The following is a 72089-nucleotide window of genomic DNA, read 5'->3' on the forward strand; positions in this document are numbered from 1 at the left end:
TTGAGGAAATAGTACCCAACGACCTATCTTTTGAGAATGATAGGAAATCTCTTCGTGAGCAAGTTGTCAATTTAGAGAAAGCTGACACTTTTCCTTCTTTAATCACTGAACCTTTGGTTTCTATTGTTCGAAAAGATTGCAACTGGAGAAGTGATTTTCGTATAGTAATCCCTAATCCAAATCAAAGAATATCTTCTTTTAGGATTGGATTTTCTTTTGTTTATACTTACCCCTTCACTTTGGGATTTATTCCTGCTATTGACCCAGTCATACTTGATTTCTGACGTTTTTTCAAAATTTATTTGGGACAAATTAGTCCCCTTGTATGGAGAACAATGGCTTGTTTGAGGTATTTATCTGTTAAAGCCGATGTTGATTTTTCCTTTCCCCGCCTTATTCATCTTTACCACCCCAAGTTATTTCGCAATGGAGTTTTTACTCTAACTGCAAGAAGTAAAAGGGTCTTAGTAAGCCCTGAAGATGACAAGGTCCGCGAGTGGTACACTCGTTATGTTGCGGTACGCACAGTTGATTTGGTGGGTGAAACAAATATCCCTTTCCCTGAGAAGTGGAACTTTGCACGTAAGTTTTTTTACTTACCGTTCTTACCTCTTAAGAATTTCAACTTCTTTTCTAATTTCATCCTTTTTTGCTCTTCTATAGCAACCATGGGAGATGTGGAACCCGTTCCTAATTTCCGTGGTTGGGTAGATTTAATCATGAAAGTCGTGCCTATGGAGGCGAGAACGTGGAAATCCATTTCCAATTTACATGGTTGGAAAGTGAAAACTCACGGTATGCATCTCTTTATCATTTTTCGTATGACAAGTCCTTTATTTTTTTTCTAACTTTTTTTTAAAATCCTTCTTTTTGTTAGGATTTGCTATTCGAGGAATGACAACCGAAGTGGCTACTGCCCCTCGAGCCTCTTCTGGTACTTCTCTTTCTGTGGAGAGAAATCAAGCTAGGCTGTCAAAGAGGAAAGTTGTAGAAGAAGATTCTGAGGACGATGAAGACGAAGACACCTCTTTGATAGCTAGACCAAGAGCCAGGAGACGCATAGTTTCCGAGAATGAAGTTGAAGTTACCCCTGTCTGTGCCTCTCTTACTGAACCTGTTCACATTCCCTCTGAAGATGAAACCACTCCGAGGGACACCAACGAATCTATTCATCGTCTCTTCGTTGGTGGTTTTGAAAGTGGAGAACTAGGTCCAGTTTTAGATGAAGTTCCTCTTTCTTCCTCTGTTCCCATTCCTTCTTTTCCTGCTTCTTTACCTACTTCTGCTCCCTTACCTGCTTCGAGTCCTATGACTCCTGTTATTTTCACTTCTTCTACCACTCTTCCTTCTATAGCTCCCCCTTCCTCTGTTCAATATGCAGAGGCGGGTTCTAGTAGCAGAAGCTTGGCTATGAGGAGCGTTACGCTTGAAGTTCCTGCTAACAACAGCCTTTTAAGGAAGTCTGGTGGAGCAGATGACTGGCTTAGGCCTTTGATTGGAGATATTGAGAAGAAGAAGATGGACAACCATAGCTGCTTAACTTTGATGAATGACATTGTTCATTCTACTTTGAAGGTATTCTTCCTTTACTTACTAACATGTTTTTTTTAAAAAAAAAAATTCTTATTTCTATAAATTGTCACTGCAGGCTAACCTCATTGGTACAGAATTGATGGGAAGAATTTTCCTTCTGGAAAAGAAAGCCCGTGAGTCTGAAAAGTCTATCCATGAGGCTGAGGAAATAGCCAGGGGAGCACAGCTAAAAGCAGCCAATTGGAAAGAGCAGTTTGAGAATGCTCAGGGAACTATAGAAGAATTGCTAGAGAGTAGAAATCTTCTGGAGCAACAAAAGCGAGGTCTGACTTCTGAGCTAGCAGTTGCCAAGGCTTCTTCAAGCCAATTTGAGAAAGATAAGGAGCGCCTTGAGTGTTCATTTTCAGAACAACTATCAAATTGTAGTGAAGAGATCAGAGAACTTAAGGTACTCTTGGCCAAGAAAGAAGAGTATGCAGGGGAGTTAGTGCAAAGCTTGACTCAAGCTCAAGCTGATTTAAAAATCTCTTCTGATAAGGTACGTACCTTAGAGAGTTCTCATGCCTCCCTTGAAGCATCCTTTGAATCCTCTTTAGCTGAAAATCAAGTGTTAAAGAATGATCTTGCTATGTAGGAAAGAGAGTATGAACTTCTTGAGGAGAATTTTAACATAGAGGTGAGTTGGGCTTTTCTAAACTCTCGTCGTGATGCTTTAATAGAGGCCAGTCAAGAAAACTTTGATTTAAACTCAGAGTTGGCCAAAGTTTTAGAGACCATTGAGAGAACCCAACAACACTTGACTTTCCCTCTCCGTCAATTGAAGCTCCCGTGGCTGGAGAACCTTTAAATGAAGAAGCCGTTGTTATGGCAGTTGAAGTTGAAAATGTTACAATTCCAGCTTCAGAGGGTGAAACTTCTATGACTCAGTCTGTGGAAGTTGATGCTTCCGTGACTCTTGCTTCCCTCGTTGATCCTAACATTTCAAGCTCAGCTGAAACCGTTCTTGTTGCTGCTTCTTCAGAAGTTGCCACCGTGCCTGTGGCTGAAAGTGAAATTAATATTGCAACTTCTAATGTGCTAACCCCTTCAATTGGATGATGGTTTTATCCCTTAGTTTTTAAAGGATTTTTGGTGAAAGTCCCCAGTTGTCATAATGGGGCACTTGTATAAACTTTTATTGACTAAGTTTCTACTTAGTCTTTTTAATTATATTAAGAAGTTTTGTTAGTACTTCAATATGTTCTATTCTTGCCTTTTCCTTACTTATTTAGGACTTATAGAATAGTTTAGCATTTTTATCCTTTGAAAATGCTTTATGATTCTTCTCATGACTTATTAACATGAGGTTTATAAAAGAGGGCCCTTTTATTTTATCGACACTTAATGAAGAAGACGTCTTAACTTCACAATGATGTTATAATACGATGAAAGAAATAGGAATATACATGTTTTGTATGAAACAACTTTGACAAGTTTTATTTATGAACTTTAACAAGTTTTTTTGACTATTACATGTATTAAAATCCATCTATGACTTTCTCATAACTGTTTTTCTTGTAACAGATTTTTACATAATATAAAATAAACAAGGTTTTTCTTCATAACCTGTTTTAGTACATAGCCAAGACCCTATCTTTATATATTAAGAAGGATTTGAGAGGTGACTTCGTTTATGAGTTTGAGAGATGGCTCTGTTGTTCTCATGGGAAAAACATTATGATGAATGTCCTGTGTTTGTTGAACACGATGATGAATGCTGAAGACTTCGTAACTTTTTCTCAAAACTTGTCTCTTTGTGGCCGACTTTTGTTCGATATTCGTATCTGTTTATCTACACATATCTGTGTATAATATGTAGTCCCCCAAGTGTTTGAACGGTGAAGTATGAAATCTCGAGCACTTGTTTATTTCTTTCTATTTGGTCCTTTTCCTGAAATAGAAAAAGATACAGGACTCGGAGGTGTGATTATAGATGAAGACTGCCTAACTCGTGTGTATTTTCATCAGATTAATTGTAACCCTGGGCTGGGAATTTTAGAACACTCCATTTTGCCTTGCAGGTCGTGACTCATCATTTGGCACGAGTTAGGGTTTTTGCCTAGCATCTAAAATCGTTAGTAAAACTTTAATAATTCAAAAGAAAAAATTTTAACATGGCGATACCTGACCGTGGGTACTTTCTCAAAAGTAATACCTCTTTAAATGGACGGCATTCCAATGTGAGGGTAAAACTTTGCCGTCCATTGTCTCCAACTCGTATGCTCCTTTTCCCGAAATGTCACGAACTTTGTATGGTCCTTCCCACGTTGGACTTAGCTTTCCTGAATTAGCAGTCTTTGCAGATTGGAACACCTTTTTAAGCACGAAGTCCCCAATTTTGAAAAATCTGAGGCGTGTTTTCCTATTGTAATATCGTTCAATTACTTGCTTTTGTGCTGCCATTCTTATCAATACAGCTTCTCTTCTTCCTTCAAGCAAATCAAGGTTGACCCGCATCTCTTCATCATTAGATTCCTCCGTTGCCCGAACGTACCGTGTGCTTGGTTCACCTATTTCAACTGGAATTAAGGCTTTCGCACCATAAACCATTGAAAATGGTGTTTCTCCAGTGCTTGTTTTTGTCGTTGTACGATAAGCCCATAATACTCCAGGTAATACCTCAGGCCAATTACCTTTTGAATCCTGTAACCTCTTCTTCAAGTTGTTGATAATGACTTTGTTAGTGGATTCCGCTTGTCCATTACCCACTGGATGGTATGGCGTAGACGTTATCCTTTTAATCTGCCAACTTTGAAGAAATTCTGTGATTTGAGCTCCTATGAATTGTGGTCCATTGTCACACACGATCTCCTTTGGTGCTCCAAAACGGCATATTATATTTCGCCATATGAAGTCTTTAACTTCCTTCTCTCGTACCTGTTTAAATGCTCCTGCTTCTACCCATTTAGTGAAATAATCTGTGAGTACAAGTAGAAACTTTACCTGACCTTTTGCTTGTGGAAGTGGACCTACGATATCCATTCCCCATTTCATAAAAGGCCACGGGGCTATAACAGGGTGTAGTAACTCAGCTGGTCTGTGCATATTATTGCCGTATCTTTGACATTTATCACATTTGGACACGAAATTGTTTGCCTCGTCTTCCATCTTAGGCCAATAATATCCTGCTCGAATCAATGTTCTTACCAGCGACCTTCCCCCCTGCGTGATTTCCACAATGTCCTTCGTGCACTTCCCTCATCACATATTCTGTTTGAGAGGGTCCGAGACACCGTGCTAGTGGTCTACCGAACATCTTTCGATAAAGATTTCCTTGATACAAATAATATCGAGCGGCTTTTTTGCGAAGCGCGTGAGCCTTCCCTTTGTCAATAGGCACGGTTCCGTGCTATAAAAAAACAATAATTTCGTTTCTCCAATCCCATGTTAGATGATTAAAATTTACCTCATTCTTATCAGGTTCGAGAACGGAATGAAATAAATGTATGACTGAAGCATTTGCGTCGTTTGCTAAGTCAGCTGCAGATGCGAGATTAGCTAAAGCATCTGCCTCCACATTCTCATCTCTTGGGATCTGCATTACCTTCCAAGTTTGGAATTGCTTAATTAGTTCCCGTACCTTTTCGAGATATTCTTGCATTCGAGTTTCCCTGGCTGTATAAGTCCCCAGCATTTGATTGACCACGAGTTGAGAATCACTCTTGATTATAATTTGTGTTATGCCGAGTTCTCTTACCAATTCCAAACCTGCAATTACAGCTTCGTACTCTGCTTCATTGTTAGTTATAGAATGACATTTTATAGCTTGCCTAATAATTTCACCCGTAGGTGGTATGAGAACTATACCCAGATCTGCTCCTTTTATATTAGATGAACCATCAGTGAATAAAACCCAAGTCCCCGGGTTTGCACCATTAAAAACTTGTAATTCTTTTTCTGCTTCTAAATGCATCCCCTGACTAAAATCAGCCACGAAATCAGCTAGTACTTGAGATTTTATAGCGGTCCTGGGTTGATAAATGATTTCGTATTCACTTAGTTCTATAGCCCATTTTGCTAATCTTCCTGACAGTTCATGTTTATGCAAAATATTTCGAAGCGGAAAAGCAGTAACTACAATAATGGGATGACATTGAAAATAAGGTCTTAATTTTCTAGATGTCATGATCAAAGCTAATGCTAACTTTTCTAGCTGTGGGTATCGTGTCTCAGCATCTAATAAGGACTTACTTACATAATAAATAGGAGATTGTTTACCTTGGTCCTCACGGACTAAAACAGCACTTACCGCAACTTCAGATACAGCCAGATAGATGAGAAGCTTTTCTCCCACCTTTGGTTTTGCCAATAACGGTGGTTTTGACAAATAAGCTTTCAAATTTCTAAGGGCTTGCTGGCAATCTTCATTCCATTCAAAATGATCTTGCTTTTTGAGTGCAGAGAAAAACTTAAAACACTTTTCTGAGGATTTGGAAATAAATCTCCCAAAAGCTGCAATTCTTCCTGTTAATCTTTGAACTTCCTTTTTATTAGTAAGGATATCAGGGATTTATTCTATTGCTTTGATCTGAGAAGGATTTACCTCAATACCACGGTTAGAAACAAGAAAACCCAAAAACTTACCTGATGCAACTCCAAATGCACATTTTTCTGGGTGGAGTTTCATATTAAATTTTCGCAAAATTTCAAATGTAATAGATAGATGAGAAATATGATCATGAGACTGCTGGGTTTTGACGAGCATATCGTCTATATATACCTACATTGTTTTTCCTAAATATTCTTGAAACATTTTGGTAACTAACCTTTGATAGGTTGCCCCAGTATTTTTGAGACCAAAAAGCATTACTTTATAATAGTAAGCCCCCCTGTCTGTAATGAAAGAAGTTTTTTCTTCATCACTAGGGTCCATTTTAATTTGGTTGTACCCTGAATATGCATCTAAAAAACTTAGAAGTTCATGTCCTGCAGTTGCATCAATTAACTGATCTATATGTGGTAAAGGAAAAGAATCTTTTGGACAAGCTTTATTAAGATCTGTATAATCTACACAAACTCGCCACTTACCATTTTTCTTAGGTACAACAACTGTGTTGGCTAACCAATTAGGGTACTTTACCTCGTGGATTGACCCAATTTTTAATAGCTTTTGGACCTCATCTTGAATCACCTGGTTTTTGAAAGCCCCTTGCTTTTTTTTTTTTGCTTTATTGGTGTAAAGGATGGATCTTCGTTTAATTTGTGAGTCATCACATCCGGTGGTATCCCTGTCATGTCAGCATGGGACCAAGCAAAACAGTCCACATTAGCTTTTAAAAATTTAATCAACATACCTCGCATATCTGAGCTTAAATTGGCTCCAATGTAAACCTTCCGTTCAGGCCACTGTTCGAATAATATCACAGCTTCGAGTTCTTCAATTGTTGTTTTGATATTTTCATTCTCTTCAGGTTCTTGAATTGTATCAGGTCTCGAGTCTAAATCCGTCTTTTCTTGTTCAACTGAGGTTTGATCCTTAAATCCTTCAACTATTTCCTGTAATTGCTATTTTTCTTTATTTACAGTGCTCGTACCTGTTACAGCGTTGATACTCCTAGCTGTTTGCTGATCCCCACGAATTTTGCAAATTCCCCATGGTGATGGGAATTTAATAACTTGATGTAAAGTTGATGAGATAGCATCCATATCATGTATCCACGGTCTCCCCATGATCATATTGTAAGCCATTTCCATATCTACCACCTGAAATTTAGTTTCTTTAACAACACCTGCAGTAAAGGTTGTTAGAATTACCTCTCCTTTTGTTACCACACTTGAATTGTCAAAGCCTGACAAGGTATGCGCCTTGGGTATCATTTTGTCTTCAACTTGCATTTCACGTAATACCCTTAGTAGTATAATATTTACGGAACTCCCTGGATCAATCGAAACTCGTTTTACATTAGTATCATGTACAAGTAAAGATATTACCAATGCGTCATTATGTGGAGTTATCACTCCTTCGGTATCTGCATCATCAAATGAAATACTTTAATTTTCTAAAACCTGTCGTACCCGTTTCCCGTGTGTAATTTTTACTTTAGAAACCTTGTTGGAGGCTGTGTAGGTTATGCCGTGAATATCTTCTCCCCCATTTATCACATTCACTGTTCTCTTGGGTGAATGAGGCTTTGGTGGCTCTTGCCTATTTTTCATATAGGCCTGCTTACCTTTTTCACTAAATAACTCAGTGATGTACCCTTGCTTCAATAGATGGTCCACTTCACTCTGCAAGAATCTACATTCTGAAGTTTTGTGCCCATGATCATTGTGGAATTCGCACTAATGATCTGGATTGCGTCTATTTGGATTTGACCGCATCTCTTTTGGCCACCGCACCTTATATCCCATACTTCTCAAAACAGCCACGAGCTCGGAGGTAGTGACATTAAAGTTATATCCGTCGAACCGTGCCTTTAAACTTCTGTCATCATCTCGTGACTCTTGTCTGTTCCAATCATTTCTGAATTTCGATGTAGAACCAGAGTCCCTATTCCTCGATTTTTGATCATATTGCTGGCTATCTTGTTTTGACCGTGGGTCTTTTCCTACTGGTCCCATATATGGATCGTACCAGTTTTTACCTGATCTTTTTTCAGTTTCTGATTTTCTGGAACCACCCTTTTCTTCATGATGAAACTTAGGTACGGTATCTTCTTCAATTCGCAGCTTCGTACTATACCTGTTGTAAACATCATTCCACGTGGTTGCAGGGAATTCTCGAAGGCTTTCTTTGAGTCTTCTCGTGGCTTCAAAACTTTTGTCATTTAAATTACTTGCAAAAGCTATTGCAGCCCAGTTGTCAGGCACACGGGGTAGGGTCATTCTTTCACGCTGGAATCTATCAACAAAGTCTCTGAGCAACTCTGGATCTCCTTGTTTGATTTTGAAAATATCTTCCATTCTTTTCTCAACCTTTTGTGCTCCCGAATATGCTTTAATAAAAGAATCTGCAAGCTCAGCAAAAGAATTTATAGAATTTTCAGATAAAAGAGAATACCAGGTTAATGCACCCTTGGTGAGTGTTTCTCCAAATTTCTTGACCAGTACTGATTCAATTTCTTGTTTGGTCAAGTCGTTGCCTTTTACGCCTGTTGTAAATGCAGTCACGTGGTCACGTGGGTCTGTAGTACCATCATATTTCGGGATGTCAGGCATTTTGAACTTTTTCGGAATTGGAAGGGGAGCAGCACTTGGCTTCCAAGGTTGTTGTGAGTATTTGTCCATGTCAACTCCTTTTATTACAGGCGGAACTCCAGGGATTTGCTCAATACGTTCATTTTGTTCCTTAATCTGTTTCTGCAAGGTTAGTACTAAATTTTGCAAATAGGAATTATTTGAATTACCTGGTTCCCCTTCCTGTGGTTCACTGGTGGTTCCTCCATTTCCAGAATTAACAAGACCAGAACGGGGATTCTCCAATGTATAATAATTAGGAGTTGGTGTGGGTGGTGCAGCAGGCAATCGACTAACTAGAGCCTGAAGAGCTTTGCCGACCTGTGCATCAATTAGCTTTTGTAAAACTTCATTTGTACCACCTTCAAAGTGTTCAGATTGTTCTTGTTGATCAGCATGAGATTCAGGAGTGCCTTCATGAGATTGACGTGGTGAATTTTAAGGGGAGGGAACCACTTCAATGTTATGTAAATCTCCTTGATTTTGATGGATTTGATTTTCAGGCTTTCCCAAAATGTTTTCATTGTTATTGTTGGTGTTGTTGTTTGACATGGTGATAACAATGGACAAGATGTAGCTTAAAAGAAAAGATTATCAGATTCCCGGTAACGGAACCAATTTGTTTAACCAAAAATCTGAGTCTTTGGTCAAAGCTAGAAAGAAATTCGGGTTACTGATAATCAGGAGACGAAAATAAAATATTTTTGAGAATGATGGTAAAGCAGTAAATAGTTTTGTATTTCAGTAAGATCTCAATCGTATTTCGTGTCCTTACAGATGTTGAGTCTTTCCCCTTTTATAGTTGATTCTAGGAGAAGATATAATGCCTTTGTCTTAATGAGGCAATTATGAGCAATAAATGATATTTAAAAGAAACGTTACACAATTATTTCTATTTAATTCAGATTCTCTAACGTATTTGACATTTAATGCTGTATTTGGATTCTTTTACGTCATCAGATTCGTATCTTCAACTTCTTCTGATCTTTAATCTTTAAACGACTCGAATAGGTACGAGACTCGTACCTATTTTATTAACGGTCCACACCTATGTTGCTTTCTTTTCCCCCTATCTGTTGTCGCCCGTGCCTCTTGGCTATTCATTGCGTTTTGACCTTTAGACCAGTCCACGTGTCATGACACGTAATCTTCAATATTCAGACTCAGTTTTTTTCCAATATAATAGTGCACCCTTGGAGATGCGCTAATGGTCGTTTACTTAAATTTGTCGGTAACTACCTGCAATCTGTTTGCAGAAAACACACTACGTCCAACTTCAATCATTTTATTTATCTCAACAATTTTTATATGTCACACAATTCAGCGAGAGATTTTCAGTCAGGCATTTATCCAAAGAGTTTTAAGTTGTATGCACAAATAATATTTATATGATGAGATAACTTCCAGACTAAAGCAACTAAGCTTCGCGTTCTCGTTGTCCTTCTATCCTTCGAAATTCTATCATAAAGACCCCAATGTCATCCTGGGTACCACATATATGCACCCATAATACATATAGAGACTCCATCTCGTTTAGTAATTTGTTCCTTTCTGTCCTACAAAGAGTTTGACATCTTTATATATTAATCTTTACATTCTCAAATTGGATACTACATGCCCCATTGGATAGAAAAACTTATCTTCGGATAATTGTACTAAGGGCATCTTGTAATTCATGAACATTTTGCTTTTGCTGTGTCAAAAGTTTTCTTTCCTTTTTAGTTTCCGTGTCAAATACTTTCTAAGAAATTAGAATGAAAACGAGCCATTCACCTGAAAAATGTCCACTCCGGCTACTATATCATAAATTCAGTCCAACTATTACATTATAGACGGGCATGAGCTTCCCATGGTTGCTTCTGCACTTATTTCTGAAGCCCATATCTGCCACAGTGAACTTGAGAGGCACGGATACACTTTTTAGGCTCATGGGAATGGAAAAAAAAAAATCAAAAATCAATTTTTAGGTAAATATTTCCAACCATTAATTGTCATGTAATCGTAGATGCTTTATCCATTCAATTGTGTATTTCTTCTTGCTGCTCTTTAATATGTACAATGCATTTTTACCCTGATTTTGCATTTTTAGATTTCCTTCTTTAGATGCAATAATATTTGTTTCAATTATGTATTCTTTTTCGAGCCAAATCTGTTGGGAAAAAAAAAAGTTGGTCAATCAATGAAGCATGAATGAACGGCAATGAAGAGATAAAAGGAAAAAGAGAGCAATGCTTCATTAAATATCTATATCTATCTATATCATACTATATTATAAGCATCATTTAGGTGAAGTTAAGTTACCATAATAACCTTTAAAAATTGAATGACCAAATTATCCTCTATCTAAAATTAAAATTACCTCCCATTAAAAGATGTTTTGTACTTACTGCCCTTTTAAAAAATTCACAACACTAATCATATATCATATATTTATATTAATTATGTTTATATTTATTATTTATTATATATAGCTAAAGTTAGTTTACCAAAATATCCAAGAAAAATTAAATTATAATTTTGTCCCTCAAATAAATACAGCTTTACATAAAAATATTTGTACAAAAATGTAAACTTACATTCTATAAAATAATAAAAAGGTAAAATATTTCATAATAAATAGTAACAATTAATCAATAATGGTGTTGATTCTCTTTAATTAGTTGTCATGCATGTATCTATCAGAGATAAATTTTACCACTTCATGTTCTATTTTCTTCATTTTCTCTTAACTTGACCTTTCAATTTTTATCCTAAATTCTATTCTAAATACGGTTTTTTTTTAGAAACATTCTAAATACGGCTGAAAACTCTTTTCCTAGATTCATGTACAAAAGTAGAAAAATATTACTCCTATATAGTTATAAATAATACGTATGTTATTGAGTCTCTTTCTCTTCTCCTAATTAATGAATATCCATGCAATCTATATTTATATCTTATGTTTACTTGTAGTTAAAACAAAACTCTCATTATCAATAGTCTTCTCTTCTCCCATCTTATATTCTACCTTTTCAGATTTTGAGTATTAAAAGTTAACATTGGATTTGGATGCAAAACCATTGGAAATGCTTTAAGTGGCACGAGTGAGATAAGGCTAGTAGTACAGCAAGAACACTTTCTACCGACCCCTTCAAAAGTCCACTGAATTCATGTATTTTATGAGCTACTCATACCTTCGATCACTCCCAAAAGGAAATTGTTTTGCACTCTTCTATTGACTTAGACTCAAACCAGCTTATCGAGGACGTCCTGATGGGAGTCGCACGTCGTATGTCATATTTGCCTCAGCTTGACTACTCGCATGAGGCCTCAATGATGCAATTCTCTGAATCTTGGCTGCTCAAGTTTAGATCTAGTTATTGCTTTGTTCTTAAATGTTAATCTGTATAAAATGCACTATGGTGGTTCATTTTTTCTCACCCAAGAATGTTGATTAATGTGGACGATATATCAGTTTGACAAATTTTCTGCTATTTTCAATTGCAGCAAAAAAAAGAAATGAAAGTAATTAAAATAAATGATAGATGATGTAATAAAATATTAGACTTAAAATTTAAATACAATAATTATCTGTAATACATATAGCGAATACATATGATCCAATTATGAAGCAAAAAGCCTTCATTTTATATCAACTTGATGAACTTTATAATATTCGAATTCACCAGAAAATCATGCTAATTGTTTTAAGAACTGATAATGTACTTCTAGAAAATGAATGAATTAAACATTAAGAACAATATCATATAATGGTTACATAATTTTTTCAAAGTTTCATAAATAGGAAAGCAAGGAGAATTCAACATACCAACGCTTCAATGGAAAGGGAATACATTAGAGATTGCACAACTTTTAGATGGATCTGTCTTGCTTTCTCATTCCCAAAAAGAAGAGTATATATACATGAGTTTAAGTTCCTATGATCCTCCTATTCAACTGCTTCGACCATTTCCGAGCACCTCATATCTTTTTCGGGGCGTCCGAAGATTCGATCATTTTTGTATGATTTCTCTTGCACATACTCCCTAAAATTTCTCCTAAGAATATTCTAAGATATCATATTCATATAATATATCATATAATATCAATAAATATAGATACACAATATATAATTACTATATTTACACACTTACAGATCATGTTTCATAAAAGAAAATCCAGCTCTCTACGGATTCAACAATGAAGCATGGAGGAAAATCAATAAGATCCGCTAATTGTTTTTATAGTATCATAATGCTTATTTCAATTAAAACTTGATTTTTTAATCTCAATTCAAAAAATAAATTATCTTTCAATTCAAGATTTAAGTTTTCAATTTAAAAACTTTTATCCTTCAAGTTAAATTCAAATTAATTTTTTTTATCTTAATTTAAATATATTTTATCTCAATTCAATATTTTTATTATATTGTTTAATTGTTTATTAACTTTTACAGTACTTTAACTTTTTCTTTTCACACCACTTGACGTGTTTGATTACCTTGTTATATTTAATTAATTACCTGAATGATTTATTTAATTCTCTTTTTATTAAGAATAATAGTCTAAAAGATACATAAGAGATATGGTAGTTTAGGAGTCTTTTTTTTTTCTTCTTAAAAAGCATTTTCCAAAACTTTGCAAGATTCATCTCAATAAATTTAAACCTTATCAGATAAAGTTTGCATTAACAAACATTTGACATTCAATAATTTAACTAAACCATATGTTTATATAAAAAATTATTTAGATCTAAAGTAAAATTCAAAATAAAGATTATTTTAATAGTAAGGGATCGTTGGATATGAACTATCGGTTATGTCTAGGTTTAATACTATTTTCTTATATTATTTTCTCTAGTTAATGCTTATTTTATTTCCTCTCTTTGAAGGAAACCATGAATATTCACTTCCTTATGTTCTTTTCTCTAATTAATGCTTACTTTATTTTCCCACTTTAAAGGAAACCATGGATATTATTTTTCACATAATATTACTCCAAATATGGTAATGTAAGTCACGTACAACTCTAACATGCAATTTTTAATAGATATTTTTTTCAATTATTAATTAGATACAAAAGAATATTAATTAATGTTATTTTCCAATGTTATACAAATAGAATCCAACAAATAGATTCTATAAAAGTGTGAAGTGGCTTGTTCTCATTACGCCACTTGGCATAATCACATGCTTCACTATTCTCCTTTTAATATAACTAGTATTAGTACTCGCGCAATGCGCAGACAAAAATCATGTCAAATTGTAATGTAGGTTGTTTGAATCATGTGCGAATAACCTTAAAATATAAACCTCTGAGATAAAAATTATATAACATTAGTACGAAGAAGGATATGAAATTATTGTTTATATCTCGTAGTAGACAACCTATTTTTTTTAATATATATTTGTAGTAGCATAACCCTTATTTTTAGTACTTGCATTTCGTTTCGCTGTCAATATTAAAGAATACTAAACATGTCATGTTATGATCTGTCTTGTTTGAGCATATTAGATAATATTATTTTAATAAAATTCATACTACCACTTTATTTTTATTTGAAAGTCAAATATGTCTTATATATCACATCATTTTTATGCAAATTATTTTTTGGTTCTTTTCTTATAGTTATTGTATTATTTATTATTTAATATTATTATACTATTACATAATTTTTTATTAGCTTAATAATTAAATTAATGTATTGCTTATTATCCTTTAATAGTCTTTAATAAATATAAATATTTTATTCTTGAAATTTGATATAATTTTACGTTTGTAACCTCTTATTTCGGAAATTTTTAATCATTTAAATTTAAAGTAATATTTTAAACTATAATTTAATTATTTTGTTTTTAAATTAATTTAAAGTATAAGTATCCTCACACTGCCTCTATTTTTTATGCATTCTCTTCCCTACTACAATATTTTAATTAGTTTTTATATTAATGTTTCACATATAAAAAAAATAATATCATATTTTATTTTAAATTATAACTTTAAATTAATTTATTTGATTATTATATTCCAAGTGTATTGAGTTCTCTTAGTAATTATTTTTGTATTAAATGCAGTTAAATTTTCTTTCCTTTTTATCGTTAAGATGCAAATTTAATTTTTAATTTTATTAGTAAAATTACCTATATTAGAATTTTATTTTGTATTTTTAAAATTTTATTTTAATCATCAAAAATATTTTTTAATTATTTTGAACCTATTATATCAGAATGTTGTAGCAATATTTTCAGTGTCATATTATTTCTTTATATAAATTTTTTTTTCTTTTAGTTTTAAGATACAACATTAATTTTTAATTTTTATTAGTAAAATTACCTATATATAAATTTATTTTTTATTTTTAAATTTTTATTTTTTATTTTTTATTTTATTTTTCATAAATAAGACTTCAATTTTGTGGTATTATCTATAGTTTGAGCATTCTCATCATAGTTTTAAGAACTTTCTAATCTCAAATAGTCTTTCCCTTTCATTTCGATTAGTACATTTTTAATAATTTAACGTAATTTTCCTATTTTTTAAACTGATATATAGTCTTATTACGTTTTTGTGTGGCTTTTCATTAACTTGTAACTTTATTTAATATCATTATCAACTACTATTATTTAATATAATATAGATAAATATATAATTTTTTAATCATTAAATAAATATTTATTTTGATTTAAAAATATTTCTTGAAAATTTTAAATTATTTAAATTTTAATAATATTTTAAAGTATTGTATATTTACTTTATTTTATTTTCTAAACTTATGATTTATACATATCCTCACATTATCTCTAATTTATTTTTATTATTCAATATTATTAGTTTTTGATTTTGTATATTAGACTTGAGTTACGTGGACTTACCCATATTATGACTTTTTTTATCACAATATAAAAGACTTTCTTATCTCAAATTTAAATTATTTTTACCCTTTTTCTCTATGATAAAAAATATGAATTTATATTTTTTCTCTATTTAGTCTTTATTTTTTATATTATGTTATTCAATTCCTAATATTAATACATTGTCATGTGAATTTTTATTAGCTTGTTTGAATTTAATATATATTTCTGTCACACTTATTCTAATATAATATAGATAAAATTAAATAACTTTCCCATCTCAACTTCAAATATTTTTTATCATTCTATTTTCTAAATTGGACCGCATTTTAAAAATTCATGTTATGCTTTCAAACTTAAACTAACTAAACTCAATTCAAATATTAATCATATAAAAATATTTTTTTAATTGTTTGAACCCATTATATCTAAATAATATAGTAATATTTACGTATAAAATATTTATTTGCCCGATTTATCAATATTAATATGACTTTATTATTCTTGTTATTAAAATATTTTTACTGATTCTTTAATTTTTTTCTTACCTTATAAATAATTTGTATACTTTATATAAGATCTTATTTTGCTGCTTGAATTTTTTAAATTTTTAAACTCAATAAATCTTTAATATCTTAAGTAAATTTTAGTTTTATTTTATATTTTAACTTACTCCAAAATATAAATAATCATAAGTTATCTCAATTTACGTATCTCTATATTTTTTATTTTTTCTATTATATTTATTTAATTAATTTTTTACCTCTTTATTTCTAGCTAATATAGAAGAAAAATCTATGAGTGGATCAATATATAGATACAAATATACATATAAATATAAATATAAATATAGATATATAGATTAGATTTGTCTAAGATCTATTTAGCTTATGTATAGGATTCATTATACTACTTCCATTAATTATGTTTCTATTTATAATTCCTAATTATTAATGTTGTCCTAAAATTGCCAAGTGGCTTCATTTTAGCTTGCCACTTGGCTTAACCACAATGCATACTACTCTACTTTTAATATAATATAGATATAGATATAGATGTTAAGGTTTAGCCAAATATGAGAAATGATTGAAATATCATTTCTTTCTTTAGGATTCGAAGACAGATTAAATATTATTGTCCTTTCCGGGACTCAGTCATGCTCCTGCACAACATTCATATTTTTCTTAGCTTGTTCAAGTATTTTTTATCTACTTGTGTTCTCAATTGACGACTTATCTTTATTACGGGGTCACACGAGTTTATGATAAGTGTCAATAGTGTGCTTAATTTATTCTTATTTGTAGAGCCGACTATATTTTCTTTATTTTACATCTTTTGATATATGTCTATGTATTGACCTTTAATATTACAGTATGCATATCTACAAAAATTAATTCAGAATTTAATTTGGGACTGCATTTTCTTGCAATAATTTTTTTTATGGCATAGTTTGCTCTCCTAATCAGTATCATCACAAAGCTTTGCTAATGATAGATTAACTAATTAAGAGGGTAGAAAGGAACACACACAAAGTGGGCAATTAATATGTTTGCAACTCATAAAATAAAATTATAATAATTGAAAATAATATTTGGCTAACTTAATTTAATTGTTCATTGCTGGTTTACGACTTTCATGTTCAAATATTAAGCCACTGAATTTGAATTATGTTCATGACATACTTTAAATTCAAATGCTAAGTTAATTTGCAACTTTTATTACCTAAAAATTTAGTACTCATTGTTATGTGAAACACGCGCAACGCGCGTGTCCAGATGCTAATTATTATAAAAGTATGAATACAATGTCGGTTTACCAAAATACCCTGAAATATAACTATAGTATTGGACATAATTGTAATATTTCCTTTTGTATTCGATTTGGTTTTTAATTTAGTTTAGGCCTTTTTTTTCCAACAAAAATATACTAATGTAGCCCGTCTGTAGAAAGATTCGTAGGATTCCAACTTACATTCCAAAACCTAATGATATACGAACCTATTCAAGTTTTATAAATATCTTTATGAATTTCTATTGATAATTAACAACAAAGAAAATAACACTCATGTACATGCTTCTATTCGAATTGAATTTATTATGTGCTATTGATCTAATTTTATGATTTGAAAGATAAAATATGTTAAAAAATAGTTCAATATTAGATAATATTAGATAAAAATGGTAATTAATATTAGATAATATTGTAATATTTAAGAATCTAATATCTAAAACTTTGAATTCAACTAAAAGTAATATTATATTTGTACGTTTAGGCAGCTAAACCTATATTTTGGGAATTCCAAAAATAAGCTCTAGACTTTGCTAATAATCTATGTCTATGTCTGTTATAAATAGAATTCTATTTATGGTGAATGTCCATATTTAGAGATATTCTAGGGTTTATTACTTGGTGGCTAAGTCAACGTCTCCCTATAAATAGAGGGTTCTATTCCATTGTAATTGATCCCATATCAATAAGAATTCTCTTCTCTCTACTTTTCTCTGCAATACTCTTCTTTTATTGTTTCATAACACGTTATCAGCACGAGACTCTAACCAATTGAGTAGAAGCTTTGTGATTGAGCATAATGATTGTCAATTGTTCTTTGAACTTCCTTCATGATTAAATTCTTGATTTAAGGTAAGTATTTTACTTTTCTCTTTCAAATTCTTGACATTCTATACTTTGATTTTAAATACAAGCAAAGACGATAAATTTTGATTGCAACTCTAATGGAGTTTGAAAGAAATTATAACCACCCAAAGTGGTAAAATTTCTATGCCTTGCCATAATCAAATTCATGTATGATTGTGGGCAAAGAATTGAAAACCCGTCCCATTGAATTTGCTCCATTCTCATTCCCTTAAGAGAATGTGATAGCAATATGTGATAAGTCTGAAAGAAGACAAAATTATTACTATGAATGTGTCAATGGATGTGGACATGGCAATAGACGAAATTATAATTGTCATCATTGTGGTAATAAGAACAATAAGGATTCTCAAAATAATCATTCACTTTGTGAAAATAATATTTGTCATCGATTTGACATGAGATTTTATAAAGCACATATAAATGATTATGGTCCATTCATGACGTGAATATGACAACATCTAATTTATGAATACATATTCATTCTTGGAAGAATATGAACGTGCTAGTGGTAGTAAATATACCACACTCACCTCTAGAGGGAGGTTTGAGAGGAAATAAGAAAATAATGTCATTATTATGGCATAAATGGTCGTCAATCACGTACTTATTGTACGCCAAAATAGTTTGGCGATGTAATTATTAAAGGAATAACATTAATGCAAGAAACAGATCTTGCATATAATTTTGACCATAACCATAATGGTATAACTTTCTCTTTAAAAGAGATATTCACCATATTGATGTTGATGAATATGTGGCAGTACAAAATTAATTGAGAACTCTGCAAGAGCCAATTATACTATTTTGGAGAAACACAATTGATTACCAATAAGGTATTATGTTGCAGTAAGTCTCAAAAAAACTTATTCAGTTTCCAAAGTACACGCGAAAGCAGTTGATTATATTGAGACTATAAATAAAGGAAAGATTTAATATCTTTTATTACTACAACTTGTAGCGGGATAATATGTATGTGAAAAGCTACCCGCTTTATTCTCCAGTTTGTACTACACAAATAAAAGAACACAACACTAAAGTGGATATTTATTGATATAAAAACTCATATCATAATAAACTTGGTATTTATCGATAATTGCACACGTCATGCTGTAAACCTGAACTTTATCAATATTGATAATTTATTCAGTTGGCATAATTGGTTTGGCCATATCAATTTAAGTATGATATGCAAAAATAATAGAGAATTCACATAGGTAAATATTAAAGAACTAGAAAGTTCTTTACGAATTCTCTTATATTGCTTGTTCTCGTTAATTAATTGACCAACTAAAATTGGGATTGAATCCCATGAATGCTGGAAATATCAAAGGTGAATATGGGCCCATTCACCTACCATGTATACCACATAAGATGCATCTATGAGATGGTTACATGTGCGATTATTATTAACCTGCAACATGGTGTTTGCGAGGTAACTGCTCAATAATTTAATTTAGAGCATATTTCAGATTTTTTTATTCAAGATAGTTCATCTTGATAAGTTGGTTTACATCACAGTTGGTTTAGCAAAATAATTTATTGAGTGTCTCCACTTAATAGCTAAACTATTTCTTATGAGAACAAAATTATATATATCAATTTGATATATGTTATATACGAAAGTATATTGCATTCTCCCCTCACAAGTGGATCAGGGTCAGGAACCAAATAATTTCATCTTATTATTATTGATGTGCGGTGTATATTTTCATTAACACCATAATGCACAAAGATGGATTTCCAAAGTTGAGGAAGCAAGTTAGTTTTTCTAACGTGAGGGGGAGACAAGATACAACAGTTGAGAAAAAAGTTATATGGAATGAATTATTATTTATACATATAGATCCTCGAATAGGATAATATGAACCTGAAGTTCATAAAAGGATAATTCATTTGCAATATATTGCAAAGCATTCCATACGCATTTGCTGACTCAAAGAAAGTAATTATATTCTCATTGCAAATGCTCATATTAAGTCCTAGAAGAACAAAGTCTGTGGTACGCTTAAAGCGTATAGACAAATCGGTTTCAAATAGAACTTCTTGATAAAGAAGATGAGCAAATGATCATAATAAAGGAGGCAAGTGATCTAGAAGATCACATGACATAACATTTCATAAAATCTCATGAGAAATTCAGGTACCTGAATATATGAATGAAGAGATCTCTATGTTATGTCTTTATGAAAAAATGTTGGAATCGATATAAAATATTCGTCGACGACATCTATCATAGCGCTAAGTATAGATGGGGATCTTAAGGCTGTCGAGACAGATACAAAAATATTGGCCAAATAGACGATACACAATTTAAATAGAATTGGTTTAATATGAAAGACATGTAGTTTTGGATATATAGTTCAAATACTTGAAAGTATAAAGTCAATGGTATGTGCAATCAGTTTCCGATATCTTATATGTCTAGCATGACATAAAAACTTGATATGCATCTAAAGTCTATTATATGACTTATATGACTTAACTTATATGACAATCCATGAAAGATTTAAGTCACTTAAAGCATATACAATTCTTGGTCTTGAAGTACCACATCCTAAGTGCAATTTGTGCACATATATATCTTGCTATAACTATAAGCATGATAATGTGAGAGCGAGAATACCTCTATGGAGATATTGAAAAGGCCATTCTACGGAAGTTTATGAAGACATGACATCTCTATCAAGAATGATGATTTCAAGATGCAATATATTCATTCAAGTTAATATGGTTGATTTGTTTATCAAGTCTCTACCAAAGATCGTTTTGAAGATGGTGCACAAGATTGGAATGCAAATGCTTAAAGATGTGAATTAATGCTCTCATCAGGGGGAGTTAATGCGCGTTGCACTCTTTCTCCCTTAAAAGGTTTTGTCACACTGGGTTTTCCTTGCAAGGTTTTTAACGGGGCAACTAAAAGGCGTATTGTTAAATATGTGTACTCTTTTTCCTTTACTAGAATTTTTTCCCACTGGGTTTTATTGTAGTTAAGGTTTTAACGAGGCACATTATCTGTTGAATAGATATTCAAAGGGGAATATTATAAATAGAATTCTATTTATAGTGAATGTTCATATTTAGAGAGATTCTAGGGTTTATTACTTAGTGGCTAAGTCAACCTCTCCCTATAAATAGAGGGTTCTATTCCATTGTAATTTATCACATATCAATAAGAATTCTCTTCTCTCTACTTTTCTCTGCAATACTCTTCTTTTCTTTTATTATTTCATAACAATGTCTATCTATCCATCTATATTATTATAAAAGCATGAATATAATGTCGGTTTATAAAAATAACCTTATAATATTAAGTATAATAACTCACAATAAAAGTACATAACCGGAATTCTAGATATTTGTAATCCTATTAGTTTTAGAATATAATACTACGGGTTAGGAATCCTATATGATTACATTTAGGATTCCTATTAGTATAATTAATTTAGAGCATAGACATATAATATTACATGCTAGCATGTAAACCTAATACCTTTGGGAACACGTTAGAATTTTCTATTAGTATAAGTACTTTTGGGATAGAGACATATTTTAAGTCATTTAATCCTATTACTTTTAGGATATACTTCTTAAAAATTTCTATTACTAATTTAATTTGAAAACGTATTATGATGTGCTATTGCTATTTAATTTGAGAATGTATTATATTGCTCAAATTCATTTAGAAAAGTCTATATTATTATAGAACAAGAATATAATATTGATAGACCAAAATAGTCCTAAAATATTAAATATAAGAACTCATAGGAAAGAACATAACTAAAATAACATATTTTTTGGGCTACATGACCTTCTATTAATTTTTTTAATATTTAATATTTTAAAATTAAATTTATCTATTAACTTCTTATTAAAAATATGTAGGAAGGTTTAATAAAATTAATTTTATAAGAATTCTCCATATTGACACTATGTTACCACTCCATAATATATAATACTAAGGGAAAATAAAAGTAATATTAAATGGATTGCATAAGCTGTTGAAATTGAGAAAAATATACCCATAATATATTTTATATTATATTTGAACTATTTTCCTACTCAAATAATATATTTTTTAATCAATTATTGAAAAATATACTCAATTATTAAACAACAACTAAAAAATATTTAAAATATAAATGTGTGAGAAATAGAAAGAAAAATGGTTGGTAAGAGTCAATACCACTAATGATTCTGCAAACATAAAGATCTAAACGTGAAATGTTAGATCGATCTTTTTACTCTTTGAAAAGAAAATTTATGGTGGATAAAATTATAGTTAAGATTAAATCTTCAAAACATGAGATGAACTAATAATAAGAATCTAAGATGAACTAATATCAGAGCAACAATGCTAAATTTATAAGGAAAACAAAATTGATAATATGTGATGAAACGCTTATAGCTAATGTTAAATGATCGAAAACATTGCGCCTAGAGATATATTGAATACCAGTGAACCATTTGGTGAAAAACTAATGGCTTGGAAGGTGATTTTTGTCATGTACTATCAATAGTTACAAAATCAACGAAATCAGAGACTATAAAAATTAGTTTTCCAAAATTATACTTATGACCTCAAATAAAAAAGATTTAACTGACAAGGATAATTTTCGGTATGTTTATATTTTGCAATTATAATAAATAAAGCACAAGGATAAACTTCCTAAATATTAGATTATATTTATCGCAATATGTTTTCTTGCATGAACAACTATATGTTGCACTTTCAAAAGGAATGAATATCAATATCGACAAAAAGAGTTCTGTGGTTATGACAGAGCAACCAAAGCATTAGAAGTAAACATATACACAAAAAAATTATCTACAAAGAAGTGTTCGGTAAGATACCATCAAATTAAATACTTTAAACTATAATACGTAATTATCTAACTAACATGACTAAATTGATCATTTGTGTAAGTTCTGATGATGTCCTTTTATTTTTAATTCACATATCATACTAATGTAATAATTAATATTTTTCAGCTTGCAGATGATTTAAACGGTTAAACCATCACGTGTCACTATTAACGTGCAACGCACGTTCATAGATACTAGTATACTAATAAGTACGTCACAGTATTCAACAATAAACTAACTATAACATAGGGGTGTACATGGACCAGATTGGTTCAGTTTTTATCAAAACCAAACCAAACCAACTATATCGATTTGAATTAGTTCGGTTTTGTCAGGTTTTTCGGGTTTTTTTTGTTACATGAATATTATTTCAATCTTACTTTGTTAAATTTATAGACAAAGCGTTGATAAGTGAATATATGTTTAGTAAATATAGAAAAAATTGACAAACATATGATCTATTAAAATATTCTAATGGGAGAATTTTTTTAGTAACACATGATAGTTATTTTCTTAGTCGTCTAACAATAATTTTTCGTTAATTTACGCTTTTAAGGTTAATACATGAGAGGATCCCAAATATTTCTACATTTTCTAAAGAAAAATCACTATAAAGTCTTAAAAATATAAATAAAATTTATATATTTATATGTCGGTTTGGTTCGGATTTTTTTATTCAATACCAAACCAAGTCAAACCAAACCTAGTCGGGTTTTTTAATCAATTTGATTTAATTTTTCGGTTTGGTGCGATTTTCCAGTTCAGTTTGAACACCCCTACTATAACATCCACCAAAATTCGTCGTGGATTGACAACTTACAAATTCGTTCACATATACACTGAGGCAAAAGTGAACACCTTCCAGAAAAACGTTAATATTATTATTTTGTATAGGCACACATGATATGTAAACATCTGTGCCTCTTGCATTTTTCAAAGCATTCATTATTTTGCCATAGTATACAAAAATAACAACATACCATCCCATATGTAGGGTTTGAGGGTACGATGTACGCAAACCGATCTCTACCTCATGCAAGGTGAAGAAGCTGTTTCCAATAAACACTCGGCTCAAGCAACAAGAACTTCTGCTTACGCACAACAATAGTCTTGTTTCCAAACTGATGTAACATTTTTCTTCCTTTAGCTTTTAAGTTCGTAAATACAATTTCAAGTCGTTGAGAAGGGAAAAAAATACACAATTCCAAGTCCCAAATTTTCATTTGTACTGGAGTTTATTGCTCCTTTAGTACCGTCATTTGACGATTTTTGAGATTCTACTACAATTTTATGCACAATCTTCTAAGACAATTTGTAACATTTCAGAACGGAGAAGAACATCAACTGGTAATATATATTGTAGTTTCAAAATATGCAAAGTATACTTTAAATGACAATTTTGTTTACTTACATTACTTCAACATTCGGTCGATTGTACATTAAATATGATTTCCAAAAGAACAAATGAGATATCCATCGGAAAAAGAAAAAAAAAACAAACTCCCTCAATTAATTTTTGCCACCCAGCCAGCTATCCGGAATGGAATAGCATCTCGGCCTCAGCCAAATGAGTCCCTGTGGTACTCTCATTAGCACGAAACAATGTCATATAGGGAGACCAATGTTGCTCAGAAATGTAAGGAGCTTGGGGTCAATGGACTTAACATGAAGCTTCAACCCACAGGTAGAACAAGACTAAAATATCTAATCCTATTTAGAGACAGGATTCAAGACTTTAGATCAGTAGAATGTGGACACTACCATACCCACGGTGGCTTTGTGACAACAGGTACAGATTTAGTGCGCATGTGTATCTATTATTAACTTTGCACTGCCATGGAGGGGGAAGCTTGGGTTCACTGTCTCCATACATTATTACATTTCAATTTTCAGCTAAAAAAATAGTACTGTAGAAGCTTTCTTATTAAGAGGAGGAAAAAAAGAAACAATTATGGGAGTAACTGAGGGTCGGGTGCTTGATAATCAGGTAAATTGGATGAAAAATAAAAAGAGAATCTAAAGTTCAGTTTTAACTTCTTATTTCCTTTCTATCTGGGAGAAGAGGGGGCATACTCAATTTTTAAAACCCAAGTCTATCACCAGGAAAACTAGATGATCATTCACTGATCTGGGAACGATGCAGCTAAGTCAGAAAACATAGTTATACCCGACCTATATGCACAAGGAATGTTCCGAATCTATAGATAATCAAGTCGGGATGAAGTAGAAATAATCTCAGTCCTTACAGGTGGTTTGAAGCAAGTATTAATCGTTATTAAATCCCAGTAAGTACCAAGTAAAACCATTCAATTAAGAAAGGATTTTGAAAGAAACATGAGATCATCAGATTAGCAAAGCTGTTAAACTATACTGTACACAGAGTGAAACTATATATACAACGAAGGTGTAGAATTCCGACTAGCTCATGATGTACAGGAAGCAATTAATCACACTAGTATGAATTGGCTAGGCACCAATAGTATTACTTACTCATTTACAAGCATCAACACTTCTTGCATCCATTCCAAATTAACAGGGTTAGTTTGAAATGGTAAAATCTCTCTGGAAAAGGAGATGTCACTGCAATCGGGGTATGTTACAACAATAATTACAGGCTGTCAACCTGTGCAAGTTTCAAATATTAGCAAGGAGAGCTACTTCATTTCGGCTAATGGTGTCTTAAAGAATCAAAACTTACTAGTCAAAATTTGCAGGAATGTCAATTTCAGTTTTGGAAGCATTTCCAATATCAACTAGAGTTTCCTGCAGATCCAAAATTTCGGTGACAAAATGCGTTCTAATCATTTCGGCTAAAAAGATTCAAAAAATCTTTCATGAATAATATTAAGGAAGACAGTGATAATAAAGCTGTGCAATTGTGAAATAACTCTCAAACTACACTTACCTGCTCAACAAGATCACTAGAAGGACTAATGATACCCACAGGTATCTCATTTGCAAGATTGCTCCTAGCGCTGAATAGATTCTGAACCAAAAATGGCAAAAATACTGTAAGGTAAAAACATTTAACTAAAAATAGAGTTGCCTATTTCCATTCAAAGTATGCATGTTGAGATCCTCATCCAGTGTCAAGACAGTAGCATACTCCCATGTGACATTGACACCCAAATGGTAGAGCCTCATTGCAACAAATGATTAAATAGACACCATCTGGTTAGCATCCGGATAATTGGTTAAGTTGAAATTTAAGCCATATGATGACAGCTTCAAATCAGTTGGACAAAAGAAAATCAGTTGGACAATTGGTGAAAGCATACTATAAAAATAACACTGCTACAGTGTCCTGTTTTTATTGACAGATTGGGTCAGTGGAATTAGAACAAAACAAACTTGTTAAATTTTTGTCAGTGACACTCATAAAGTTAATTCGTTGTTCTTTCTCGTTCAACCCTTCTTTTATCATTATATTTCAGTGTAATTCCAATATGAATTTAATATGTACTACGATATAACCTATGAGGAAATATTTCAATTGTTGCTATTAAAAAGTGTGTGCTAGAATATAGCATATGAGGAAATATTAAACATCGTACACATAATTGAACAAAATCAAAATATACCTTTTCTACATCAGCACAATGATCAAGACATCCTTCAGCAAATGCCTTCGTGGGATTGTCAGGATTTCCCTGCATGCAGAGAGTATTTTGTAATAAAGTGCTTCCATATATGTTCATCCTGGCAACTGGAGAAGTTTTGACCTTCTAAATTGGATGGGTGACAACAACAAACCCAATATGTTCCCAACAGGTGGGGTCTGGGGAGGGTAGTCTATACGCAGACCTTACCCCTACTTAATGCAGATAGAGAGGTTGTTTCCAATAGACCCTCGGCTTGGAAAGGGTGAGAATTAGAAGAAGAAAAGCAAGAAAGGAAGAGAGAAGAAAAAGATGGAGATAAAGGATAAGTAGTACCAAAAAATATCAACAGGGAATACAATATCTGAGGGACATGCGTGCTACTAAGACTATCAGTGAGCAACTAAAAAACTACCCACTAACCTTCAACCCTAATCCCCGACCTCCACACCCTCCTATCAAGGGTCATGTACCTCAGTAAGCTGAAGCAGCGCCATGTCCTGTCTAATCACTTCTCCCCAGTACTTCTTAGGCCTACCTCGATCTCTTCTCAAACTCGCCATGACCAACCTCTCACACCTCCTAACAGGAGCATCAATGCTTTTCCTCTTAACATGTCCGAACCATCTCAGCCTCTACTCCCGCATCTTGTCCTCCACGGAGGCTACTCCCACTCTGTCCCGGATAGCTTCATTCTTAATCTTATCTCTCCTGGTACACCCACACATCCATCTCTACTACTTTCATCTTCTGCACGTGGGAGTTTTTGACTGGCCAACATTCAGCCCCATACAGCATAGTCGGTCGAACCACCACTCTATAGAACTTACCCTTAAGTCTCGGCGGCACATTCTTATCATATAAAACACCGGAAGTGAGCCTTCATTTCAACCATCCCGCTCCGATGCGATGTGCAACATCTTCGTCAATCTCCCTGTTACCTTGGATAATAGATCCGAGATACTTAAAACTAGCTCTCTTGGGGATAAATTGAGCATCAAGCTTTACCTCTACGTCTGCTTCATGGGTCCGGACGGGTGACATCCCGCATGTAAAAAACAAAACTTCAATTTTCTAATCAGGAACACTAAGATGGATGAATGAGTTAACATTTTCAGGAGGTCCTTTTTATGAAGGAGAAATAGCATGTATACACAGCCAAATAACAGTATACTAGATATAGCATATAGGAATATAGTTCACACCACTAACAAATTTCTCATTCTTGCTGATGAAACATACCAGTTCTTTTGGTTCAACAGATAATTTCCTCGATCCCTTGCTTAGATCTCTCAATGTTCCCTATATATCCAACAATATGGGGTGAATAAGAGCTTGATATAATTTTAGATCCAATAAAATAGAATATACAAATCTTGAATTAAAAAAAAAAGTACAAATCAGCTGATTTGATTAGGCGAAACCCAATCGATTTGGTGCTTGGTGCAATTTTCAAAGTATTGACCCAGAATGCAGTTGATAATAGCAGTTAGTTTGAACTTCCCACTACCAAAAGAAAAGAGAAGAAAATCATCAACTGCAGTAGCTAGAAGAGGTTGGGGGGGGGGGGGGAGAGCAAATGTTGTGTTATGCGAAGGAGAGAGAGAGAGAGACAGAGAAAGAGAGAGAGCGCAAATGTTGTGTTATGCGAAGAACCAAAAGATCAGGAAACTTCATGACCATTAAGTTGAAGAAAAAGAAAAGATTGCCATGCATACCTTGTTTGCCCACTTTAGTCCACATGCATTGCAGAGTGTCCTTGGTCCATCTGGCCCGCGGCGCATTGCTGGCGTACAATTTTCACTCACACCACAATGGTGACACTTTCCAGGACTAATAATTCAGAAAGAATCAAGCAGGAAAAAAGATTGGCACTTTTGCGGTCAGAGCAGAAGTAGATCAGTTAGTAGAGGCTGAAGCAATAAAAGTTGTAAAAAGATGTGAACTCACACAGTTTCAGAAAGTTGAGTGCCATCTCCTTCAAGGCTACTCTTGGCTGAGTCGCAGTTAGAAGATCCAGAACTTGCTTTCAAAGATGCAAATTGACCATTCTTCCGATGCATCCTAATATACATTGCCAAGTTATACTCAAAACCTCGACATTTATACCAGAAATTGCTTCTTGTTAAGCTAAAAAAATAAGTTGCTTTAGATTTTGCTTGAAGCTTCTTTTTTTTTTCCGCTGGGGGGGGGGGGGGGTTGATGAGAAGAAAAGCCACTGTGTTTCAGTCTTTCAGGATATGATGAAACAGAAATCAGACTCTGGTTTTCAAGTAAACAGACACTTTCAGGGACAAATTCTTTTAAGCTATACTTTTCCAAAGCAAATTGACCAAAATCCATGTGTCTTCTCTCATAAAGACGTGTTAACCAGTTTTGAACAAAATTATTGTCCTTTTCATTTTCAGTTTTGATGAATACTATGGCTTCCAATATATGCAAAATCTTTGTGAGAAACCAACAACACAGACAGGACCCTAATCCAAAACTTAAGCGAAGAGACGAGCATTTGGCTGATTGCATATCAACCTAAGAACTGATCTTGTAAATACATTATTACTATATGAATTCTGTCACAGAAGTAGTCTAGAAAACCAAAGACGAGGAAGATTTGAGGACAAACAGACATCATATTAAATTGGAAAAACAGCATCTGTAAATGGCATTGATACCATGTTGTTACTAACATTTGGACATGAAAGAGTGTTTGAAAAGAACATCAAAAGAAAGCGTGCAAACAGCAATTCCCGTTCTTCATGATTGACAAACCAATATCATCTTATATTTATTATTTTTATCATTACCAATTTCACATCATCAAATATCATTGCCGGGAAGGGGAGCCTTGGAGCAATGGTCAAGTTATTTTCGTGTGACCTATAGGTCACGGGTTTGATCCATGGATGCTTGCATCAGGGTAGGTTATCTACATCACACCCCCTTGGGGGCAACCCCTCCGCGGACCCTGCGTGAATGCGGGATACTTTGTGCACCGAACTGAACTGCCCTTTTAAATATCATTGCCAGGTTAAAAACTCAAAGAAAACCAAAATAGTAGAAGGCATATCATTTTACCTTTGAGCAACCTCCTTCCTGACACTATATCTAATTTTCTTGTCAAAACATCTCTCCTTTCGCTTCTCTCGGAATCTAACCAAGGAGGCAAATCTTCTTGAAAGATTAACTTGCTTTGGAAAATCCTCAACCTAAAACATTATACTGGTCATCCAAAAGTATCGCCGAACTATAGTGCAAGTTATAGTATTAGTTTAGAATACCTTGTTGTCGAAAGGAACTTCAACAGTGGGCACAGCAGTAGGAATGTCACATCCCCCCAATAGCAAGAGCACTGCTTGCACCTGTTTTCACCAAATAAGCCAGAGTCAATTTCTAGATCTTTGCCAGTCGCAATGCAACATCTACACATGATTGACAACAGCGGTAGCAACTTTGTCCAAATACAGGAAAAGAACCATGATTTACATGACACGGACAACTGAAGCAAAACACCATACCATGTAATGTGGAGACACCATTATTATTTCAGTAAACATGTGTTTACCGTAAAAATAGTAATAGCAATTAAATTTGTCAATGGGATTCTAAAAATACGTGATCTATTTTTATGCTAGTTGTTAGAGGAGTGGATGCTAGATATGTGGAGTTTAACGACGAAATACAAGCTAAAACGGGGCAATAATCAAACCGAGGGGCTTGCTACCCGGGCCTTCAGACTGATCGATGAAAGGCTTCGAGGTCGATGCCTGGGCTCGAGCTCGAGCTATCGGGGACAACCGGGAAGGGAATAACAGTTAGGATAGAATTAAAGAAGGCTCTTTTATGGCCAATATCAAGCAATAAATGAAGAAGAAGTAGCCTCGAGCGAGTAAGTTAGAGAGAAAAGAGAGAGAGATTATTGATCTTGTGTAGAATAGTTGGAGTTGCAACAACCGGCTTTACAAAGTGATGGGGACCCCGTTATAGTACAAAATGCATTAACCGTAAAGGCATGGAGACGGGACGGCTGAATGTGACACCTTGAGACAAGCCCCGGATAGGTCAGTTTTGGCAGATTTAGCCGTGTGCCTTGGAAATTCCCCTCCGGCATGTTATAGCTGTTAGTACGCAATGCCCTCCGGAGCCGGTACCTGACGACCCCCGAGGGTAGGTCTCGACCTTGGCTTCGAGCCTCGAGAAGCATGACCACGAGACGACCCAATGACGGGGAAATCGGCCCCCGGATTTACCGCATACAGATAGTCTCCGCGTTTCTTAGAGTGAAAGCGGTAAGAAACAAACCTGAATTTCTGCTTCCTTCGATGTTCTTGCAATCGGCGACGGCTACGAGGCGCCAAGGTGCAACACGCACGATGTTCCTGCAGGTCTCCGCATTGACTGCGGCGGTTGGCTGCCTTTTGGATTCCTTCAATGTGCACATGGCGCTTTTATAAATACTCCCCTTCTTTCTTTCTATACCCCATCTCGTGCCCAAAACCCCTAATAAGGTTCGTTCTTCCTTTGCTCTTGTTCTCTTTCAGGAACGCAATTCTTTTTCTTCCTTCAGAATCTTCCAAGGATGGCGAAAATTTCCACTTCTGCTTCCAAGGAGGTCGCGGGTTCGTCTTCTTCGCTTTTCTCTCAAGGCGAAGTGGCTACTCCTCCTTGTGCTGAGGAATGCGTCCCAGGATCCTTTGCGATGACCTCCGATTTCAAGGTCAAGAGACCTTCCGCGAAGCCAGGGCGTCGTGAGCCTGTAACTCGGTATATCAACTCGATAACGGACGTCGGGAGAGTGAGGGTTGACTGTCGCTGGGATACCGTGCTTGTGGAGATTCCTGCTCGGGAGGAAGATATTACGGCTCATAAAGCCGGCTTTCTGAGTGTATACACCTACCCATTTACCGTGGGGCCACCCTCGCCCCCGATCGATCCCGTGATTCTCGACTTCTGCCCGAGTTACCAAGTGACTCTGGGCCAAATTCATCCTTCGTTCTGGCGTGTGATTTATATGATCAGGTATTAATCGAACATGATAGAGGAGATGCCCTTCACCCTCAAGCATCTGATCCGGATGTATAGTCCCCGTCTTCTCCGTGGGGGCTTAATCAAGCTTCGTTGCCGGGCCCCGAGATCCCTTTTTGCCTGCACCGAGGAGCTCGGGGACGAGGGATGGGTAAGCCGATTCGTCCGAGTGAGGACGTCTGACCTGATTCCAGTGGAAAAGATGTCGTTCCCTAAGAAGTGGAACGTAAGTAAACGTGTTGTCGGGTCTTCTTTTGCTTCTTTTTGGCGATATTTTCAAGTATCTAACTCTGCTTTTCTTGCTTTTTTTTAGCCGTAGCGATCTACCCTGGTGCGGTGTCGGATCTCCAGAGTTGGGTCGACCGCTTATACTCAATTTGCCCATATACCAAACGAGTGTGGCGAGATTTATCCCGAGCTCGGTGGGAAGCCAAAGACCATGGTGAGTCCCGAGCCTTGTTGCAACCGCATACTTTGACGTAGATCGCTATTAGTAGCGTTCTTCATCCTTTGTATTTAACCTCTGCATTCATGTAGGTATAGGGGAAATCCCTTTGACGAAGGAGGCACCACCCGTCAGAGGGGACGTCCTGGTGCTTGTCGAGAAGAAGAAAAGGTAGGGGAGTCTGCCGGTTGGGCCTCCGGAGCTCAAGAGGGTTAAGGCGGAAGATTCCAAGGTTGATCCGACAGTTCTGACCTCCGAGATAGTGGGAAACCCTCGAGCTGAAGGTGAGGGAGAACGCAGCTTCTCAACGGCCCCCGAAGAGCGTATAGACTCGGCCGACCCCGGGGCCGTAGGGATGGATGCTCCCGGACCGGAGTCTGATGCCGTTGTGGCCCAGCTTTGCGGTGGCGAAGCAATGGATGGAGTATCAAGCACTACCCCCGAGTTGGCGGGTGGCCGGAATTCTTCCCGAGTTGGGATGCCCTTGGTGGGCAGTTCGGAGGGGCCTGAATCTGGGGTCCAGGGTGAACAAGGGACGGAGGTTTTGACTGATCTTGTTAACCCTTTGGTTGTTGTTGATTCTCCTCAGGGAGAGATCCTACCGTCTCACGGAGTGCAAGACGCCCCACGTGAAGAGCCTTCTGAAGCAGGGGCACCAGTCAAAGGCGGAGATGCACTCGAAAGGTCGCCGACCATTCTCGAGGGAGGTCCCGAGGTTGATGCTTCATTTATTTTCGGTGAGATGGGCAGACTCTGCGAGCGGGTAATTTTTGCTAACCTTGTCCGCCGCCCTGGGCTGTTCCGGTCTTCGTTTTTCTAATTTGTCTTTTTACGTGGCTTCAGGCTAAAGTGCTTTATAACCAGGCTTTCACCCAGTATCAGGATGAGGTGAGCCGCCGCAAGCGTGAGAAAGCCTATCTTACCGAGCAGGTTACTCATCCCCCGTTTTTACTATTATTCAGATCCTTGTGAGATTCTACTGCTTTTAACTTCTCCGACCTAGTTTGCGCAGTTTGAGAAGGAGAACGCCCTGCTAAGAGGGGAGCTTCAGGCCAGAGATGCTGAAATTTCCGACCTTAGTCGGTACGTAAACGAAATGGCTTCCGAGAGGGACACCCTCCAGGGGAAGGTAACCTTGATCGAGCGTCAGCTCCAGGATGCGAAGGAGGATAGTGACAAATACAAGGGTCTCCCTTCCGAACTGGTGGCTGCATTGTTTCGGATCAAAGCCGAGGCCGAGGCGCTTGTATCCTCGCACGGGGGGAGCTGTTGTTGCAGATTCTTGCGTTGGGAAGGCGTTTGAGGGGCTTAGCCCGATTTTACCTCGAGCTGCGGATCGTGCCTGGCCGGTTTCCCGAGAGCAGACCGTTGGGGGTGCGTCGGATGGCAGCTAGGCGGTGCTAAAAATGAGGGTGGATCACCAGGGAGAGAAGATGTCGTTGAGAAGGGGTCGTCGGAGGACTTGTAGTTGCCAAGGTGCAACCCTTGGAGAGCCATTGTGGATGCGATTTTGGCAATAAATTAGGATCTTTGTTGATTTTCCTGTCGATTTTCTTGTTGATCTTCCCGTTTGTATATAGTACTTTCTTACTGGTATATGTATAAAAATGAATCCTGCAGCTTTGTTTCCCTTATTCCCCTTTTTTGCCCGGAATTCAGCAAGAATTGGCAAGAAACCTTAGATCTGTGATATGGCCCTAGGGCTCGTTAGGCAAGCTCGAGGCTTTCACGCGCCTGGTCGATGCGACCTTTAATGCAAACTGCCATTAGAGCTCTTATGTTTTTGCTCAACTGTTTTGGGTTCAATCTCCGAGTCGGGCTTCGACTCGAGCTCAATCGACCCTCAAGTTTTACATTTGCATGGGCTGGCAACAATTAGGGTTGTTCATCGGTTGGTACGATACAGTATTTAGACATTTCGATTCGGTATTTTCGGTATTCGGTTTCTTAAAATACTATACCAATACCGTACCTAATTAAATTCGGTATGGTTCGGTTTTTCTTCTTTCGGTTTCGGTTTATTCGGTTCGGTAACTTCGGTTTATTCGGTTTGAATACTAACTAGTGCATAGAGTCATACACTCTAATATTCTTAATTAAAGTACTCAAAAATACAAAACTGAAAATGTTTGTTAAAAAACTTTTGTCCAAAACTAGCAAATATTGACCCAAATAGAGAAAATTGTATATAAAAGAATATTTGATCATTAGAAATGTCTTGTTACTTGTTTAGAGTTAATTGATGAACTTTGAGAATAAAGGAAAGTAAAATTTTAGATTTTTTATATTTATGTTATAATTGATAATATGTGTTTTGTGTAATATAATATATATTTCGGTATGATATCGATATTTCGGTATTTTAGTTTAAAATACCAAATACCATACCTAATACCAATTTTTTTTTAAACTTAAACCAAATACCATACCAAATACCAAAATACCGTATACCAAATACCAAAATTTTCGGTTTCTGTACGGTAATTCGGTATTTACCAAATTATGCCCAGCCCTAGCGACAATGGCTCTTATGCCTTGGGTCGAAGCAACCTTTTATGTATGTGGCCCTGAGGCTCATGAAGCTGGCGGTGATGGCTTTTACAATCTTGCCCTTAGGCATGTATAGTTAACTATTTTGGATCCGGTCTCCGAATCGGGTTACGACTCGAGCTCGCTTTGACCCTCAAGCTTTCAAAAATTTTAAGCTGGCGACAGTGGCTCTTACGCTTTTGGTCGTTGCGACCGTTTAGTGTGTGGCCCTGAGGCTCGTTTGGCTGGCGATGATGGCTCTTACGCTTTTGCCCTTAGGCGTATGTAGGCTTTGTTTTCCTCTCGTTAAGGACTTTTTGAAATGATTTTGCCTGACCCGTCGTCGGTTCAGGAAGAACCTCGATTTCAAGTTGTTAGCGGCGATGCTCGCGCACCTCAGAAGGCTTATAGCTCGTAGGCTGAGTAGCTCGAAGCCTTTGTGATTTGGAGCTGAGATGGTCGAAGCTCGTTTGCCTGTCGAGGGTAGCCTGTTTTAACTGGTTCTTTTCGAAGTAGATTCGAAGTAATGGCCTGTGATTTTATTGTGACGGTCGGGCGTCCCCGAGTCGCGTTAATTTGGTTGGTGCAGCCGTATTGACCGTAGTCATTTGCGTTTGGCCGGAGCCACTTTTGATCCCGAATGTGGTAGTTTAGGCGTCTACATCGAGGGTATGCCCTTTCGGGAGTCTTACAAATGCGACATATAGCCTAACTTCGGGACTAAGTTTTACGCCTGTAGTAAGGTCTTACAAAAATTTCATGTCTGTTGAGGCCTTACAGGTGTAGTCGTTGGTACTTGATATGAGTTTTCATTTGAGACCGAGTCTGCCCGCTTGGGGTCTTACGGTCCCGGGTTTTTTAACGGATGGCGATTGGCAACAGTCTCCGAGTCATCGAGTTTGCTTAGGCTCGGGGGCCGTCACTCGTGAGCTCGAAGTTGCCTCCTTGAGGGCTTATATTTTTGGAGATTCCGACCCTAGGGCCGCGTGGGCGCCAAATTGTTGATGCTAGTCTCCGAGTATTTCGGGGCGTACTCGATGGAGGGATCCCTGCCGTGAACATGCTGAATTTTCTTTGGAGTACGAGATACTTTTGGTGAAAGATATTCTTTGATTGCTTGGCGTAAATACATGCCGTTGTGTTGTCGTAAGCCAAGCTTATGCGGACACGGTTCGTTCGACTGTTTGGCCCGGTACATCATTTCCTATTGGAACATCGTTTGTCGTTTCCTGGTACAGGGTTGATTGTGAAGGAAACCCTGTAGGCTTGTAGCGCGTGGACGTTGCCTCGTTAAAAACCTTGCCGACAAAAACCCATTTCGGGATAAAAAACTCGGTCGAAGGAAAAGAGTGCAACGTTTGCTAGAGGATTTTTGCGGGATTTTCCGATCGGGTACCCTAGCAGTAGTACCGTTTAAGCATCGATACATTCCAGTTGCTCGGAAGTTGGTCGCCTTCCATGGTGCCAAGCTTATAGGATCCCTTGCCAACTATCCCGAGGACACGGTACGGTCCTTCCCAATTCTGGTCCAGCTTCCCTTCATTAGGGTTTTGGGTATTGAGAGTAACCTTCCTCAGGACCAAGTCCCCGATCCTGAAATATCGGAGATTTGTTCTCCCGTTATAGTATCTTTCGATTTTCTGCTTCTGGGCAGCCATCCGAATCAGCGAGGCTTCCCGCCTTTCATGGAGTAGCTCGAGGGCCGTTGTCATGGCCTTATTGTTCGAGCCCTCATTAGTGTGCTGGAATCTGGCGCTCGGCTCCCCAACTTCCACTGGTATCAACGCCTCGGCGCCATACACTAGAGAGAAAGGTGTTTCCCCGGTGCTTAATTTTGAAGTTGTTCGATATGCCCATAGCACCTCGGGCAGCGTTTCTCTCCATTTTCCCTTGGCGCTCTCCAGTTTCTTTTTTAAGTTCTGAATGATGGTTTTATTTGTGGATTCGGCCTGGCCGTTTGCACATGGATGGTAAGGCGTTGACAGAATTCTCTTAATTTTATTATCTTCTAGGAACCGTGTTACCTTGCTCCCGATGAACTGCCTCCCGTTATCGCACGTTATTTCGGATGGGATTCCGAACCGGCATATGATGTGATCCCATATGAAATTGATGACTTCCTTCTCTCTTATTTTCTCGAAGGCCTGTGCTTCCACCCATTTTGGAAAGTAGTCAGTCAAAAATAAAATAAATCTAGTCTTACCTGGTGCCGTCGGCAAAGGGCCGACGATATCCATTCCCCATTTCATGAATGGCCATGGTGATAAAACGGAATGTAGTTGCTCGCCGGGTTGGTGGATCATGGGAGCGAATCTCTGGCACTTGTCGCACTTTCGGACGAATTCTCTGGTATCTTTTTCCATGCGGTCCCAATAGTAGCCCTCTCTGATCACCTTTCGGACCAAGGAATCGGCGCCGGAATGATTTCCACAGGTGCCCTCGTGGATCTCTCGGAGTACATAATCTGTGTCACCTAGTCCAAAGCATACCGCCAGGGGGCCATCGAAACTTCTCCGGTACAGAGTCCCATTTTCGTCGAGCAAGAACCGGGCTGCTTTGGTTCGCAGGGCCCTCGATTCTTTTGGATCTGCGGGCAGCTTTCCGTCTTTTAAATAATCAATGTATTTATTTCTCCAACCCCATGTCAGACTGGTGGAGTTAATCTCCGCGTGACCTTCCTCGACCACTAATTTAAACAATTGGACAATAGCTCCGGGGAGTACGTCTTCTTCTTCAGCAGAAGATCCCAGATTCGCGAGGGCATCGGCCTCCCTGTTCTGCTCTCGAGGTACATGGACTAAGGTCCATTCTTTGAAGCGACGTAACGCGGCTTGGATTTTGTCTAAGTACCTCTGCATTCTGTCCTCTCGAGCTTCGTAGCTCCCGTTCACCTGGCTCACTACGAGGAGCGAATCACATTTTGCCTCGACAATCTCGGCTCCCAAACTTTTGGCCAATTCTAAACCTACAATCATAGCCTCGTACTCGGCTTCGTTGTTAGTCAATTTTGCGATTTTTATGGATTGTCTGATTATGCCGCCAACGGGTGGCTTTAGGACTATACCGAGCCCGGATCCTCTTATGTTTGTGGCACCGTCTTCACAGGGTCCATACCCCGAAGGACGTGCCTGATTTCAATAAAAGTTCCTTCTCTACCTTGGGTACGAGGGATGGCGAGAAATCGGCCATGAGGTCCGCCAGAATTTGGGACTTGATGGCCGTTCGAGGTTGATACTCGATATCATACCCTCCGAGTTCAATGGCCCATTTGGCCAATTGACCCGACAGTTCGGGTTTATTTAGTATGCTCCGGAAGGGGTACGTTGACAGAACGCAGATACGGTGACACTGAAAATAAGGCTTCAGCTTACGCGAGGCGCTTATCAGTGTAAGAGCCAATTCTTCTAGATGGGGATACCGGGTTTCGGCATCCCCCAAGGTTCGGCTTACGTAATAAATAGGAAATTGTGTACCTTGCTCCTCTCGAATCAGTACGCCGCTCACCGCTATTTCAGACACGGCCAGGTACAGGTATAGCGTTTCATCCTCCTTGGGCGTGTGCAACAAAGGTGGGCTAGTCAGGTATCGTTTCAGTTCTTCTAAGGCGTGTTGGCATTCTGGAGTCCATTCGAAGTTGCTCTTTCTTTTGAGTAGAGAGAAGAAATGGTGACTTTTATCTGATGACCTCGATATGAATCTGCCCAGGGCCGCTATCCGTCCTGTTAGTCGTTGGACGGCTTTTACATTGTTCACCACCGTGATTTCTTCGATGGCCTTTATCTTGTCGGGATTGATCTTGAAACCATGAAGCCCAGGAATTTGCCCGAACCCACTCCGAAGGCACACTTCTCAGGGTTGAGCTTCATGTTGTAGCTTCTGAGGATGTCGAAAGTTTCCTGCAAATGGATCAAATGGTCCTCTGCGCGTAGGGACTTGACTAGCATATCATCAATATATACTTCCATTGATTTACCTACTTGATGCTCGGAACATTTTATTAACTAGGCGCTGGTACGTTGCCCCTGTGTTTTTTAGCCCGAAGGGCATTACATTATAGCAATATGTACCATACTTTGTGATGAACGAGGTCTTTTCCCTGTCCCCGGGGTTTATTTGGATTTGATTATACCCCGAGTAGGCATCGAGAAAAGTGAGGGTCTCGTGGCCGGCCGTAGCGTCGATCAGACGATCGATATTAGGCAATGGGAAGGAATCTTTGGGGCACGCCTTATTCAAGTTTTTATAATCTACGCACATTCTTAGCTTGGTCCCCTCTCTGGGCACTACTACTATGTTGGCCAGCCATTCGGGGTACTTTACCTCTCTAATGGATCCGATCTTAAGAAGTTTCGCTACCTCTTCTTTGATGAAGGCATGTTTTACCTCGGACTGCGGTCTTCTCTTCTACTTCACGGGTTTAACTTTGGGATCAACGCTCAGCCTGTGAGAGGTTATTTCCAGCGGGATTCCTGTCATATCTAGGTGGGACCAAGCGAAATAGTCGAGATCGGGCATGTGGGGATCGGCGCCTCATGGTGGACCGCAAACATTTCTTTCGCTGCCCGCTGTTCTCCATGTATAGTCGTGATGCCATCCCTTGTGGGAAACCTTATTACCTGATGCAAGGTTGAGGGTACTGCTCTCATGCTGCGTATCCAAGGCCTGCCGAGTAATGCATTGTACCTCATGTAGTCGTCGATGACCTGGAACTCGGTGTTCTGAATCGCGTCGGACGTGTCGATCAGGAGGGTGATCTCTCCTTTCGTTACTTCGCCGGTCATGTTAAAGCCGTGGAGGATTCGAGGAACGGGAACGACTTGATTGAGCAACCCCAGCTGTTCTACTACCTCTGATCTAATTATGTTGGCCGAGCTACCTGGATCCACGAGCACGCGCTTTATCCTGGTATTGTTTAAAAGAAACGAGATCACCAGTGTGTCGTTGTATGGTTCTATCATGGCCTCGAGGTCCTCCTCGCTGAATATGAGGGTGTCTTCGGGCACGCGGTTTTGGGTCGGTCCTTCTTCCGTAGTGGACGTTCTCGTTCGTTTGAACATGGGTCCTTGGGGAACGTCGGTTCCCCCAATAATCATGTGGACGTAATGTCGGAGAAGCTTCCCTTATGCCCGGGTTAAGTTTGGTGGTGTACCGACATCTAGAGCAGTCTTGTCCTTCTCTCTGCTGTTTTCAAGGTTCTGGTTCCCCATTTTGTTCACCGAGCTAGGCGCTCTGTCCTGAAATCGAAGATCTCAGACAAGAAAATGCATGAAAGATAACTTGCGTTGTGTAACGAAACCAGCAAGAAAATAATCACTATTATTTTTAGCCCCACAGTAGGTGCCAAACTATTTACCGTGAAAATGGTAATAACAATTAAATTTGTAAATGGGACTCTAAAAATACGTGATCTATTTTTATGCTAGTTGTTAGAGCAGTGGATGATGGATATGTGGAGTTTAACGACGAAATACAAGTTAAAACAGGGCAGTAATTAAACCGAGGGGCTTGCTACTCGGGCCTCAGACTGATCGATGAAAGGCTTCGAGGTCGATGCCTGGGCTCGAGCTCGAGCTATCGAGGGTAACCGGGAAGGGAATAACAGTTAGGATAGAATTAAAGAAGGCTCTTTTATGGCCAATATCAAGCAATAAATGAAGAAGAAGTATGAAAGCAATAAATGAAAAAGAAGTAGTCTCGAGCGAGTAAGTTAGAGAGAAAAGAGAGATATATTATTGATCTTGTGTAGAATAGTTGGAGTTGCAGCAGCCGGCTTTACAAAGTGATGGGGATCCCTTTATATAGGAGGGGGATCCTGTTATAGTACAAAATGCATTAACTGTAAAGGCATGGAGACGGGACGGCTGGATGTGACACCTTGAGACAGGCCCCGAATAGGTCAGCTTTGTCAGATTTAGCCGTGTGCCTTGGGAATTCCCCTCCTGCATGCTATAGCCGTTAGTACGCAATGCCCTCCGGGGCCGGTACCTGACGACCCCCGAGGGTGGGTCTCGACCTTGGCTTCGAGCCTCGAGAAGCATGACCGCGAGACGACCCAATGACAGGAAAATCGAGCCCCCGGATTTACTACATACAATATGCCTTCTGGATGAGAAGCACCATTTATGAAGAATGAAACCCCAAGATTTCTTGGCTATTTCTGATTCTTGCTATCTGAGGAGCTTAGTAGAGTCATATTGCAGGAAGCAGCAGTTTATAAATTTATATAGCAGGAAAGAAGGTGCAATGACATAAAATTTTCCAACTATATTCTTAAGAAATATTTAGAGTAATATCTTAGTAAATGGGTGCAGTAGAAGGATATTCTCAGCCAAGTTACTACATCCAAACTTATCCCAGGATGTAGAGTTAGCTAGACACCATTTCCATAAAGTGTCCCATTGCTTAGTTGGAGTGGCAACGGGACAGGAGCAAAAGGAGGATGGAAAACTTAAAGAATCATACAATTTACTAGGAATATGATCTGAATACCTTTTAAAGAAATAACCTACTGCTTACAAGACAAAAATGACTTTTCCTAAGCCACTTTTAAGAGACATATTGAACAAGAATAACTGTCGAAGCAGAGAATCAGAAGTGAAAGAGCTAAGATGACCAAGTAACAATGAACGGAGATGCCTCATAATGAAGCCCTTCTCTTCGGATGCTTTGCATGTCCCTGAAATTTTAGAAAACTACAGTAGAAATTTAAAGATAAAATGTTTTTCTTAAAAGGGAATTAGACATAAAGGGATGATTTGAGGTTAAGCCAAGGTATACAAAATCCCAGGTACGTATCCTGGCCACAACACTTAGTGTGAGCCCCCCCATCTGGTCTATCACTCAGAAGCAAAGGTTGTCCTTATGGGCTGTAGTATGCTGCTCTATGGGTTAGTCAAGGTACGTGCAAATTAGCCAGATACCACAAGTCCACAATCTTCCAAAAATAATAAATAAGACTTATTTTTTAATAAATAAAAGTTAAAGATTCAATTTTTGTCCCAAATCATTCTTTAATCCGGCTTCAACAATTCCCATACTTAAACTAATCAATAAATAGCAGTAACACAATTATGGCAAAATTCATCGAGCACAAAAGTAGCTAAGAGTATACGCAGAGTTCACTACATTTGCACACGACAAATCACTTGTTTAAAGCATTAATGTAAAGCACTGAATCTATGATTTGATGGAAACTTCCAAATATAGAAATAGAAAAAGAAAGTAAATTTCTTTCTTAAACATAGAAACTACGGTACCTTCTCAGGAGTGACTGCTGGGAAAACATACACTTCACCTTCAAAAGCAAGAGTAAGCTCACTACTTCTAGAAACTTCCACAACTCCACCACCTCCCCCATATTGATGGTGATTTAAAACCTTCGTTCGTATTTCCTCCGCCTCATCCATAGTTTCTTCACCTCCATCATCCTCATACGTGCCGTCGTCATCCTCCTCCTCCTCCTCCATCTGTATCGACTGTAACGGCGCGTGATCTTCGTACAGACGCGCCTGCAGTGGCCGTGGATTCGCCGTCATCATGATACTCTCTCTCTCTATATCTATATATACACCATGAAATTGAAAACCTAATCCTTAAAAATCACGCAAATTTCATAATTAAAAGAATCATATTTTCACAAACAAGAAAAAAATCTCCGAATTATCTTCGTTTATAAGAAATATATGAATTCTTAAGTATTTGTGATGATATTTTCATTCGAATTTCATGATCAAAATTCAGCTACAGACAGCAAAATGATGGTGATAATGACGAAGAGGAAGAAAGTGTGAAGGAGACAAATGTTCGTTTTAACAAAATGCATCTTAAAAATGGAAAATATTACAGCGTCTGCCATTAGTGTTTCCTTGAAGAGACTTTATTTGGCATTTTTTAATATTTTCCACTTTGAGTATTGATTAAATTAGCTGTGATCCAGTACAGCAGGGTGTAGCTAAATTCGACATTAAGTTGATTTTAGCCGATTATTGATTTGGCTAAAAATAGAAGGAAAATTGGTGGCTGTGATGCAGTAGAGCTCTAGGGAGCGTGTAGCTGATCAAAGTTGTAGTGGAGTAATATATTATAGAGTTATTCTGTGAAGATCTTGGATTAGATTTGGAAGCATAAGTTATTCTATTGGATTGAATTAGGTACAGAGAGTTGTCTGTTCTCATGATTTTTTTCCGGAATTTATAATATTCTATTTTTTCTAAATTTATCCTAAACTATGAATATTAGAGCATTTTTACGTGTCAAAGATGAGTCTTAATTATTTTATGTATATAAAAGGAATAAGTATATTATAAAGTAATATTTCTATTGTGAAAGTCATTATAATTTGCTATTTGAGTTAATTCACATGGCAATTTAAAGCCATATATGCATTTGTGTGTGAATTGACTTGCGAGTAAAAGTAGAAAAAGAAAAAAGACACCCTTTTTGGTGGAATTTGAACTCGAAAAGTTTCATTATAAAAAAAGATTTGTTTAAAATAATATATTTATACTAAATTAATGGATTTTTTAAAAAGTAATCTTTGTGCGTGTTTCTTGCGAAACAATTTAATGTTCTCGAGTCCAACGGAGGAACTCTTATTTGGTAATATCCAATAAACCTAATGGAAAGAGAACAACAGCTATTTAAGCCTGACTAAAATGATATACACTCCAAATAAAACCTCATCCAAGATGTCTAAACATTTCGATTTCGATTTTGATATAATACATTTCTAGCTTCTTTAAGTTGAAACAGAAAATCTAGTCTCCTTCCGTTACAGTTTATATGATACTCTTTAGTTTTTAGTCCGTATCAAAGAGAATTACACATGTCTATATTAGAAACGATTTTAACTTTAAACTTCTCATTTTATTTTAAATATGATAATTTATATTATACATGTGTTTATAACTTGTTTTAGATCATAAATTTCAAAAATCTTTCTTTCCCTTTTAAACTACATGCCCAATCAAACAACATCTTATAAAATGGGACGGAACAAGTATTCCAAAAGATGAAAAGCTAGCAAATGCACTCGAAGAGGGAAGAAACTGCCTAACAGAATTTACTATGACAACCCTACCCAAACCACTTACATACTTGGGAATATCTCGTAGACAGTTTTCTGGAGGTTAAATTCCTCTTGTGATACACCAATAACAATAACAGCAAACAATGTACAGTACATAACTTTTAAAAATAGAGTATTCTTTTTCTCTACTCACTCTTTGGCAGAAGCAGGGGGAGTCGAGGATACGAAAATAAAATATACATCATGTATACGAGAAGAATATAGATAAAACGATCATTCATCACTAGTTTGTTACTAATACAATTCTGATTACCCAAAGAGGGAAAGTTAGATATACTAAAGGTTAAAAGGCGTTTGTTAATGTTACTGAGAAGTTCAATCTAGATGCTGCATACGTAACAAGAGCTAATCTACACTGGTATATTTACAAGGGCAAGAGAAATCCTTTGCTTTCACCAGTAAATTCTCGCTAAGTTGTTAATCTGTCAATATAAACTTCAAAAGAAAGGCGAAAATTAGTGAAAATTCTCGACAATATCGTCAAGCTGTTCAAAAAGTTATGGTGATGAAATGTACCTGTAATAACTAATAAGTACATGAAATCCTTCAGTCGGATGATCAGATGACATATTGATGTACTATGACTCTCTTTCTAAGGCATCAAAGTCATTGTTGAGCTGCCAGAACGGAGGAATCACTGGCCGAGGAAGAAACTTGACAAGAGAGATAACGGGGAGGAGCTCCATAGTCAGAGTTGCTATGATCTTCATCCTACATGGATTAAGAAGTAGGCCATGCAAAATAGCTTTGAAAAAAGTCAAATTTTACAGCAACATAGGACCACTATTCAGAAACCAATAAACCAATTACCTCTAGTTCCGTGAGCAGAGTATTATCATTGGATGCCGTATAGAGATTCCTCATGATCCCCTGCAGAGTGATACAATAAGAAGTAAGGAACAATAGGTTATAAATGTTTTCTTCCTAAGAAGAAATTGTTCAAAAGTATGTTAGAGGAGCCGTGTATCAAAGATGGCTCTAAATTTACAGTCAAGGCAGCATACAACTGTCTATCATCTAGAGGACACCCCAACTATCCTTGGCCTTGGAAAAAGATTTGGAAGATCAAAGTACCATTCAAAGTTATTTGCTTTTCATGGATAGTGGTAAGAAAAGCCTGCCTCACTCTAGAAATTCTCCAAAGAAGAGGTATTCAGACCAGCTCTACATGCTTTCTATGTCAACAGGAAGATGAAACCAATGAGCATCTTTTCTTACATTGTGTTATTACTAGACAACTTTGGAAGATCTTTATAGCACTAGCTGGTACTGTTTGGGTGATGCCCAAAGACACCATTGGCCTGATATGCAGCTGGAACAGTATTTAGGGGAAGAACCTGTCACAAGGAATGGTGGAAGATTGTTCCAGCTTGCATATGGTGGACAGTTTGGCAGGAGAGGAATGCAAGATGTTTTGAAGGCAAGAGCAGTTCAACACAGAAAATCAAGAGTTCTTGTATTTCTCTTTTTAATTTTTTCTGTAAAGAACAGTTGATAGGTGACGCAGAATCACTACTAGACCTTTTTGATTCTCTGTAAGATTTTCAGGGGCTGTACTTGCAAATATTAGATACCAGCCCAATTTTTTGGGTGCTGAAGAATATCATTGTTACCTTTTTCATAAAATAGAACAAGGATTAGATTTGGTTTAATACACTTTCAGACTTGGTATTTGGAAGACAAGTCACTATCTGTTTCCTACTCCTACCAGGTATGGACTCCATTTTTTCTATATAGACCAAATCTTAGTAATTTAACAGGATGTCTGGTAGTAAAGAGAGAGGATAATGTAAATGAAGAGGGAAGCCCTTGAGTAAACAATTGGTGCTTGACATGCCAACCTTATTTGCCCAAGTGAGGCCACATGCATTGCAAAGAGTCCTTGGGCCAGCAGGACCACGCCTCATCATAGGGGTGTCCTTTGAACTAGTTCCACAATGGATGCACCTAAGAAATGAGAAAGAAAGAAAGAGAGAATTAACATTTTCAAAGACACTATTGTTTTGGGTAAACAATTAATCATCAAAATTAAGAAGAGAAGAATAGTGCTAGATAGGTGATGGTTAAAAGACTAAGTAGAAGCCAGAACATCGCTGAGCAGAGACTTATAACTTGCAAAATAACACACCCAACATCAACCAACTATTTCTTGCATGCAAAAGTAGTTAAACACTAACCAAACATACACATAAACTAATTTTTTAGAGAAGACTATTCTTCAAGAAAAAAGCAAGACTCTTGCTCATACTCCAAAGCATACCAAGTTTCTTCTGGTGGGTTGTCATCCTGTTTTGGTTCACCTGAGCCTTTTCGAGCAAATTGTCCATTCTTGCGCTGCATCCTGATTATAGATAAACGTGAATAAAAAGCAGAAGAAAATCAAACTGAAATAGTAGAACAGCTGTTAAACCCTATGTTGCTCGGACTCGCCGAAAATGTCGCCGGGTGCGTGTCGGATACTCCAAAAGTAGTGTATTTTGGAGAATCCGCCACGGGTGCGGCAACATTTTGGAGAGTTCGCGCAACATAGGTTAAACCTACCATATTTTGTTGACATTCCACAACCTGCTATACCAATTACCAAGGACGAAAAACTGTGGAAGGTGCCAAGGTGATAGATAAGTGTGTCTGTGTGTACAAGAGCTATTGTCACTTAGGAAATGTTTTGCCTCGTATTGCAGCATTTCACTTCTTACAACAACAACTACTACAAAAAACCCAGTGGAATCCCACAAGTGGGGTCAGGGGAGGGAGCATTTCACTTCTTAGAGCAATGAAATTCTAGCAGATCATCTTATATGTTAAAAAACAAGTAATGAATGGAAATGTCATAATCATCGGGAGTGTTACTTTTCAGAATCAACTTTCTAAAACAATTTTCTTTGATGATTCCAGTGTTGTTGCAGAATGCCATATGACTATGATTAAAATAGTACATCTTCGTCAATCAACACACTCGGTAACTCAGTGTATTTCTCCTAGCATATTACACAGCCAGTTCAAATAATTTTGGCTCGAGACTGGACGTCCCCAGTTAATTGAATCAAGCAAAACTATCTTTGACCATTTTATTTCCCTAAATCAAAAGAGAAAAGTTCTGGAAGGAAGAAGTTTCCAAGCATCAGAATTTGGAAATAATCTAATAGTTGTGTGCTACAGGAAACTGAATGTGAAATACATCACTAATTATTTTTTCGTACAAATTAAAAGCGAAAGACAGAATCATGGTTTCCCAATAATAAAGTATGATAAATAAGGAAGATAGCCACAAGAACACTCACATATAAACACAAGGTAACGGGAGGCTTATATAGTAATAATGGTTTCATGGAGACTAATTTAGTAAAAATGGTTTCATCAAGTCATGGAGGTACCGAACAAACTTATCCAGTTAAAGTCATGTAAACTTTGTATGCAAAAGCTTTTATTTGTAAATGTGATTGCAATATATTTTTTATTTTGCAGTCTTCCAATCTCTCTCAGCGAGTAATGTGTTGTTCATCACTGCATGCCTAGGAATTAGGAGATTGACCTCACTTACCATCAGTGGTAGAACTTTTGGCTTTTGTTGACAAAATTTGACTGGCCCTGATAGGGCTTAATTTCATAGAGAAAGCATGTGCATAAGTTCACTGGACTATTAAAATTTCTGCTCTTCTTGAAACAAAAAAGAGGAGATAGAAATTCCATCTAGGCAGTAAATCAGTCAATTTACCTAAAAGCAACTTCTTGGCGGACATCGTATCTGATTTTCTTTCCATAGCATCGCCTTTTCCTCTTTTCACGAAATCTAATGAGGGATTCAAGTCTTTTTGGATCTGCACAGTGCAATGGATAGTCCACAGAGTCCTAAGGCAAAAGGAAGCCAAATATTACAAGGGTGCAGAAGCAAACCAAAAGAAGAAACTTGCATAAAAGGATACCTCCTGGTTTGGACTTGCCAAACCTACAGTTTGCATGCCCGGAGAATACTCAAATCCACCCAAAAGTTGAAAGACCGATTGGACCTATGACAATGAATCATCCTTAGTCAAAAGCCTCACGATCAAATTAAATAAATATTCAGCCAAATGCAACAAGTGAGTTTTCCAATTGCCATTGCCCATTAGAGGCTGAAGCCAAGAAACAAGCCAATGGAGAAATAATTAGCTATAGGTATAACTATTGCAGGGTCGTCGAAAAAAGTTTCTTGTTCATCCAACAACAACAACTACTACTACAGCTTAATTGAAAGTAATTGATTCGTCTATATGAATCCTCAATATCAATCCCGCTGCTAAAACCCCTAAAAACTTTCCTTTATTGCATCAAAGAATAGCAAAGCCCTGAAACAATCAAGCTACAATTTCAAGGATAAGCTAACATTGATTATTGATCTCATATTTTGGCTTCCTTGAATCTGATTGATCAAAATGAGACCGGTTTTCAAACACATTTAAGCACATCAAACGCCCTAAGTACACTAGCTCAATCTCTATGAAATAAAATAGAGAAAAAGACTGAAACACATCAGAAAAGAGATTAATAAAATCAATGATATCAAATCCAACCGCCCCTGAATCCCAAATTAGTTTGTGTCATATATTAATCCTTTGGGCATACTTTAAAAGTCTTAACTACATTATTTTCTTACTAACCGTCAACTTATCCACATACATAATACACTATACGAATTACACGTCGAATAGACAATAAAACGAAAGCAAAATCTTAAAGTACTCACCTTGTGAGTAGTAACGCCATCAAAAACGAAAACTTGGCCACGAAACGATAGAGTGAGCTGGTTCAAATTAGCCTCTCCATTTTGAAAAGCAACATGATCAGAAGCACTATAAACTGTGTAATGATGAGGCATTGTAACCTTAACACCACCCACCCCACCTTCATACCCAATCGGAAAGTCGACCGCCTTATCAGTACCGGCGGGAACTTCCTCGCCGGCGGCGGAAAAATGGTCATCCACATTCAGAGCTTGAATATCAGAATTCATTTTTTTTCACTTTACAGAATGTAATAAAACCCTATTCGTAAAAAACTTTATTACTACTATATACAAATGTCGATTTCGTACAGACATTTCTTTTGCTCTGTGTGTGTGTGTCTTGGTTGCTGTGTGGGAAAGAGAAGAATGGTGTGAGAAGCGAGGAGAAAGAATTTGACCCTGAAATTTGAAGATAATTACGTGATTGACCAACTTGTAAAAGCGGGAAAATGGGGATATTTTTGGAAATTCGAGAACAATGCGTGAACGGAAAATTCTCTTCCGTACTGCAAAGAACAGAGTGCCTTTCCGCGCTTTTTTTTCGCTCTTTCTTTTCAATTCAATAGAACTAGTATCCGTAAATATAATTTTGATAAGAAAATATTATTTATAAAATGCGGTAGACACAAAAGATTAAAATAAGGTGTGAGAAATTAGGAAGCTTCTTAAGAAACAAAATAACTTTGGTTGAAAAACAGAATTATCTTCATTGCATTCTTACTTTGGTTCATCATAAAGGTAAAAGGCTCTCATAAGCAAAACGAAGAGCTATAACTTTACGCTAGTCATGAATGTTAGCATAATTATCTTCATTGCATTTCCTCCGTTTCCTTCAAACTTTGGTTACTCCCTTTCTAATTGGTTGAAAAACAGAATTATTTTTTGGTTTGCAATTGACTCAATATATAAGGCAACTCATGCTTTTATATACCACTCTTTCAACCTAAATATTCAATAATTATAGAAATAGCTTGCTCTCCTCCATTGTTCTATAATCCAAAAAGATAAGCATAGCGTTCATACATGAGTTGTTATTCACTAAAAAAACTTTCCTTAGAAGCTCGACAAAGGAATAATCAGCAGAAGCAGCTTGGACTACGAACAGAAAAGATGACGACAACATTCTTGAGGAACCGTCATCCGTTCCTACATTCTTCAACTCTTAGATTGGATTTACTTCACATGTCTTTCAGACCTCTTGACTTGTAACTGAAGACAAATTTCTTTGTAGAAGTGAAATATTTCGTTTATAAACCTATTGCAGCAAGACTAAGTAAAATAATAAGAAAATAAAAGAACTGTGAGGCGCTTACATTCCCTCTGCCATTAAGTCTTTTCACCCATGATATGACACTAACAGTACGTGCAATAAATTGAGGAGGCTTCATTAATGATAAATCACGGAATTAATCATACTTTTGCTGTCAAAGTAACAAAGAGCACAATCAAATAATAAAGTATCAAAAAATATCTAGCACCTAGCAGTAAGCTACTGAAAACCAGCGACATTAGGAAATTTATCATATTGAGTATGAGGATAAGCATATTAGCCTTTTTATTTACCAAATTTATCTTGTCGAATGGACCTCCAACAACATTAGGAGATAAATAATCCTTCGACTTCGATGGTAATATAGAGAACTTTATTTTATCTCCTGGAATTTTTACCTGAAGGAACAAAAGGGCTCATCGTATTAGTATAATTTATCATAAGAAAATATTACTTGAAAAATACGATAGAAATAAAAGAGCATGAAAGAATTATGATTTTGTTGTATTCATTGGCTCGTTATATATGTTGAAGTATTTTTTCTCTTCATAATATTTATGTACATAATCGACACTCATTGTACGTTTCAAACAAACACAAAATAAGTCAACTCAATGGTAGACTAAAACCTGCTTCAAATCACCTTTAATAAAATAGAATATCACAGTAGTAACAAACTAATTTTGAAACCAACATCTTTTGAATTCCAGAAAATTAGTAAAGAAATTAATTAATAGAACCAAGTATTAACTCAATCCAAGCATGTAATGAAGATAATTTTCAAAACAAGAAGCACGACAGTTGCGTTCCGGGATTCCAACAATGGAAGAAACTTCCAAGCAAGCACATAATTTCAATTCTTACTTAGTAACTTGGAAATAGATAGTGATAACTTTCAAAAACTGATTTATCCTCTTAAACCAAATGAGAAAGGCACATAACATGTGCTGCTCATTTCACAAAATAACTCAAATAGCACAAACGACATAGAACTATAAATTTAAACACACCTCATGTATTGACATGAAGTAAACAAAGGAGGAAAATCAATTCTTGCTATCACTATAAATTTTAAACCCATCGTTTCAAACAAACATAAAATAATTTATCAGCTGCAGTTTAATTTTTTTACCATATAAGAAAGTAGATTAAAAAACGTGATGTAATAATACTGGAGACATGTCTTGACATAACAGCTTCTAACATCATTGATGGAGTACTATATAAGAGAAAAAACTAGTAAATAAATAATGCAGCATAAATGGTATTCCAAAGTAGAGCAACCAAACAAAAGGTAAGCAATAGTAAACATACCCAAGAAAGTTGTTAATGCGCATAACCAACATATGCACCATATGCATATAGCGAAGGATCCTGGGTGGCTCCATACGCGTAGGCATCATAACCTTGTCCATAGCCATAATAAGCGTTCCATTGACTCGGATCAGCAGACTGACTCCAAACACCAGCGTCCTGCAAGATAGCACCATATTAAGCAAATGCTAAACAATTAATAACTCATGGAATATAAGCAATTCAGATCTATAGTTGATACCAACATGCTGAATAACAGTTTGCATCTTGCATATACAGACATCACATAAATGTCGATATGAATAGGTCCATATATAGCACAGAAGATTTTATTATGTTTGTGGTAAATATTGACCTATCTTGAATGGATAACTTTTTCAGAGCCTGATACGAATTTGTTCCAATCACTGGCTACAGTTAACCCGATGGTCATTCCTTCAAACTCTTCTGACTTTAAATGGCTTATTAATGAAGAATTTTACCAATATTAAACAATTTTATGACATGGATAACCTCTTCATGACACTTGCATAAGATCCTAAAGACTGCACTTTGTGGCTAAAAATAAAAATCTACAGGATTATTTTCACCTGCTTAACTGTCGGACTCCTGCAACAATTTTATGACATGAATAACTTCTTCGTGACACCTTCCTAAGATCTTAAAGAATAAAGTGTGTGTGGCTAACAATAAAAATCTAGAAGGATAATCTTCACCTGCTTAGCTGTCGGACTCCTACCTTATGAAACACGAACAACTTGTTGACCAACCGCAGCACCCTGCATTCTCTGGATTGCTTCTTCAGCAGATGACATGTATAGTGAATATTAAGGGACAAAACTTGAAAGCAGAGTAAAAATGCTAGGAATAAGTAAAAGATCAATATCTCTATGATTTAACGTATTTGTATCTTACAATCAACTGTAATAGGCAGCTATCACACATCAAGTTTGGCAGACAGATACACTTACGAATCCGGAACCAAAATGTGGTTCTTTTGAACAAGTAGCACATTAATAGGTGTAAAAAAAAGATGACATTTTTATATATAGCGCCCAAATACTGGGCGCTATACATTAACGTTAACTGTGCCGTTAATGTATAGCGCCGAGTATTTAGGCGCTATATATAAAAAGCTGACACTACAGGTATAGCGCCCAAAAATCCGGCGCTATATATATTTTTAAAAATCCGTCTTCCTCAAGACGACGATTCTGCTTCTTCTTCCTCAATATTTTAAATATTCATCTTCTTGGTTCCCCACTCCCATACCCGTTGCTCCACCATTTTAATTTTTTTTTTGGGCCCCCCGTCACATAAAAGATGAAGAACGTAGATCCCACATTCGAGTAGAGCTTCGTATTATTGTTGATTCACACTTCCTGAGTCAAAATTTCAATCTATTTGCTTTCTGAAAATTTTAAATCGAGGTGTTTCGGTTTATTTTAAGTTGAAACTCTTATAATAATGCATATTATTTGATTTGTATGTGTTCTATTTCGGTTTGTATTTTTTTCCGAAACTAGTATGTTAAATTTATCCCGATTTAATATTAATATTTTATAAAAAAATATAAATTTGTCAAATAAATTTGTTTGTTAATATCCTGATTTATATATGTGTTTTCATGTCGTTTTGTGTTTTATTTGCAATTAAATTTATTTGTTGTTTATGTTTAGTTTAGATTATTTATTAGCATAGTAAAATCTAGATCTTTTTAGCGTAGTAAAATGTAGACCATTTTAGCGTAGAAAAATTTAGAGCCTTGTAGCGTAGTAATGTGTAGTATTTTAGCTTAGAATTCCTTTTGTTTAAGTATCTTATACTGGTAGTTGAAAATGCAAACTTTGTACAATTAAGTTAATAATTGTATCAACACACATAATTTCTAATGTTAATTTGGTGCCACTGGGCCTCAAAATATCGAGTCCGGAACCCATAAGTGTATATATATATAATTTGTACAATTAAGTTATTAAAGAATATGAATTTAAATTATAAAACAAACATATAATTATTAATGATAGTTTGGTGCCACTGGGCCTCAAAATATTGAGCCCGGAACCCATAGGTGTATATATATATATATATATATATATATATATATATATATATATATATATATATATATAATTTGTACAATTAAGTTATTAAAAAATATGAATTTAAATTATAAAAAAATACATAATTATTAATGATAGTTTGGTGCCACTGGGCCTCAAAATATTGAGCCCGGAACCCATAGGTGTATATATATATATAGATATATATAATTTGTACAATTAAGTTATTAAAAATATGAATTTAAATTATAAAATAAACACATAATTATTAATGATAGTTTGGTGCCACTGGGCCTCAAAATATCGAGCCCAGAACCCATATGTATATATGTATGTATGTATGTATATATATATATATATATATATATATATATATATATATATATATATATATATAATTTGTACAATTAAGTTATTAAAAAATATGAATTTAAATTATAAAACAAACACATAATTATTAATGATAGTTTGGTGCTACTGGAATTCAAATATCGAGTCTGGAACCCATAGGTATAATTTTTGTATAACGCTAAAAATTGTGTATCTCAAAAAATTAATATTTAATATACATAATAAAATACAATTAATATTGTTTTAATTTACAGTTGACGACATGGACGCGACTACACATCCCGGCCCTCGGACGTTGGATCTATTAGCCCTACAGTCCCAGCATAGATTCGAGTATATATGAGACGGACAGTTGCTTATGCAGACTTTCCGGGCTAGGAAAGTGGATCTATTGTGGGAGTTTTTGAGTCATAGAGTTCTACATCCCCGCGTGGTCCATTACCTGGAGGAGATGAGATTATATAGGATTATTAGGATTGACCGGATACAACTCGATTGGGCTTTGATCACAGCCTTGATTGAGTGGTGGCGACCGAAGACGCACACTTTCCATCTGCCCATCAACGAGGCCACCATCACACTCCAGGATGCTGAGATTTTATATGGCCTGTCCGTTGATGGCTTGGCAGTTTTACTGCCTGCAACCATGAAATATTATTCGCGGCAGTCTTATTGGGATATGCTGCACATGCTCACGGGTTTCAGGCCAGAGGACGAGACTGTAGCGTCTGGGTCCAGTCGTATGCAGTTGGTCCCCATTAGAGACCACTTGGAGCAGATCCACCATACTATCACCGATGAGTCAACGGAGGTGGATGTACAGCGATATACGAGGCTGTTGTTGCTCCTTCTACTTGGGGGGGGGAGGGGGGGTCTTGTTCCCGAACACTTCGGGGAACCTAGTGAGCCTCCATTTTCTGAATTATTTTATGAACCTGTTCGAGGATACAACCATCTACAGCTGGGGTGGTGCTGTCATCTCATATTTGTACAAGCAGATGTGCGGGGCTTGCACCGACACACAAAGAGATGTTAGTGGCTTTTTGCCACTTCTACGGTTGACAACATATTCAAATAATATGTCCATTAGTTACAATTCTACCTAGTTATAGTTAATATTATACTTTACGTCAACTTTGTATGTTAGGTTTGGGCCTGAGAGCGATTTATGCAGTTTCATCCACCTCTACCACAGCTACCGGCTAATGTAGAAATTCCGCATCTCCCTCTAGCCTGTAGGTGGGATATGCGTCGTACTCTTGCACGAGAGTATGATGCCCATCATAATCTCCCCCTCTGCAGGGATGTGTTAGATCTGCTGGAGGACGCACAGGGGAACTAACTAAACTTACTTGTTATAGATTAACTTAGTATTGCGCATACTAATGTTTATGTTCTTATTTTATAGTTCATCTGGACGTCGTACAACGATGAGGTGATAGGTACCCTGCCAGCGTATTGCACGTTCGGCCGACATATTTGGAGGGCTTCTGTCCCGCTCATATGCCTCGATATTGTGGAGCATCATGCCTCCGAGCGGGTATTTCATCAGTTTGGCCTGCCGTAGCCTATACCGAGTCCGCCTGCATGGCTTGCTTTACATTATGAGAGGGTTGATCAGTCCAGGGCAGACGACACATTTATGGCATAGCTTGACGAGCAATTGGGTACTTGGGACAGGCAAGGGAACTTGACCCCACCTCCGCAGCACTTTCCTATTTAACGTTATATGGAATGGTACCACATTGTTTCCTGACTTTTTATCGGGAACCCAATTCATCAGGCACACGGTCAGTACGTCCCATACGCCGGGAGACACGAGACCCTGGTATGTTTTTTGTTATTATTAATTATATACTTGTAATTTAGTGCCAAATATATAGTTTATATTTTTTACTTTGTGCAGGCGATTGGATTGCATACCGTCTATAATATGGGGCAGCAGATGCAGAGTCATGTCCACGATCCTATGGCCATGCAGGAGTATAGTCGTCGATTCATGGATGTGGCTGTGCAGACAGTGCAACGAGCCCGATCGGATCAGCGTTTGGCACACGAGGCTGATTATATGGACCCAGCGCAGTACCAATGAGGTTGTGGTATCCCACGAGTTGGACGTGCCCGACGAGCTGGTGGTGCTGGATGACGTGGCCGTGGGCGGAGAGGGGGTGATCCCCAGTAAGGGGGCGTTGAGGCTTCTACTAATGATATTGCTGCTGATATGGCAGGTGGCATGCATGAGACGGACATGCCGTCTTACAACCTTGGAATTTATCGCACTCCAGTGCCATCGCAGGTGACCCCATCGGGTCAATTATTGATCACGGGCTCGGATATTCAAGAAGTGGATTAGGGTAGATACTTCCCAGGCCCGTCTACCACTGATGAGGAGCGACCGACCCAAGATTCTTATAGTGGGCGCCGATTGAGTTATGGCTCCACATCACATGCGCATGTATGAGTTTATTAGTATTGAATTTGAATTTGTTTTAACTATAACTTATTTTTTTTCTTTAACTTTATTAATTTTCTTTTTAAGGCTTCATGCGATGCTGTGACAGATGACTACATTCAGGATCCAGACACGATGATGGTAAGACAATATAAATTGTTGTGAATTGTTATGTAGCTTTTTATACTAAGTTTCATATTATTATGTAGCCTTCTACTGGACCTAACAGCACCACCGATACATGTCATCTTGCGCCGCATCCGACTATAAGGAGACGACTTGATGATGATGATCCTAATAGTGCACCTGGGCGGGAGGGGATGCAACTCAGGCCAGCGGCTGCATTGAGACACACTGGATGCGGGACACATTGATTCGGCCTTCTTTTTTTTTATTTGGTGTAAATAATATTTTTGTATACATTAACAACAGTATTTAATCGAATATGCCCATTACTTTTTTTAGTTCCACATTCGTTTCATAGTTTCATATAATAACACAAGCACTTAGACTTAACTTCCACTTCAATTAAAATAAAATTTAGTACAACAAACAAGAAAAACATTACTGCAACACAAACACAAGCACAAACACAAACATAGCAGGCCAACATAATAAAAATACATAAAATATGAAAAATACACTAAACACATACATGCCAATATTTAGCCCCGATTGCCATTTATTCTCCGCTCCAACCACTTAAATCATTCTTTCAGTTGTTCTTTTTCTTCTTCTACCTCTTTCAGTTTCGCCTTCACCTCTGCAAGTTCCCGTTTATATTTTTTTTACGTTCCTTTTATGCTTCACAATTCCATTGTGTTTTCCATTTTTCTTCTCCTACCTCCTTCAGATTCGCCCTCAAGTCTGCAATAATTCTATTGCTTTCTTTTTCATGTTCCCGTTGTCTTAAACACATATTATGAAAATATGCAGTTGTTCTCTATAGCATTCCTGATAACATGGTTCATCAACCCATTTCTCAAAATCACAAATAGGTTCGCAGGGAACCTTGTAAAACTGGTTCATACAGTGCTAGTAGCGGCATCCAACTTCACCACCGTCCCAACAATTTTGCATCAAGCATGCTTTTCCACACTTGCACTTTGGTGGACGAAGAGGTTGAGCCATTTGTGAAATATTTGCTTTTAGTAAAAAAAAAACCTTACTTTTAATGAAATATTTGCTTTTAGTAAATTTTGAGCACACAAAATAACTACAATGATCCCGTTATTTATAGGCGAGAAAACACACACATAACGTAGTGTTCAACCGCGCTAAATACATAACGTACTATCTAATGGTTAAATATCATGATGTTGACAAGACAACTTTATGTCAGCTGGTCAGCTTTTTTGGTTCGACCAGACAACACACACATAACGTAGTGTTCAACCATGCTAAACACATAACATACTATCTAATGGCGCTATAAGTAGTGTCCAACAAACCTCTCCGCCATCTGCTTGAACGACATCCACACCATGGCTGTGACGGGCAATCCTCTTGCCGACTTCAATAACCCGTTGAAGGACTCTGACATGTTTGTAGTAAGAATTCCCCATCGTCTACCACCATCCGCATGCAAAGTCCACTTTTCCGGGTGATGTCGCATTAACCAACAATAGGCTGCCTCGTCTTCTTGCCTGATAGAATCCATATGCCTCCGGAATTTATGCTGTTGGTGGTCTGTTGCTGCCATCCATATCAAATCATGTATATCCTTGTTGGGATGTGCCTTCTGGAAATTGGCCTTAAAGTGCCTCACACAGTAGCGGTGGTATGCATAAGGTTCTTGCCATGCATGCAAGTTCTCCACAGAACTTAATATACCACTGTGCCAATCAGATATTAGACAAATACCTAAACGCTGTTTGACAACGTGCTCTTTCAGGTGGTTCAAAAACAGCGTCCTTGTATCTATGCTTTCATTGGCACAAACAGCAAAAGCTAGAGGAAATATCTGTCCATTAGCATCCACTTCCACGACTATCAATAGCTTGATATCGTACTTTCCATGGACATGAGTTCCGTCTATGGATATTATGGGCCGTCAATGCGAAAAACCATCAATTTCTGGCTTAAACGCCTAGAACACGTAATTGAATATGTATTCTGGTGTTCCCGGACTCCGCTCAAGCTTCCATTCAACAACTGTCCCGGGGTTAAAGTGCTGCAGTGCGGCCATGTACTTTGGCAGAGATGCAAATGACTTATCCCAATTACCGTAGACAATATCAAACGCTCGTTTGCGCCCGAGAAATGCCTTTCTTTTCGTAATGGTATGGCCATATTCCTGGTGGACTAATGTAATGCACTCTTTGATTTTATACCTTATGGACGATTCGAGGTACGGAATAAGTACAAGAGAAATCAAGTCAATATCCAAGTTGAAGTGATTACCGTTGAATATGTCAATTTTGCATGTATGGGTGGGAATGTATTTACCCACTTTCCATATACCTGTCTTCTTCTTGGTCGCATGCAACATCCAATTACATGGCCAAAACCACCTGCGGCAAACAACCTTGTATACCATCGGACTTGACTCCTATACCTGCATCTCACGACACTCTTTTACGTTGTGCATTTTACAAGCCCTGCTTACGTGTGCTTTATCAGAAAAAAGCACCCCCTTTGCAAGCACCGTTGGTCTAGACTCATCCCACATTGTTGTCCGGATTTCATCAAAATCCCTTATGAGAGCTTCCACATCCGGCACGGTTGGCAAGTTTTCAATGTGAGGAATCTCCCTTGAATGAAACGACACTTCAGACTCGTATACTCTTCATCTAGGGGGGTCTCTCTTCGAATCAGGTCCTTCCTCCTCATCCTGCGTATCACCATCCTCACGAGGAAAGGGTGTCTTATCTCTGGATTCATCGGCATTGTTATCGTAATCACTGTTCTGTTCCTCACTCTGTACATCTGCCATATCCCGATATAATACGTCGTTTTTGGGCAACTGAGTGAGTACGGGTGGTTCAACTTGCTCGTTTTCACTGCACAACCAACAAATATATAAGCTACTGAATTAATAAATGCTTTCCATATGGCTATATCACTTTACTTATTAAGTCGTAAGGTGATGAAATTCCATGATAGATGTTTTCAATTAGGTGATGACTACCGGATGGGCCACTTGTAAAATTCATATCCGGCCGGTAACCCCTATTAAATATATAAGCGTTAATACAAATCCAATACACCAAAAATATACATAATTAACACAAATGAAAATTGAAGTTTACCATTCGTCTTGTGAATTATGAAAAGCAGGGTATAAATTATTTTCTCGCTGCTCATTCGCCGGCGGTGATAAGTTTAAATCAAGGAAAACTCTTTCATCCGGAACCTGTCCGGCAAAAACTGCTCCAGAATAACCACCCGATGACTAGGGGTTACCTCTACTACGCACAACCTCATTTTTTGGAACGTCTTCGACCTTCACGTACATCTCCAACATTGTGATTACAAGAAATTTCCGGCATTCATCCGGAGTCCTCAGAAAATCACTCAAAGTTTCATCATCGTCAATGTTAAACTCCGAGTAAAAAGCAACCCCTTGCGGAGTGACGGAATACGGATATCTTCCGGTTACTTTAAGTATCACTGAACGTTTCCTCACACTTATTTTTTTGCATAACAATGATATCAATTTATCGTACTCCATTGTAAGTGGCAATTTAACATGACACTGAGCAGGTAGACTGTAGCCCACGGAGTTATTCTCCATCACAACCTCACCCCCCAATATAATGAAACTTTTATTCTACGCTCTTCAGACATAATGAAAAAATGCTGGAGAATTTAACAACAATAAACGTTTTAACAAGAGTATGGAAATGGCTAGCCGGGATATTTCAACGCTATACACCTTTTGAATGAATTTCTATACAATCCTAACCACTTTATATAGGAAATGGCTAGCCGGATTTTTTTTATATATAGCGCCCAAAAAGTGGGCACTATACGCTTTTGAATTATTGAAGTCAAGAATTATTGGTGGGGCCACGAAAAAGGTATATAGCGCCCAAATACTGGACGATATACATAATATAGCGCCGGGTTTTTGGGCACTATACCTGTTAGTGTCAGCTTTTTATATATAGCGCCCAAATACTTGGCGCTATAGCGCCCAATATTTGGGAGCTATATATAAAAATGTCATCTTTTTTTTACACCTATTAAGGTGCTACTTATCCAAAAGAACCACATTTTGGTTCCGGACTCATCACTTACTCCCCCCTCCCGGTTTGATATAAAAATGAAAGTTCATGAACACAGATACCTGGCAGCAAAATGCACAAAACCACAGCTCTTTGAAGTAGGGATCTTAACATAAACAATTTCCCCAAACTGTAAAAATACTTGTCTCAGTTCCTCCTCAGCTAAGTTGGGGTCCAGATTACCAACATAAACCTGCAGTTAAGCAAAGACTGTCAGAAGAGAACTGGAAATATGACGTAACACATTCCAAGTTCTTAACTTACTGTTATATTAGTCAAGTCATTATCTACAGGAATAGTCTGCACTGTAGGAGGATAAACAACAGAGGGATAAACAGCTGCATCAAAATAAAAATTCACTGTTTAGTGTACTGAGGAACATAAAGTAAATCAAAAGATAACTGCATTTATAAGCTACACGAATCTTCCAAGTAATGACTTGAGTGACCAAGAAATTTAATGTTCTTTCTCAGATAATTATTGTTCGCTTCAGTTATCAAAGGTGCATCAGCAAGAAAAATAAAAAGTTAAGGGAACTGTTCCTGCAAGTATTTTATGGGTTGTGTAATTTGAAACTTAAAGACGAGGTTGATACTCTAATAGAATTCTATTGAACATTACAGGTTTAAGTTATGAACTGTATTCTCATATTGCATAGTCATTGGGATTCGAGGTTAGCTCACACATAGTGAGCACTTCATGCTTCACCAGTTGGTAAGGGATCAAATCCCACTCATATAATTATTTTATATCGTTTTCTCCTTTCAATTTGAAGAGTATGAAGAGTAACAATTTAATTAATATCAATATGTACATATTACTTTATAAACAAATAACAGAGAATCACAAACTGATTTCAAAATTTATCCAAAAATACAACATACCTATTAAATGTTCAGGAATCAATGCAAGAGCTCCTTTCCATTTGATTCATGAATCTTAGCAAGAAATGTAGTATATAAACCTAAAAAATAACACTGATTATCTTTCGATAGTCAAATTAAATTTTGGAAAACTTCTTTAAATACTATATTTGTAACTTCAGTACTTATTTGTCCATCGTCATCATAAACCAAAACTTTTAATCCTTTTGTAGTTGTAACCCGAGAAAGAGCAACATCTAATTGTCCGTGTGTAAACACTGGTTTCTTAAAAAATAATCCCACGTGAGACAATGATTGTCCTTGACTTTTATTGGTTGCCATGGCAAAAGATACAGCGATTGGAAATTGTCTTCACTGGAACTTAAATGGAATTCTAGCATCAGACGGAGTCAATGTCATTCTAGGAATAAACACTTTCTGTCCAGCCATATGTCCTGATAGAACATTGGCTTCAATAACTTGATTTCCAAGTTTAGTTATGATCAACCTTGTTCCATTACACAATCCTGTTTACCGATCAATATTTCTTAATAACATCACTGGTACACTAACCTTTAGAGTAAGAGCATGATTTGGAACTCCCGAACATTTAATAGTATTCAAGAATTCTGGTGTGTGTACATGTTCCAACGCTGAATAAGTCTGATCAGAGCTGCAAATTGTATCAGAACTCAAATATGATTTCTCAGAATTATGATTGAGCAAAATCATATATTGATTGATTGATTCCACCATATCAAGAGTTGGAGCAAGAATTGCTCTTTGTTGGAGGTATCCAATATCATTGCAACAACGGGTGAAATCAGGATATGTACTTTCTACAATTGCAGATATTGGATCAGCAGATTCTTTTATCAAAAGATCATCCGGTATTTGAACTTTTTCATTGCCATCAACTGAACTACCTATCATACCATCACCAATTGCCAATATCCAATCTGAAAAATCTCTCAACTCATCCACATGGGGCCCTATTTCATTACCTTGCAATCTCATATTCTTTGTTAGCGTTAAAAGCTGACAATAAGGCCATAAATAAGAAGAATTGAGAGAAGCATTAACAATATCTTGCCTAGTACCCTTTGGGATGACAGGTAATATTTGTCTGAAGTCACCACCAAGAATAACTGTTTTACCTCCAAATGGTCGTTCTAAATTAGATGTATCTTTGAATCTAAGAATATCTCTTAGAGTTTTATCAAGAGCTTCAAAACAATATTTATGCATCATCGGTTCCTCATCCCAAATAATAAACTTTGCCTTGACAATCAAATTTGCTAAAGGAGTACCTTGCTTGATATTACATGTTGAATCTTCAGTTAGATTGAGTGGAATTACAAATCTTGAATGAGCTGTTCGATCACCTGGTAACAATAGAGATGCAATCCCACTAGATGCAACAGTTAACACAATATCTCCTCTAGATCTTATGGCAGAAGCCAAAGTTCTCCATATAAAAGTCTTTCCTGTTCCTCCAAAACCATATAAGAAGAAAAATCCACCTTTGTTTTCATTTACACCTGTTATTATTTTCTCATAAATTGACTTCTGCTAATCTTTCAAATTCTTTAATAATTGTTCATGTTCCTCCGTCAGTGCGTGTCTATTATAACGCAATTCATCACGAATTAGTCTGTTACTATTGTCAACTTCTTCCGGGATGCCGTCCCGTAGTCCCAAAGTAAAAAAACACGCATCAACAACACAAGAATACCCAATTAAGCTAAATTTCGTACCAAGTAAACAGTTAATCCTAGCTTAACATGTTTCACGTAATGCAATTAAGGCAGTTTAAGCAAATAGGCAATTAAGTCAACTAAACATGCTTTTCTAAACTAGCAACAAGCTAAATTCACAAGTAGAATAAAACAACAATTGAAATACTTAAGGAAAAATCGGATTTTCAACAATTAGCTCAAGTACGCGCTCGTCACCTCACGTACAAGGCATTTCAATTATCAAATATATTATATCCTAAGGAGAAGGTCCCCCACACAAGGTTAGACAAGCCACTTACCTCGAACTGGCTCAAAATCAACCCGACACCACCTCTTTGCCATGAGTACTCGACTCCAAATAGCCCAAATCTATTCAATTCAATTGCATAATGTAAATAACACTTCAAGTAACTGATTCTACAATTAAATTTTAAGCTAATATGCAAAATTATGTAAAATGATCAAAATGCCCCTCGGGACCACGTCTTGGAATTGGGTGAAATTTACATTTTCAGAGACCTCGTACTCTCACGAGTCTATACATCACAAGAACACTGAAATCAGAGTCCAAATGACCCCTCAAATCCTCAATTAAAGGCCTCTTAAACTCGAGCTCTAATTACCCATTTTCCCAAATTTCTCACCACTAATTAGGTCTTTAATCACATAAAAATGAGTTATAAAGTCAAGGATGTTACCTCCAAGTGATTCCCCTTTGTTTTCCTCGAAAATCTTTCTCAAAAGCTTTAAACCCAGATGAAAATGGTGAAATAATCCCTCAAATTCGCGAAGGCAACTATTTATATGTTATGCCTAGCGATTTCCGCATTTGCGACCCTGGGACCGCATCTGCGGTCCCGCTTCTGCGGAAACTTCATCGCATCTCCGACTTTCATTTAAATACCAGAAACCGCATCTGCGATTACATTTTTCGCAGATGCGACACCGCTTCTGCGGTGTCCCTTCCGCATCTGCGGAACCTGAAGGAAAGGCCAAAATCCGCTTCTACGGTCCCTTATCCACTTCTGCGGCGCCGCATCTGTGGTCCCCAAACTGCAGATGCGAAAATACCAGAAGCAGCAAAAATACATCAGCTGCAACATTTTCTAAATTTTCTTGTTAACCATCCGAAATCATCCCGAGGTCCCCGGGACCTCAACCAAAGGCATCAACATATCCTAAAACATTATTCAAACTTGTACAAGTCTTTAAAACACCTCAAACAACATCAAAATAACCAAAACACATCGGAATCAAGCCTAAGTTTCTAAAATTTTCCAAATTCCGCTTTCGATCAAAAACCCAACCAAAACACGTCCGAATGACCTGAAATTCTGCACACACATCCCAAATGACGCAACAAAACTACTGCAACTCTTGGAATTCCATTCCGGCCCTCAGATCAAAATCTCACTATCGAACCGGAAACTTCCAAAATTCAACTTTGGGTATTTCAAGCCTATATTAGCTACGGACCTCCAAAACACAATTCGAACACGTTCCTAACCCTGAAATCACCCAACGGAGATAACAAAACCATCAGATTTTCGTTCCGAGGCCGTCTCCACAATGTTCCAACTACGGTCACTTTACCAACACTTAGGCTCTCATTTAGGGACTAAGTGTCCCAAAACTCTCCGAAACATAAAACCGAACATCCCGACAAATCAAAATAGCAGAAATAAACTTGGGGAAAGCAGTTAATAGGGGACCAGGGAGTTAATTCTTAAGACGACCGGCCGGGTCATCACAAAAGCCATCTTAAGAATATTCGAGTCCCCGATCTTCATCTGGTGATAACTGAACGGAGATCAATCTTGGAGAACTCTCTCGCTCCCTGAAGTTGGTCGAATAGATCATCAATGTGAGGCAAAGGATACTTGTTCTTAATTGTTACCTTGTTCAATTGCCTATAATCAATGCACATCCTCATTGTGCCATCCTTCTTCTTCACAAACAGAATCGGCACACCCCAAGGTGACACACTAGGCCGAATGAACCCCTTATCAAGGAGTTCCTGAAGCTGCTCCTTTAACTCCTTCAACTCTGCTGGTGCCATATGATACAGTGGAATAGAAATGGGCTGAGTGCCCGGCACCAGGTCAATTCAAAAATCAATATCTCTATCTGGTGGCATGCCCGACAGGTCTGCAGGAAATACATCGGGAAAATCCCTCACAACTGAAACGAAATCAATACTGGGAGTCTCAGCTCCGACATCCCTCACAAAGGATAGATAAGAAAGACAACCCTTCCCAACCATACGCTGGGCCTTCAAGAAAGAGATCACTATACTAGGAACATAATCAGTCACACCTCGCTACTCGATCCGTGGCACACCCAGCATAGCCAATGTGACTGTCTTAGCATGATAGTCCAGAATAGCACGACACGGAGATATCCAATCCATGCCCAAAATGACATCAAAATCCACCATGCTCAATAATAATAGATCCACTCGGGTGTCCAGACCCCCAATAGTCATCACACACGACCGGTACACACGGTCTACAACAACAGTATCGCCCACCGGGGTAGATACATGAACAAATAAAGCAAGAAACTTACGGGCCATACCCAAATAGCGAGCAAAGTATGATGACGCATAAGAAAAGGTGGAACTAAGATCAAATAAAATAGAGGCATCTAGGTGGTAGACTGAAACAATACCTGTAATAACAACATCTAAAGCAATAACATCGGGTCTTCTTGGAAGTGCATAGAAATGGGCTTGACCGTCCCCTGATCGACCTCCCCCTCTAGGGCAACCCCTAGCTGACTGACCTCCTCCCCTAGCTGGCGGGGCGGGTGGTGATGAAGCAACTGGCGCTGAAGCCAATGACTGACCCCTCTGAACTAGCAAAACGACGAGGACACTACCTCCATATGTGACCCATCTTACCACACTCAAAACAACTCCCAAGTGCTGGAGAAGGGGACTGAAGGTAACCCCTCACACCGGAGTGACTAGCGGATGCACTCGGCATAGAAGAGCCCTGAACCGATGGAGCACGGGACGAACTCTTAGCTGAAAGAGCACTAAGTGAGGACTGGCCCTGCCGGGAACTGTGATAACCATGACCTGACGATGCCCCACAATAACCTGGGCGAGCAGGCTGAGCATGCCTGAATGGAAGGCCTCCGCCATGCTGAAGCTGACCCCAGCATGGCAAGAACTACATAATCCTGAGCAGCTGCAACCGACTGGGCTGGATGTGCCCCCGGCGTTTGAAGTCCCTGCATGACCTACTCAGGTGTGCGAGCGGCGGGAGTCTGATTTCCTCCCCCAACCTGCGAAGTAGCTGCAGCTGTAGTGGCTGAAACCGCCTGAGCTAGGCCAGTACAAACTGATAAGATCTGAGCCAAGGACTCCTGAATACCCGGAATCACAATGGGCACAACTGGTGCCTGAGCTAGTGCTGTAAGAGCATCCATAATTGGGATCTGATCCTGATCTGAGGCAGTTGGTGGATCTGCAGGTGCTGCTCTAGCTGCTCTACCCCTACCACGACCACGGCCACATCCTCGGTCTCTGGTGGCCACAACTGGTGGTACTGGGGGTCGTCCACCCCGACCAGTAGCGCGTGTCCTCACCATCTGTGAGAGAGTAGAACAAAAGAAGTTTAGTACTTGGATCAACAAGTTCGCACAACAAGAATTTCAAGAATATAAAGTTTTTCCTAAAGGTTCTGCAACCTCTCGAGGATAAATACAGACGTCTCCATACCAATCCGCGAGACTCTACTAAACCTGCTCATGACTCGTGGGACCTATGTAACCTAGGCTCTAATACCAACTTGTCACGACCCTAAACCCAGACCCGGTCATGATGGCACCTCTCGTGAAGACAAGGCCAACCAATTAAACCCAATTCACTTTTTAAACAGTTAAATCAACATAAAAACAGTCTAAAACATGATTTAATATCACTAAGGAGCGGATAATATCAATGAAGTGCGGAAGTACAACCCAATACAGCCCTAACCGGGGTGTCACAAGTCATGAGCATCTAACAACACTTAATACTCAAATGTAACTACATAGTTTAACACTGAATTAAAGACATAAGGAAAAGAGATAGGGAGGAGCTCCGGGCTACGAACACCAACAACTACCTAAAGACTCCTCGAGATCTACCTGAAGTTGGAATGAATCAACATTCGGGAGCGGGACCAGCTATGCCAGAATCTGCACATAGGGTACAGGGAGTAAAGTGAGTACTCCAACTCAGTGAGTAACAGATGTAAATAACGACTGGAAGTAAGAAAATACGTAAGGCACAAGGAATTTTATAATGAAGTAGTAAAATCATTTAAGAGCAATAAACTAGTGAAAATTAAGTAAAATCCTTTTTCAACAAGTAAATAGGCAATTGATGAGCAGTTAAGGTAAAGTAAACAAATAGAAGTTCGCCCCTCGGGCACAGTATCAACAAATCCGCCCCTCGGGCAACATCTCAGAACAATACCAGCCCCTCGGGCTCAATCTCACATCACAATGGGTACCCGCACTCACTGGGGGTTTACAGACTCCTGGAGGGGCCCCTTACGGCCCAAGCGCAATAATGAGCCATCTCGTGGCATTACAACTAGGCCCTCGGCCTCACATCAATCAAGCCACCTCGTGGCATACATATCTCAGTCCCTCGGCCTCAAATCAATATCAGTGTTTCCTCACAATATAGGCCCTCGGCCTTACTCAGTCAAAAATCCTCATAAGCCGATCGAGTAACAGTAAAAATAGTGTTTCTCAGCCCAAACATCATTTAAATATCATTTAAGTAATAAAACTGAGTAAACATGACTGAGTATGAAAACAGTGCAAAATAGTGTGATTGAGTTCAAATATAAAGTCAAACAATGAGGAAATATCAGTGAAAAGCCCCGAAAGGTTCAAACAGTTGGCACGAAGCCCAAATATGGCATTCAACCCAAATAGTGATGATAGCAAATAGTTTTCAATCAAATACGCGATAAAATCATCAATCGGGACAGACCAACTCACAATCCCCAATAGTGCACGACCCCACACTCGTCATCAAGCGTATGTCTCACCTCAATATAGCACTAAGATGTGCAAATCTGGGGTTTCAAATTCTCAGAACATAATTTACAATCATTACTTACCTCGAACCGGCTGAATCTCTAGATAGCGACGCCTTTGCCCCTCGAATCGGCCTCCACGCACTTCGAATCTATCCAAAATCAAAACGAGGACGTCAAAATATGCTAAGGGAACGAAGCCCAAGCGAAAACAATCAATAAATGGCACAAATCCTAAAATTACCAAAACCTGACCCCCGGGCCCATGCCTCGGAATTCAATATTTTTTACGTCCATAGATTCCTTATCTCCCCACAAGTTCATACATATCAAAAGTTCTCAAATCCGACCCCAAATGGTCCTTCAAATCCACAATTAAAGGCCTAAGTTTCCAAGCCCTAGTTTCCCTAATTTTTGTCACGCCCCAAACTAGGGGAGGCACGACTGACACTCGATACTGTATTCGATCGAGTTAGCCACTAAACATACTAGCTAACTAAACTGGGGGCCCAACAGATTGGGCAACACAACATCTAAAATACTAAGCCTAGCCCATTAAGGTCATGACCTAAATAACAATAAGCCATATAAACAAAGGTAGATGAGCCAAAATAATAAAGTACTAGCTGGCCGACGAGGCCGCGATTGGAGACATACATGCCTACACACATATATATACATGCCAGGCCTATGGTCTGGAAACTGAACGCTACAAAAAGAAACCCAGAATATTGTGTCCACAATAGCCTCTGAGAGTGTCATAAGCACTGTCGAGACAAGGCCCCGACTATACTCAAACTGTATAACAAAAGTAACCATTCTATGAAAGCTCCAGGAAGAGGTGGAGCTTACCAACTCACAGCTGAATCCCGAAATCCTAGCGGAGGGGTCGATCAGAGTCCCTATCTTGACCTATACGCACAAAACAAAAATGTAGTGTCCCCAGGCAACGGGACATCAGTACGAATAAAAATGTACTGGTATGTAAGGCAGACAGTAGAATCATACATAGCTGATGAAAAAAAAGTAATGGAGATACCACCTGATACTGAAACTCTAATAGCCTCCATGGCCGACATCCGACTTCATAGTAATCAAATATGCATGGTATGCTCGTGTAATCGTATGTCGTGAATACATATATATTGATGCAAATGCATGACATACCCAACCAAATGCTAGCAATGGCGGTCTCTTCCGGTAACTAACCGACATCATATTGCCAACCTGTGGCCATCTGTACAATATATATAGTTTTTCGGGCAAATAGGCCCCTTACCTCCTATTATAGCTCGAAGTTCATGCATAATATGCCATGTATGATATGAACTTTGAATGCACAAAATAGGCCATAACAAGAACTTAGCCAATCTTGGCTCATAGGTACTCTTATCCACATGATCTCATAATCACCTTCGTATCGCATACAATTGTCTCGTGGAACCTCATATGTTTTCTTTTCTTTTGAATAAGCTTGAAAACTTAACTCAAATTTTAGAAAGATAACTTAACTCTGAAGATGTTCATAAAAAGCTTAAGGTGCTTTACTTAGTCCTTATACCTGATTTCTTGATATTTAGTAAAAGAAAGTATTTCAAAAATCAAGTGTTTTAGTAGTTTAAAAATAAAAATTATATTTGAGATTTTTGGAAATCGACGTGTTACTTTAGAGATTTTAAAATATACTTTAACAAGGAAGAAGGACTGATCGCAAATACTAAATGCCTTTATTTTTTTTGTCACACAACCCAAAGATGAATAAGAATTCATATATATAGAGATATAGTAAAGAAAGCCGACAAAATGACATATATAGATGTCGAATACCCTATTTAACCGAATGAGTGGAATGTCAACCTAATAGCATCATGAAAATACTTCAACTACAATCCCAATGCCTTTCACAGAAGGTCTTTCTAGCAATAGAATAGTAAAATATCACATTTGACGTCTTAGGAATTTCCCAGAATTCGTGCTAAAAGGAAGGACGGAGCTTAGCCTTAACATACCTTTCCAACGAATGTATGAATGCCTGTAGTTCCTTCACAAAAGTTGTTCCTTACGTCCTAAGCTTCGCAAACACTATATATATGCAGCTTATATGCACCTATAAACTATTCATAATTGAGTTTAAATCGACAGATTTGCCATATGATCCTAACTTGACGAAACGTCCGTAGAACTTTGTAAAAACGATCATAAAAGAGTCCCAAGATGATTACCTTGGAAAACCAAGTATAAAGCCTGAAGAACTAGCAAGAACAACAAATTCCTATCTTCCAAGAATAGCTCCAAACACAACTAATAAAAGGGGGAAACGATTGCAAAGCGTAGAGATTGCGTTTCTAGGTACGAGGGCAAATTTTAACGGTAGAAATCGTTAAAAACACACCTTAATCACTCAAGAGCACCATGGAACCTTCTCTTCAGCTTTATTACTATTTTAGGACGAAAATGAAATGTTTTTAGGTCTGAAAAGTCGAATTTGCCGACTTATACCACTTGTTTGACCCGATCCGGTTCGCGACCCGATTTCAGCCTAGATAGTCCGCGGTAAAATAGTCATAACGTTTTACTCCGATGTAGGATTGATGTTAGGTGTTTTTGGCTGTGAACTAGACTCGTAGACCTGCGATTACGTATGTTGTGGGTCCCATAACTATTTATATATTGGGAGAAATGATCTGATACATTTGACCCAAAGTTTAGAAAATTTATTAGAGAAATTTACGATAACTTTTGGCGACCTTTATTTCGCAACTTGCTTGATTCCAAAACTTAACATGTGACTAGTGTGATATTATAATACATCATAACACATTATGTTTAGCATATTAGATACTCTTGGTCTTATCCCACATGTGTAAATTAACTTAAACCTTCCGAACGCGTGGGGTGCCACCCAAGCCATTTCTTTAACCACGAACCTTTGTTTAAGGGATTCCTTTGACCTACAGCTTTAGTTTAGTTCCTTGATATTACCACACATTTTTATTCTTATTCTCCCAATGTGCTACACCCAATCATATATACCTAATATAACCACGCCACGTTACGTATATTGCGTAAGAGAAAAAGAAAAAAAACATGGGGCCTCACAGTCTCCCCCCCTTAAGAACATTCGTCCGCGAATGGGTCAAGTCAATTCCTTGGTTTCATTTCTTTTCCACTAATACGTTATTTGCAAGGCTATATTTGTTACATTGCAGAGCATAAATCAAATTCTGAAGATTCTAACTACTAGGCTTCATATAGCTATCTCGCAATAAGAAATTTAAATTGCACTTTCAAGTCATTTAAAATCCAATTAAGTTGTTATAAAGGAATAATTTCCAATTATTTAAATGCAACTCACCTTAAGTCGTAAATAGGTGGGGGTACTTCTTCCTCATTTCCTCCTCAATTTCCCAGGTCACTTCCTCGATGTTGTTATTTCGCGATAACACTTTCACGGAAGTCACTTCTTTAGTTTGAAGCTTTCTTACCTGCCGATCTAAACTAGCTACTGGTACCTCTGCATAAGATAAGTCTTCAGCAATGTGAATATCCTCCATGGGCGTAATACGTGAAGGATCTCCAATGCACTTCTGCAACATAGATACATGAAACACAGGATGGACTGCTTCCAATTCTGAAGGCGAATCAAGCTCGTATGCCACCCTACCAATCCTCCGAATAATCTTATACGGTCCAACATACCTGGGGCTGAGCTTTCCCTTCTTTCCAAATTGCATGATGCCCTTCATAGGCGATACTTTCAGAAAAACCCAATCTTCTACATCAAACTCTAAGTCTCGTCGTCGAACATCTACATAAGACTTCTGCCGACTTTGTGCTGTACGCAACCGATCTCTAATAAGTTTTACCTTTTCCATTGCTTGCTGGACTAAATTAGGACCTAGAAACTCTGCTTCCCCGACCTCGAACCAACCGATCGACGACCTGCACTTCCGCCCGTATAGTGTTTCGTAAGGGTCCATCTGAATACTAGCTTGGAAGCTGTTATTATAAGCGAACTCAATAAGAGGTAGATGATCATCCCAACTTCCTTTAAAATCTAGCACGCAGGCACGTAACATATCCTTAACTATCCGAATAGTACACTCTACCTGTCCATTAGTTTGCGGATGAAAAACAGTGCTAAGATTTACCTGCGTGCCTGGACCTTTCTGAAAAGATTTTCAAAAATGTGCTGTAAATTGAGCCCCTCGATCAGAGATAATAGA

At 37.4% G+C, this 72089-nt stretch overlaps 2 protein-coding genes across 4 annotated transcripts; both read right to left on the reverse strand.

Annotated features, from left to right (window-relative positions):
• Nucleotides 1-24431: 24431 nt before the first annotated feature.
• On the reverse strand, nt 24432-42544 carry LOC104212377 (GATA transcription factor 19-like). Its single transcript, XM_009761605.2, has 10 exons — nt 41947-42544; nt 29973-30053; nt 29770-29900; nt 28645-28758; nt 28413-28527; nt 27937-27996; nt 26677-26745; nt 26001-26081; nt 25794-25858; nt 24432-25718 (listed from the first exon to the last, which is right to left on the reverse strand). Coding segments are annotated over exons 1-10 (999 nt in total). The 5' UTR covers nt 42229-42544; the 3' UTR covers nt 24432-25717.
• Nucleotides 42545-43858: 1314 nt separating this feature from the next.
• On the reverse strand, nt 43859-51969 carry LOC104212378 (GATA transcription factor 25-like). 3 transcript variants are annotated; one of them, XM_009761607.2, is made up of 12 exons: nt 51841-51969; nt 51125-51283; nt 50104-50208; nt 49854-49961; nt 48502-49749; nt 47702-47785; nt 47494-47627; nt 46039-46119; nt 45620-45725; nt 44589-44648; nt 44295-44489; nt 43859-44213 (listed from the first exon to the last, which is right to left on the reverse strand). In XM_009761607.2, the coding sequence occupies exons 5-11, from the start codon at nt 48766-48768 to the stop codon at nt 44385-44387; spliced, it is 837 nt and encodes a 278-aa protein (XP_009759909.1). In that variant the 5' UTR covers nt 48769-49749; nt 49854-49961; nt 50104-50208; nt 51125-51283; nt 51841-51969; the 3' UTR covers nt 43859-44213; nt 44295-44384. The 3 variants fall into 3 exon arrangements, with proteins under 3 accessions (XP_009759909.1, XP_070027729.1, XP_009759910.1); XM_070171628.1 differs by having other exon boundaries at nt 48502-49763; XM_009761608.2 differs by having other exon boundaries at nt 48502-49961; nt 51864-51969.
• Nucleotides 51970-72089: the final 20120 nt, after the last annotated feature.

Source organism: Nicotiana sylvestris, chromosome 4 (genome assembly GCF_000393655.2).
Source record: "Nicotiana sylvestris chromosome 4, ASM39365v2, whole genome shotgun sequence".
NCBI classification, from domain to species: Eukaryota; Viridiplantae; Streptophyta; class Magnoliopsida; order Solanales; family Solanaceae; genus Nicotiana; species Nicotiana sylvestris.

Coding starts and splice junctions, on each gene's coding strand:
- LOC104212377 (XM_009761605.2), bottom strand. CDS start 42,228: ATGATGACGGCGAATCCACGGCCACTGCAGGCGCGTCTGTACGAAGAT. Junction 29,901..29,972: donor AAGTTCCTTTCGACAACAAG/GTATTCTAAACT, acceptor ATAATGTTTTAG/GTTGAGGATTTTCCAAAGCA. Junction 26,746..27,936: donor CTGTTGAACCAAAAGAACTG/GTATGTTTCATC, acceptor CTCTGCATGCAG/GGAAATCCTGACAATCCCAC.
- LOC104212378 (XM_009761608.2), bottom strand. CDS start 48,768: ATGAATTCTGATATTCAAGCTCTGAATGTGGATGACCATTTTTCCGCC. Junction 47,786..48,501: donor ATGGCGTTACTACTCACAAG/GTGAGTACTTTA, acceptor TCATTGTCATAG/GTCCAATCGGTCTTTCAACT. Junction 44,490..44,588: donor CTCTGCTCACGGAACTAGAG/GTAATTGGTTTA, acceptor TAATCCATGTAG/GATGAAGATCATAGCAACTC.